At 43.2% G+C, this 72,089-nt stretch overlaps 1 protein-coding gene across 3 annotated transcripts; it reads left to right on the top strand.

Annotated features, from left to right (window-relative positions):
• Window positions 1-13,855: 13,855 nt before the first annotated feature.
• On the top strand, window positions 13,856-68,485 carry MUSK (muscle associated receptor tyrosine kinase). Of its 3 annotated transcripts, XM_054397418.1 has the most exons (15): window positions 13,856-13,934; window positions 18,958-19,084; window positions 22,387-22,538; window positions 25,284-25,411; window positions 25,912-26,053; window positions 39,700-39,824; window positions 43,156-43,315; window positions 44,748-44,754; window positions 46,920-47,186; window positions 51,631-51,806; window positions 52,240-52,263; window positions 57,862-58,051; window positions 58,427-58,618; window positions 65,207-65,355; window positions 67,809-68,485. In XM_054397418.1, the coding sequence occupies exons 1-15, from the start codon at window positions 13,856-13,858 to the stop codon at window positions 68,483-68,485; spliced, it is 2,595 nt and encodes an 864-aa protein (XP_054253393.1). The 3 variants fall into 3 exon arrangements, with proteins under 3 accessions (XP_054253393.1, XP_054253394.1, XP_054253395.1); XM_054397419.1 differs by lacking the exon at window positions 52,240-52,263; XM_054397420.1 differs by lacking the exons at window positions 46,920-47,186; window positions 52,240-52,263.
• The last annotated feature ends 3,604 nt before the right edge of the window (window positions 68,486-72,089 follow it).

Here is a 72,089-nt window from a genome sequence, read left to right as displayed (position 1 = left end):
CTGTGCCTATGAATTATCAGGCTTTGTGTGCCAGAAGTTTCCTTGGAATTAGTCCCAGACTGTTTTTTTTCTCCTTTTTAAGACCTCACTTATTTTTCCTAGTTCTTGGGAGAGTTTAACCTGGCAATGTTCAATGATCCCTATTAAGTGACTTGAAAAATACTAATAGCGTTTAGATAAAATCAGACACCTCATAGAGTATTAATGCTCAGTTACCTGAAGACTGAGTACCAATTCAACTAAAAATCACGAGACTTTCCTCACATTCATTGCAAGTTCTTTGTATGATGACCAATATTCAATGCACAGAAAACTTACATAGGAAAAGCTTCTCTAGATGACTCCTGGTTGTCATTCAAAGCCTTTTGAAAGTAATGCATGACCCTGCCAAAGATCTGGAACAGATCTTTATAATCCATTTCAGAACAACTCATCTTTTAAAAATCACAGGTGTTACTTAACTTTTTAATTGTGCTTATAATGAATAAAGCCATCAAAATTAAGGTTAAACAACAACAGCAAAACTGGCACCTTGGGAGCCATTGTAGGACTATCCATGTATCTGTGTGTCAGGATTTGCTCACTATAAGTGCTTTGTATGTTGATGTATCTCCTCGCATGCTGAGTAGCACTGCAGGACTTCATACCCTTATGGCCATACTGCTGAAGGGAAAGGTGTCACTTCTAAGAACCTGCAAAAGGCACAAGCTGCTCATGTTAGCTCCAAGGTCACTGTTACCTTCAACAGGATTTAAATCTACTGGACCTGTTCATTGTTGCTCTATCCACCTGAAGACCAGAGTGATGCACAGAGGAAGGGTGACAGATGTCGTAGGAGCTTGGATTGGGGCAAAGTCGGTGTCCCTGATGCACCTCAGCTCATGCAGGAGAGAAGAGAGTCTGGACATTACCACAGTTGCTCAAATACCAGCTGCACAGAAAGGATTGTGTAATTCTGTGCATCTGACAGGCAGGGAACAGCAGATGGGGATGGCTTCAGCACATGCTGGCAGCACCTTTGCTTTAAGCATGAAGCCTTATGAGGAAGAGCCACATCTCTTAGCAAATGAGTATAGCGCTATGCCTTTTGCAACAGAGTCACACTGAAGTGCAGCATCACTTGGCAAAGAAATTGTAAAGAATTGTGCTCTTTGAAAGTGTTGATCCATACTTTCTGAAACATACACTGTGTGTTTGGTCACTGTGTGATGTATGGTGAGAAATTAAGGCTGGGTGGGTGGGCGGATATGAAGGGGTGAATGAAAGATCTGGCAGACTGATCAGAAAGATCTGTAATTACCTAACTTGTAGAAAATAAAACCCCCAACATGTGGAGGACGTGACATTCTGGGTAAGTCTTGTACCCATGGAATTGTTTCTAAACATGGATTTGTCTCCAGTCAAATATGGGAATTGTTTCTTCCTGTGTTCAAAGTACACAATGACATCTTTAAAGACTGAGAACTCATCCCAGGTCCATCCTCAGTGTGACACCCAGGGCCATCTCCCAGCATGAGGTGCTAGTTGATGGGAAGAGTTTTGCTCTGTACTAAGAGAGGCTGGACATCTGCAAGTGCTTGTGGAAGTGTCAGAGGCTGAGAAGTTTTCTTGGTTTTGACTCAAACTTTAGGTCCCCTTAAAAGCCAAGTGGTTAGCAAATAAATATATTTTAACCAAACCTTATGCTACATATGATTGTCACCACAATGTGAGGCACAAGGGACAAATTTTAGAGGAACTTGGTGTATCTATTGAAACACAATGGGACTCATTCTCCCCACTAAAACCCCTAAAACCTCAGAATGTTCTTTGAAACTCTACACTTTGTTGTGCTAGTTAATTTGTCACTACAGAAGTCTGTCCCTCGGGGGGTTTTCTGTTCTTTTCTTCTATTCAGAGAGATTTTTTTCCACTGGAACAGGGCTATCATGTAATTTCAACAGCCACCATCTGAAAACTGCAGCCTGGAAAAATTATGGCTGTGAATCACTCCACCAGAGCACACTACTTCTGTGAACCAGGACACAAACCTATTGCCAAGGCTTCACAACTTAGTTTTGCTCTAGCCATTGGGACTTTATCATATTATCTGATGTTCTTCTTAATGCTTCAACCCCTACGGGTATAAGATTATGTAAGAGCCTCTGCTTTGATTACAAAATAAAGTTCATTTTCTATTTTTTCTAGAAGAACTTAGAAATGTGACCCTTAAGAGTGCCTACAATGCAAGCTTACTAACCCCCTCCAACTATTATGTTTAAGCCAGCTATGATTTTTTTAAAGACCTGACTCATACTTTTTAAATGCCTGAGGGACATTAGTGTATTTTCAAAAATACAACTATTGTTCAGCTTTTCAGCTTGATTTCTTATTTCCTCAGCCTGACAGCATTGCCTAATTCAGGGATTTTTTTTTTGTTTTGTTTTGTTTCTCTGAATGTTTTAAACATTGTAGCTCTGTAATGCATTTCTGGCATTCCAAACGCAAGCCCCCAGGAACCGCTGTCATGCATCTGTCATTGGAGGTGTCTTAAAAAAATCCTACAGCATGTTTACAGTCTCAGCATCATGCTTGCCTGCATATCAATTTTGGCACCATTTCCTTGATGAAATTTTCTTCAGGATGCAAATTCCATCGAGGGCAGTAGGGCTCTTTCCTTTTCCTCTGTGTGAAAGCACAGGCACCACTGCTGTGAAGTACCCACATGTGCCCTTGACTCTGTATGTGCAGCCACCCCACATTCTTATGTGACTTTACAGGTGCAATTGATTCCTCCTTTTGCTGGCACAGTCTCTAGTGAGATGAAGTTGTTTGTTACTCTAGGAGCACTTCCTCACCCTGTTGTGGCTCATGGAAGAAAAAGCATCCCCTGTTGTCTGACCCCTGATTATGCTGGTGGGTGGTGGTGCTGCTTTCATTGATTGATGGACTGTGCAATGCTTTTCCCTGCTCATAGGAGGCGAAAGAGAGAACTGAAGGGGAAGAAGACAATGCCTCCATCAAGGTGTGATACCACAGGTTATTATCCCATTGCCCCAGGCTAAAGTGCATAGGCAGCAGTGTTTGGGAAAGGTATACTGGGATGAGCATATTGCATGGGACAAGCATCACCAGCTGGCACCAATCAAAAAAGGCCCTATAGCTAGGGCTAGACTCTCTACAGAGAGCTGTAGACAGTTGTCTAATAACTGCCCAGCTCTGCAGGGGATAAAAAAGAAGGTGATGTCATTTATGAAAGGCTATCCAGATTGTTCCGACTGGCATGAAAAGCACACTGGCTTGAGTGGGGAAAGCAGCACTGGAGTCCACCGATCCCTGGGAAGACATACACCCAGATATTCAAGATATTTTTTTTCCTGAACTAAAATGCTGAGTTCCTTGGTGGACTAAAAAGGAGTCCCTGACTTCAGCTGGGGTTGTAACCTTGTGTATATCTGTAGGAAGTGCTCCCAGAGCTAGAAGCTCAAGATCTGAACTACTCAGTGGTTTATGAACTCTTTTGGGCCATGTTGAAAAAAATTCTCAGTGGTGGCTTGAGGTTTAGGATGAGCCTGTTCTAGCAGGTATTAAGGAGACCATCTAGCTTGTGTGGCTCAACAACATGGGTATAGGCTTGTGGGTGGTAGCTGCTGTTACAGAAAGTCTTCTCATTTCAGTGCCTTGCACATGGGAGTATCAGACCACAAATGATTCAGACTTTTAGCAGAAATTTCATATTCAAAATATAGAATCTGGCTCCTGGTATGATTTGATTATAGCAAGAAGGTAAGTTCTTGGAAGTTGTAATTTGGATGCTACACAGCCTCTGTGGCACAAGTCTTCAGATGCTTAATTTAAAATATCTCCATGGGCTAAAATATTTCCTTTTCAGCTGGAGATAAGGCATGGGAGAGCAGAGCAATTTACAGAGCATAGCAGCTGCACAGGAACCTCTGATGTGCAGATAAGACAAACAGCTGAGATCTTGGTGATGTTAATCAAATATGAAGTATAGATCCAGTTCATCAGTGAGGGCAAACTGGCATAACTCCACTATTACCAAGGGAATGATAACAATTTACACCATCTGCAAGTCTGCAGATGTTTTGTGGAAATTCAAGTCCATCCAGCTTTGCTTTTTCTGTCTTGTGTCTTTAACTGCCTTATCAACATTAGTAGGAACTGGGACCCTGGTGGCAGTGAAGGTATGATTTCCAGCCTCTGCTGAGAGAGGAGTGGGTCTTTGCACATCCTTTGTGGACCATCTCCTGTGTCACCGAATGGCTGGTGAAGAGTCCTGAATTTGGGAGATAATGATCTGTCCCTTATTCTAGGGCAGGGACAACATGGGGCACAGCCAATGGCACCCAGTGTTGCTCTGTGGCCTCCCCAGGGCTGCATGGGTGGCACTGCAATTTGGCAGACCTGGTCTATACCAAGACAAGGAGGTTATCATGGGAAAACCCTTATCTGCTCCAGATATGTCAGCAGACACTGTTCAGCAGCTGTGGCATGTTAAGTGCAGCACTGAGGAGGGGGAAATCCAGCCCTGCTGCATGCCCACTATGATCAGAGGAGACATGTCAGAGGTAAATTTGGCCTACTGCATTTCTTATTCATCCAGATGCTCCAGAGCTTCCAGAGATGCTCATAAAGAAAAAGAAAAACCCACATACTATGGAAACACCCTAGACAAAAGTTTTCCACAGAAATACTGATGTTTATAGCTGATTTCAAGCTATTCTGGGGACCACAGCCTGGTGCTGCTTCCCAAGCATGCTGTATGGGACAGAGTGAAGCCTCAGCCACTGCTGCAAAGATGGTCAGATATCTAACTACTCCTGGGGAAAACTGTGTTGCTAAAAGCAGATGGATTTGCATTTAGCCAACATGGCCTCCTCTCCAGAGACCACCTGCCTGCAGCAAGTCTGCCGGTAGCAGGGAAGAAAGGTCCATGGTGGAAATGTGCTGAAGAAGCAATCATAAACCCCACCCAGTCTAGGTGGGCAGATGGTGTGGGTGGAGGGGAGAAAGAATCCTCACCTGGGCAAATGTCCTACTCTAACTACCTTCTGGGGATAGCATGCAGCAGAAGACACAGCTCATTACCAGCAGCAGTCCTGGCTTTGGGAAGGACTCTAAGTTCATTTTTTGAGTTCCAGCCTCTTGTGGAGTTACCCAGAGTGGCTTCTGCCTTGCACAGTTTTTCACAGAACATTAGGGGTTGGATGGGACCTTGAAAGATCATCCAGTCCAACTCCTCTGCCAGAGCAGAGTAGGTCACACAAGAATACATCCAGGCAGGCATTGAATGTCTCCAGAGAAGGAGACTTCACAACCTCTCTGGACAACCTGTTGTAGTGGTCTGTCACCCTCACACTGAAAAAGTTTTTCCTTCTGTTCCCATGGAACTTCCTATGCTCCAGCTTGCACCTGTTGCTCCTTGTCTTATCACTGGACATCACTGAGAAGAGCTTTGCTTTATGAGCATGACTTCAGAGCATAAGGTGAATTTTCTCCTCCCCAATACATGAATATCGAATGCTGAAGTTGTTATCCACAAGGCAATTTTAGTTTAGGTTTGGGTGCAACTCATTGGCCCCCATCTGTATTACCTTCTGACCAGCTCCACTGCTGACTCTCCATTCATTAATTATTCACAATATCTTAACATTAATTATTCATAATATCTTAAGTGACCAAAGCATAACGTGCTGGCTGAAAACTTGGACTTCAGGGCCACTTGCACAGAACATGGCCATTGTTCTTGGTTCAAACAGGTTTAACAATACTACACTAACTACAGGCAAGGACAGGAGGTGCAGGCCAAGTCCATTAAAGTTAAAGGATCAGTCCTGTGGATATGCCACTGTTTTGGATCAGGTCTTCTATACTCTAGTTCTTTTTCAGGACTAAAACAACTCCTAAGGAAAAATACTAGACAGGGCTTAAAATATGGGTCAGGAAAGCACAACATCTCGTGGATGTTTGTGAATGCCTGTTAGGCAAAGCCTGGAGAACTTTCTTCTCACTGTTTAGTCTTATCTCTAGGCTTGTCAGACTTGTGCAATATCCTGTACCCATCCCTACTTTCGTTGCACCTTATGGGATCTTGAGCAGCCTCCTTTTAACACCCCATGTGCCCCACAGGCTTTTTATGCAGGGCTGCAAAAGCTGTGGAGTAGTGTGAGAGCATGGCTGTGTTGCCAGGGCAGAGAACCCCTCTGTGATTGTACAGAAAACAGTGCTATGGTCCCTTTGCAGCTGGTGCAGGGGCCCAGCATCCATGGGGAGTTATGCATTGCTAAAAGCATTTTCCTGAGGCTTAGGTCTTTGATGCTGCTCTCATTTCTTGCCCTGTGCCAGCCATCCAGGTAGGTACCACTATCACATTGTTTACTTTTAAATGTACTGGATCTGTCTTTCAGCCAAAGATCTGCCACTTGACTAAGGGTATGCATCCACACATACTGCCATGCTAATTGTGATGCTTCCAAGTAATGGTCAGTACCATTTAAATAGCAGGCAACGAGACTACTATAGCAGGTACATCTTGGCATGGTCCAAAATACTGTAGCCAAGAACGCTACATTGAGGGAAGTTCTGAGTGGGACCCGATCTGCAGTGCAAGCCTCTCTCCCCTGGAAATGACTGGGATGTCACCAAGGATTTTATGGCTTCAAATGAGCAGCAGGTGAACCCTTGAGAAATAAAGATCACAAGCGACCTTCTGCTCTCAGTTACACTCCATTGACGTCAGTGGGGTGGCCTGGGGTTAGCTCAGAGCAGAATTTAGTTCCTTGGTTTTAATGCATATAGCTGAAGCCCCCCCAAAATGTTTTTCAGCATATGGTACAGTCTCTAAAAATGTCACCAGTTACTCCTGGGCTACACATGCTGAGAATTTCTTCCTCCTATCACAGCAACACAGAAAAGCTATCTCGTTCAGAAAGAGCTTGCGGAGCTCTTTTGCATGTTGCAGTGTGCTGTGCACAGTTTAGTGAAGTGAAAGGGGATAGGATGTCCCTGGGACTTGTGCACTGCACACCTCCTACAACCACTCATGGCAACCTGCCATCAGCTGGCAGGGCATGGCAGCTCCATTTCAGGTGTCCTGTTCCACTGGCCGACACACTACTGCATGGGTGCAGGTACTTTTGAAACTTGAGTGTTTCCTTGTATCACGCCTATGTGTCGTAACACCTCCCAGATCCCATTTGGCTCAAGAGAGATGCTGAGGTGCTTCAGACATGCCATAGTGATGAGTGGATACTTACAGGCTTGTGAAGACAAATCATTTGGGAAAGCTAATTTCTACACTGAGTAGCAGGCCACAATCTTCCACTCGAAGCTAGTTGTGCTAGAGGCTAAATGTTTGAAACCAAACAGATTGCTTGCCTGTGGTGCACCCATAAACTCCTACTTTTTGGCTTAGAGTGTGGCTCCTTCACACTCTAAACAAGCAATCAAAGGCAACAAGCAATCACAGTGATAAATAGATTCTTTTTCTTTTGACACATGAAGCATCACAGTACATAGATTTATTTTACTGTGCTTTCCCTTCATTTTAGTTTGGATTGTTTTAAATAGGTGCTGACAATAGTTAATCACAGGAGTTCTGGCATGAAATAACCAGTCTCTTTGGCAATGCCTGTGTTCCTGTAGTAACTGCAAGTTGTACTATTGGATCAAGTTCAACTTGAATTTACTTCTTGATGAGAGTGATATTTTTTACAAGATGCAGTATTCTGGGACTGAAGTCAGTGGGATATGTTACATTCCTAATGTACTGTTGTCCTGAAGCACCTCCTCCTTTGTGCAAGAAGATTCTGTAGAGAGATGTTCCCCTTCACATAGTCCACATACCCTGGAAATCCACCGAGGCCCTCCTTCCCCCACTTCCCTGGGAGTTTTCACTCAGGGCTCTGCTATACTATTTCTGAATGCAGGTCTTGTTTCTTGCTTGCTGAATTGTGGTACTGTGTGATGGAGAGCAGGTTCTGTGCATCAGAAGCCACTGCGGCCCTGCAGAATGCACGCCTCTGATAGCAGCCAGAGGATGAAAGACTGAAATCAGAGGCTAGAGAACAAGATGTGTGCTTGCCTGTGGCATCCCCGTGTGGGGAAACATGGACATCCCTGACATCCCCCCAGCTCAGCAGAGTGACAGCACTATTCTTGCAGAAAGGTAAGGGTTATTGAGGGTGAGAGCTTCCCCCATGTCATGATGTGAACAGTGAGGTGAAATAGGAGACAGGACTCCCAACAGAAAGATTAATTTCATTTATTGCAAAACCCCTGCATTCAGCTCTCCCTCTGCCCAGCTGGCTCGCTGCATGAGAAGGAATCTTCCTCTTTCATTAAACTATTTACACTATTTCACTACTTTCATTACATCTCATAACACTACATAATTTTTGCCCCACCATGAAACATGGGACAGCAGATTAGATTTGCTTTACTCAGTACTGGCAGATCCTGTGAGCTGCAAAATTGTAGGAAAAGAAAAAGAAAGGAAAAGGAGCCATGTTAGAGTCAAGCATCAGAGCTCAATAAATCACAGAATGATAGGGATTGGAAGGGACCTTTGGGGAACAGCTAGTCCAACCCCCCTGCCAGAGCAGGTTTACCTACAGCAGGTTGCACAGGTTGGTGTCCAGACAGGCTTTGAATGACTCTAGAGAGGAAGACTCCATCATCCTTGTGATGCAGCTTGTTCCAGTGCTTCACCGCCTCAACATAACGAAACCCCTCCTCATGTTTAGAAGGAACTTCCTATGTTCAAGTCTGTACCCATTATCTTTTGTCCTGTCACTGGGCACCACTGAACAAAGACTGGCCTCATCTTCCTGACACCTGCCCTTTCTTTATAAACATAAGATTGCCTCTCAGTCCTCTGTAGGCTAAAAATCCCAGGTCCCTTAGCCTTTCTTCATAAGAGAGATGTTTTAGTCTCATAATCATCCTTGTAGCCCTTTGTTGTACCCTGTCCTTCTTGAACTGCAGAGCCCAGAACCAGACATAGTACTCCTGATAAGGCCTCACTAGGGTAGAGTAGAGGTGGAGGAGAACCTCCCTCAACCTTCTGGCACAGTCTTCTTGATGCATCCCAGGATACCATTGTCGTTCCTGGCCACAAGGACACATTGCTGCCTCAAGGTCACCCCATTGTCCACCAGGACTCCCAGGGGTTTTTTTCTGCAGAAATGTTGAAATATTAGTAGGACATCAGAGACTGGTCCAGACAGATGGCTGAGGGTAGAGCCCAAGCCAAGTATGCCTGAAACCTTGCAAATTAAACAGAGCAAATGGGGCTTTTGGGATGAGCTTTCTTAAAGAACTTTAGAGCTACTAAAGTCTTCCCTCTGTTTTGACAATTAAAAATCTTCACCACTTAAACAAAACACCTCCAAGTGCAGAGTGAAGAGCAGCAGCAGTGAGGTAGCTTATGTTACACTGAATACAGCCTTTGCTGTTACTGACACAAGCAGTAATGCCTTGTGTTTTGCAGATGGGCAAATCCCTCAGAGCTGGAGACTTTAGCAGCTGCTTCCACTCAGAATCACTATAAAGCAGTGAATTACAATGCATAATAAAAGAGCTAAATTAATGTTTACCTTCTCCTCAAATGCTGGCATGCATTGCTAGAGATGCCCTTTACCATGCCTTACACCCAAGAGTGTGTGCCGCATTTAAATACTCCTGCTAATGTGAACAGCATGAACTGGGAGGACTGATGTGCCTATAGCCATATGGTAATATAACCTTGATTAATTTCTGTGTGGGAAGGCACACATGCAGGCCCAGGTGGTCCAACGGTTTTGACTGTCAAATATTCTGTGACAATACCTGTATCTGAGAGGTCAGAAGCTCTGAGGAGGGAAGCAGCAAGGGACACCAGGCACAGGGTTAGTGCCTGCAGAGACATCTGCATGCCTGCATCTCAGGGAAAGACCATGCAGTACATGTCCTTCTGGGCTCTCTGAAGACTGGAAGGGATTTGCAGCTGTGGCCTGTAAGCTTGGGATTTGAAGATCATTTGTCTTTTGTGTTTGTACTTGTCTGTTACTTCAGCAGGTTAGGGCTCTCTCTTTTTCTGGCTTAATTGTTAAATATATGAATTGAGCTCAATACTAGGACTAGCCATTTTTAGGAATTTTTGTTGCTGCTGAAAATCAAGTGAAAATAGCTTGGCTTGTCGTTTAAGGTCTTAGATCTGGTCGAATGCTTCAGGGACTACATTATCTGTGTGACATTTGAGAGAGTGGCTGCAGGACCAGCAGCACCAAGGCTGCCAGTGGTCCTCTGTTTACTCAGGAAGGTTGCCAACATTGGCTTCCTTGACATTGTGTTAAAATGGACACTAGTCAGGCTGGGTTAATTGCTGACTTGGATATTTCTAGTTACCAGATGCTGGATGACTGGAGTCATTACCAAAGTATCTTCACTGGGTCCCTCTGTAGAAGGAGTTTGTTCCTGGGTGGACACTTTCTGTTGGAAATACCTAGCCTGTCTGCTTGGATGAACATCTGGGACTACCAAGGAAGAAGACATCCCAGATGGTGATGTGGGCCAAAAGGTAGTTCTAAAAGTATCCAATGATCAATTCATGTTGCATTAGCATAAGAAGCTGTTAGCCTCCAGCAAAGAACTTGGAAGAAGGAATGAGTACAGTGGTAAGGTCCAACATGGTCCTGTCCTGCAAATAGTACATTTTCCCTCTCATGGTGGAAACATGCCATGTAATTAATTTACTGGAAGACAGTTATCTGAGCTATTCAGCCAACTCTCAAAAATTCTTTCTTTGTATTTATGCATTTATTTAAAAATATTGTATTTATTAAAAGTCACTCTGAAAACAATTTTCAAAGGGAAAAAATGGTAGATAGTGTTCCACCACACTTTACCTTTGTGCACTGAATTTCATGAACTTACTTTTGTGGGGGTGTTTGCAACACTTGAGAGCTAAGCTGGTGCACAAATCTTTGTGGGAACAAAGCTTTACATGCAATGCCTGAAAGCCAGGGATTGCTTCTCGTTATTAATTGTGTAGGCTGCTGGGCCCTCATCTCAACAGAGGCCTTGGGGCATGGCTACAAATAACAACAGCTGTAAATAACAGCTAGCTGTAAACTGTATGCATCTCAGCTTTATTAGGAAAAAAAAAAGCTAACCACCAACAATTGGGGAAACTCAGTACTGTGAGCAAAAATTGAAAGAGCATTTTATTTTTATAAGGTAAGCCTGGAAAATGCTTGAAATAAAAAAAAAAAAAATTGTTCTGTCATAGGTATTTAATTTCCACTGATTTCACTCCATACAGAAACATCTCTCCGTGATGGACACAGATGATCACCAGCTTCCCACATAAATTTTTATTATCTGTATGGCATATCATAGAACAATAGAATGGCTTAGGTTGGAAGGGACCTTAGAGATCATCTATTCCAACCTCCCTGCCATGGGCAGGGGCACCTCTCAGCTAGACTCAGCTGCTTAAGGCCTTATCCAGCCTGGTTCTGAACATCCCCAGAGAGGAGGCATCCACAACTTCCCTGGGCAGCCTATTCCAGAGTCACACCACTTTTCTACTGAAGAACATTTCCTAAGATCCAGCCCAAACCTACTCTCCCTCAGCTTAAAACCATTCTTGATCTATCACTAGATACCCTTATGAAAAATCCCTCTCCAGCCTTCCTGTAGGATTCCTTCAGGTATTGGAAGGCAGTTACAAGGTCTTCCCAGAGTTTTCTCTTTAAGCTGAACAACCCCAGTTGCCTCAGCCTATCCCCATATCTAGCTGGAGAACAAAATAATCCATCTGGTGGATATGTATTTTCTCTACTCCCATTTATAATGTAAATTTACATCCTTTCAATTTAAAACAGTGTAGCTCACTCTGATCCTTAATAAAAATCTATAAAGCAGAGGAAATGAGAGGTTAGGAGTAGGTTGGTAATCCTGAAAATGAAAATACATTGCTAACATTTAACAGCCATTCCTGTCAGTGTCATTTCTAAATACTGTAAAAGGGATGGATGACTTTTTGGACTTGTATAGGATGGTACAGACTCAAAGTCTTTGTAATACAGCCTGAACAGGAATCCAGAGATTCAGAGGTCTTTGCTCAAGTTCCTCCATGGAGACAGTGTTACCCTAAAAGACCAAGTTGCATATCTATGGAGCAGATTAATTGGATGTGATTGGACTTAAACAAAACAAAATAAATAATTGAAAGTTCAGCCATAAGTCAGGATTTCTCTGCTCTCTGGTAGGATTATGGTTGTTGTGTTGTTGTCGTGTTGTTCTGCTTTGTTGTAGCTGCTAGCTCTGGAAATCCTGGAAGATTTTTAACACATGTTGGTGACTGCTTCTGTCTTTATTTGTCTTCAGAGGAGCACTTGTTTAGGGATCTATACTCCTAATCATTACACGTCCCCAAAGTAACATTGCCATTATCACGCCATGTAAAACCTTTGGGATTCACACACATGCATAGCTCTGGCAAATATTACTCCCTTTGCTCCTCAGAACTATGTATGTTCATTCCACAAATGACTGTTAAGTGGTTGAAACTGAGAGGTTCAGCAAATAAATGAAATTCCAAAGATCTGAGTACCTTTTACTCTGATATGTTATGACTACACATTCCCTTTCCTATAGCCATGCCTTTTAGCACAGAGCTTACATTCTCTCCGCTGATGACATAAAGAAAAGTATCTGGAGTCATGTTCCTAAGGCATCATTGTCAACTAGATTCTCCCCACTGTGATGATTATTCTTTTTCTCTTCTGCTCACGCAGACATGGTCCCTACATCAGCTTTTCCACAGTGGTAAGACTGACTGCAAGTGCTCTTCATATAAATATTTACTCCAGAAAAACTGGGAGTGCAAATCACTTGACATTTTTGAAAAAGATGATGTCATGGAAATTGCTGTGCTAGGATGGGGCAAGACAAAGTCAGTCAGGAGTCTGCCTCAAGTCTGATGCTCCTCTAAAGCTTCCTAGAAAATAAGCTGATTTTCAGTCTTTCTCTTTAGGCAGAGACCCAGTAGGCAATGAGATATGTCTAAGAGATTACTAATGTCAGTATCCAATAATCAGATTTCCCTGAACCAATACCTCTACCTGCACCCAAATCCCCTATTCTGCTGCTCATGTTGAAATGAAATGCTCATTTTCTCACAGTGTAATAATGTCATTCTCACATGGATAATCACTTTTTTTAAGACTCTGTTCCAGGACAAGTCTCTACATTTTCAGAGTGCTACAGCAGGTCTCAAACAGTGACAACCTCATTGGCAAAAAGGCACTTTCAGCCCCCAATGCCAACCTCACCTCCTGCAGCAAATACATCTGTTAAGAAAATAAATGTTACCAGCAGCACAACAGGTGGCAGATTGCGGCAAATCATGAAAGGTTACAACAAGACAGAGGGAGAGTGTGTGCGTGAGAGAAAGGGGAGGAAAAAAATGCAAAAGAGGGGAACTAAGTTGAAGGAAAATCCAGTGGCAAACATTTTTTCCACTGCTGCACTTACATGGTACTGAACTAAAGTCAGTGGCATAGGATAGTGCCCTGGAAATGCATTTGCCCATTGTGTTCCTCTTTGTTTGCTTAGAAGGAATTCAGAAGGGATTTGCTTTCTCTTGTTTCACGAGCCCCACGCTTTCACACTGACCGAAGTGGATACGCACCAGCTGGCCACGTCCGTCAGCGCTGCCGGGTGGGAGAATTCCTGATTATACTTAGATCCCACAGACCCCACTCTGTCATTAGCACAGGAGCTCTCCTCGCGCACCGCCGTCCAAAATGCAGCCGTCCAGGAGCTCCGCACGCCTTGCCTGAAGGAGCTGGATGCCTCTGGATCAAACATGAATGATCTGCTGAATGTGCCCCTGGTGCACATCCTCACCCTGGCAGCCCTCAGCTTGGCTGAGACACTCCCAAAAGGTTTGCTTGGAGGGGCTCTTGCCCTGATCTGCTTCCACTGCTTGCTGGAGGAGATTTTGCAAAGAGGAAGGTGTCACTGGTAACAGTGGGGTGGGTGGTTCAGCAGCGTTACTGAAAAGGCCAAAAATGTGCTGCTTTTGGTGGTCACTTCACTGCTTTTAGAAGGGTAGCAGTGGAAATAATCTCATATTTGGGTCTGTGATTGAAGTTTTTTTGTCTAGAAGCGTACATAGCTGTAATGGGCAGAGGGGAACTTTGGGTTCAGCCTGCATGCAATGAACATTTCTCATGTCAAAGGAAGCTTACAGACCGTAATGGCTGGTAGCTCCCATCATTGCCAGGATTTGTGATGTTCTGCATGCCTGAGTATGCTTATAGACATCTATAGCTCAAAGAAGAAGTAAATGGCTATAATGTCTTTACACAGAAAATGTATATAAATACAAATATGCATGGGGTTTGTTGCATGTAACAAAAAATCCTTTTATACCTTCTTTCACTTTTGTGTGCACATATGAACAGAGACATATATATACATAGTTAGAGCCAATGGAAGAACTGAAAAAATATCTGTTTTAAAAAGCCTTTAACTTACAAATAGCAACAGTGGTCTCTGGGCATACCATCTGGTAACCTTATGGACAAAAGGTTTTTCTGCATGGTGATTGTCAGGAGCCATTTGAAGCATACCAGAAACATTGCAGCTTCAAGAAAACAAAGCAAAACCCCTCAAGGATGCCAGTATTGTTCTGTTAGGCCAACATTGTCACACTTGCAGGGCTGTGCTCTTACAATTGTTAGTCGGTTTGGCCTCAGTATGGGGAAGAAAAAAGTCTCTTCATTGTAAAAAGCTTTTGAAATAAAAATAGTGTTTTTTCTCTAAAGCATTAAAGGAATATGGTGAACTCTAAGCTTTTTGAAAGCTGAGGTAAAACAGGATTGGAGATACAGCAAAGAGGAAAGGGATTGTTTGGATTGATATTTTTTTTTATGGTGGCATAGTGCAATGAAGAGGTTCACGTCCTTCACTAAACCGTCACAGGTGGCTGAATTGCCTTGTTCTCCAGTAGAGGTTTTGCAGAATTAGGTGGAAACATGATTAGTAGTTTTTGACCAGAGGAATTGCAAGTATTTCCAGGTATCTACAACGCTGCAGGGAAGGTTGGCTTTGCTTTCTATTTGGTTTTGTCTGCCTGGTTTATCTTCTTTTGAAAGTGTGAATCCAAAACCAAAGCCAAACAATGTAGGAGATTCTGGTGGGCTGGGGATAGAAAGGGATTTGGCTTTCTAATGGGCCCCATGACTAGCCTTGGGGCATTTTGCTATCTAGGGAAACTATAGCTGGCCTTGGGACACTTTGCTATCTAGGGAAACTATAGCTGGCATCTGTAAAAATGGCGCCCATGTGGCTTTACAGATTATATGTTAATTGATTTTCAATGTTATTTAAAGCCACGGGGCTACCTTAAAAATACCAGAGCACCCCAATGGATGTGCAGGAAAAGGTCTGGGTCCATTGCTTTACGCCGATAGATAGGTCCATACGTTGCTCGGATTTTATTTTCCCATGTTAAAAGCTGGTAATGAGGGCATCACAGGTTTTGGTCATTTCCCTGAGAACACACAGACTGACACCAACACCAGAGCTTCCTCGGGTGGTTTTTAGAAGCAGGCACCACCTCAGCCATTTTGGGGCTGCCTTGCCACCTGACAACAAAATGGCGGCACACTCCACGGCTTGCTGTCCCCTGCTGACACATTGTGTGTCCTCCAGCCTCGTGTCCTTTGCCCCCACACAGTCACTCTAGGAGCACTGTCTTCACCTCCCTGGTGGCCTAGGACTCGGATTTTCTATCAGAAAGGCGAATAAGAGCGTATGAGAAAATGACACATTGATCTCACATTGCTCTTTGACGATGTGGAATTTGGGAGGTAGCTGTGAAAACAGTTCCCTTTCTGCCTTTACCATTTTCTGTGAGTATTGGGGTGGATTCTGCCCTAAGAGTTGCATGTTGGCTTTCAGGAGATGCTGGATCAAACTTGGCATAGGCAATATTGTTGAGGATAATTCTGTCGTCCACTGAATTACAGAAATATCACAAAAGTACTTAACTGTTGCTAGAGCATTTGTTTAATATATAAAAATGACATATATTAAAATTTTACTCAAAGAGTAAAATACTATAGTTATGCATACCAGCTCTAGGTACAAATCTAACTTTATTCATTGCAGGAACGACCATGGTTATCGTGACAAGACAGTTACAAAACTGATTGCTTTGAGTTTTGGTTACTGTAAAAATTTACATTTCTCAGGGTTGAAAAAGCATCCTTCCAGAAACTAAGACACACAGACAACAGCAATAAAAACATACTATATAAAATCAGATTATAAAACTCAATTTCAGCCCAGCATAATGCCATCAAAACCCATTAAACCCCGCCATGAAGTAGCAATATCCCCTTTGAAGTAGACAGGATAGCCATCAGAGGAGGTTTTTCTCCTAAGACAACCTTCAGTAGCAGGAAAATTTAGGCTTTATGAAAATCTTCCATTTGGTTTCACTTGCATGGGATTCCTCTGACTAGCTCTATGTACTGTAGTCCAAAATGACGCAATAAATAGAAGCCAGATACGATCTGGAGCAATGATCTTAAACTATGAATCTCACATATTCAGTTAATTATAATTTGTAGTGCTCCCTAAACTGTAGTTTTAAAATCTTTTTTTATGTAAGTGTAGACATTACTAACTATGAAACCTGAAGTCATATAATTTCAAAATAATATTAAGGCAGATTAATTATAATGACATATCAAAAACATTAGGACTTAAACATAAAACTGGAAGTGGATCTTTTCCTGCTCTAGCTTTATTCCAGCTAAACATCAATTATATTCTTATTTTTATTCCCATGTGAATTTAAAAAGCATTAAGTAAAGGTTTTCTATTGTTCTCAGTCAACTTGGAGCATTGTGTATTTTTTAGGAGGGAGGGGGCAAACGTAATGTAAGAGTATCATAGAATCATAGAATCAATAAGGTTGGAAAAGACCTCAGAGATCATCAAGTCCAACCTATCACCCAGCACCTCATGATTAACTAAACCATGGCTTCAAGTGCCACATCCAATCCTTTTTTGAACACCTCCAGGGAAGGCGACTCCACCACCTCCCTGGGCAGCACATTCCAATGGCAGATCACTCTTTCCATGAAGAATTTTCTCCTCACCTCGAGTCTCAACTTCCCCTGGCTCAGCTTGAGACTGTGTCCTCTTGTTCTGATGCTGGTTGCCTGGGAGAAGAGACCAACCCCCTCCTGGCTACAACCTCCTTTCAGGCAGTTGTAGACAGCAATGAGGTCACCCCTTAGCCTCCTCTTCTCCAGGCTAAACTCCCAGCCTCTCATAGGGCTTGTGTTCAAGGCCTCTCACCAGCCTCGTTGCCCTTCTCTGGACACATTCAGTATCTCAATGTCCTTCTTAAACTGAGGAGCCCAGAAATGGACACAGTACTCAAGATGTGGCCTAACCAGAGCTGAGTACAGGGGCAGAATGTCTTCGCTGCTCCTGCTGGCCACACTATTCTTGATGCAGGCCAGGATGCCATTGGCCTTCTTGGCCACCTGGGCACACCGCTGGCTCATGTTCAGGCGGCTGTCAATCAGTACCCTCAGGTCCCTTTCCACCTGGCTGCTCTCCAGCCACTCTGACCTCAGCCTGTAGCTCTGCATGGGGTTGTTGTGGCCAAAGTGCAGCACCTGGCACTTGGATTTGTTGAATGCCATCCTGTTGGACTCTGCCCGACTGACCAGCCTGTCAAGGTCCCTCTGCAGAGCCCTCCTACCCTCTAACAGATCAACACCTGCTCCCAACTTGGTGTCATCTGCAAACTTACTAATGGTGGACTCAATAAGTACTTTTTCTTGATTTTAAATCTCCTTCTTCTTCTACAAGAAGAAGATACAGTGCTGGCAAAATTGTCCTGTGAAAAGACACACAGTGTGGCAGATACTGCTCCACTCAATGAGGAGCAGGAAGTTTTCTGCATCCACTGTACATTTATAAGGTGGTATTTCAGGATGGCATGAACCTAGCTAATATCAGCACACCTGTCAACAAAATTCAGTCCAACAAATATTGGATGTGTGTCCCTCCCATGGATTAAAAGTCATTCAAGCATCTTTTGAGTCAATGGCTGCAACGCATGCCATGCCCAAGGAAAGCATTTCAGTTAGGCCTATCCTTTGATCCCTTCCTGCCATGCTTCAAGTCTTTTACAAGGGTGACAGAAAATGTTTCTAAAGATACATTCAAATAAAGCATGATGACAGGTTTGTGATAATAAACATCAGACACAGATAATGAACCTTCCAACCCTGGCACTGCTGGGATAGAAAATGTGAGAAAAAGAGAACATGTGCTCATCATATCACAAATCTGGAAGACTTGATGAGACTTTATGAGCCTGGCTTTGAAAAACACAGTGGTGTATAACAGGTTATGGAAAAAAAAAAAAAAAAGAAAAAGAGCTGGGTGGAACAAATGCCTTTATTAATGAGAAAGAAACCCAAATGCATTAGGCATTAATAAGGAGGCACTGTGCCCACTCCAGAGGCATACCAACTTGGTTTTAATTTGTATGCTGTTTCTCCATGCCATGCAGTGCCACCCCTGTAGCAGTGGGACAGCTTCACCTGTATCCACTCAGAATTCCACCCAGTGCTATGCATCTTGAGAAAGAGGAGCATTAGAAACAAAGGATGTCCTGGGCTTATTGATGTTACCCCACACTTATGTCTCTCTGTTCTGCACCCTATTAAGAGAGCACTAGGAAAAATGCAAAATCTGCAGCAAACACAGAAGGTTGCAGCTGTGTGTGTGGAGGTACCTGTGTTACAGCAAGCACATAGAAGGTGTGCTGGGGGAAAAGCCATGGTATGACTCTGAAGAGGTATGAATGCCTTCCCCAGATGGGTCTGGAGGCACTAGAAGGTTTTTCTCATTTTCTCTTCTTTCATGCAGCTCCCTTGATCAGCACACCTCTGGAAACTGTGGATGCACTGGTAGAGGATGTTGCCAAGTTTGTCTGTGTAGTGGAGTCGTACCCTGAGCCAGAGATTACGTGGACACGTAACAGCATTCCCATCAGGTAGGGTGCAGCCCTAGCTGTCTCCAGCATCTTTTGCCAAAACTGTCTGTGCTTTCCTTCATGATGAGAGAGACATTTGAATATATGAAAATGGGTTTGTGAACGGGAAGAAAGTGAGTGTCTGTAAATGTATAGGAATTTATTCCTCAGGGAGTGATAGAAGCACCCGGGGGGTGCTTTTGCAAATTTCACACACTTGAGCTTGGTACAGTTGGTGCCTTCTGCAAGCGATGCAAGGAGTTTGCACTCTAGCTTCAGACAATGCAAACTGCTCTGTTCCTTGGTCAGGCATTTACAAAACAAAGAGCATTGCCAGGCTGGTCACCCAAGTGTGTGCAGCTTTGTGTGGAAGAGGTCATATCATGTCATTCTTGTTAGCATCTAGTTCTGAATCTGACTACAGGAAACTGACTGCTTGTTGTTACACACTGTCAGACACCAACCACCTGGCATCATGGTGCTGCTGAAGAAGGCAGCCCTGGAAGTGGGTTATGGAAGTGTCTCCTATGACTTTAACTCTCTTGCTGCAGACAGGTTGTTGCAAAGTAAACTGTAATTGATCTTCCAGCTCTGAAATCATCTGCCATGTGACTTCACATCAGTTTCTCATTCCAGATTGTGGTTAGGGACTCTATGTGTAAGGGAGGATTACAGAAAAATCTCTATGTAACACAGCTCAGGTCTGTTCCCCACAAGAGATGTCCATATTAGGCAGACAATTACTGCAGCACCGCTGCTGCTATCGGGGTCAAGCCTCCCAAGAGCCCTCGAACCATTGGTTCAGAAGATTTCAAATAAGCTGGAAGCAGAAGAAGGTCTTATTGCTAGGAAGACCACTTTAGAGCAGCAGGAAAACAGAACACTGCACATATGCACACTGGCCTTCAGAAATCTTTTCTTCGTTGCCTGCAACAGACTCTGGTCCTAACCCTCTGACCCCAGTCTGGTTGCAGGATGGAAGTCTGAATTTCCAGGGATGTTATTTCCAAACTAGGTCACCTTTCTCTTAACTCATTCCCCATCAATCCCCATGCCTGAAAATCAAAGCTGGCAGAGGAAGCCATTCATGCAAGACCATGAAGATTACATGCATTTCTGCCTTCACAGTCTTTGAAATTTCACTCTGTGTTTTAAAACCATATGAAAATCAGATAGCTTCTCACCTCAATTCCCAGTTCCAGAGGCCCAACACAACTTTCTGAAATCCATCCTGTAGTCTTTGAGACACATTGACCAAAAAGAAAAATACGAATCAAAAAAGTTCAGCTGTTGAGGCCAGAGAGCTCAGGTGTTCTTTTCCTTTACTGGCCTTTCTGAAGTAACATTAAGATCAGCAACTATTCCACCTTGATAAAAGCCATGTTGTTGTTAACAGACAATGCAGATGGATACAAAGGCTCAAACCTGGAAAACTGATAAACTGAAAATATTTCTGTAAATTTCCAGTAACATGATGAAAGTATTTGCACTGTGGCAAAAAATCAAATCAGTGAACATTTTTTTTCCTGAAAAAAACCCCATATAAATACATTTATATGCCTCTGTATCAAGCTTCAAAAGGCTAGTTATTGCAAGCAATAAATATCAATTATTTTATTTACCACATTTTGTTCTCTTGCCAAGATCCTAGAACCCTAAACAGTCATCTGAGCTAACTTTCAGAACAAAATAATATGTAAACATTCAGCTCCAATGGGAATAGTTCCAGAACAGAGTCTCTTGTGATCAGTAGCTTCTGGAAGCAGCTTTCCTTTTGGCATCAAAGGAGACTGGCAAGTAGACTGGAAGGTGTCCTATGCTGGGTGAAATGGTTACCAGCCCCATCTCCCAGGACAGGACTTACCAAGGTGAGCCTTCCTCAGGGTAGGAAAGGAATGGAGCCTTCATATCTTTTACATGGTGGATGAGTTCATTGCAATCTTTCTGCCTAGGGTGAAAAAGATGAGAGAGAAACAAGACTGAAAGGCGAGAGGCTGTTGAGAGGAAATGTGTGCCTGTAACACTATAAATGGCACAGTCAGATTACTTAGTGACTGCTATAGGATTTGTAATGGTAAAATTAAAACCAGGACATAGTTAGGCATCAGGTATTTGTGATAGCTTGGGAGACAATCCTCAGGTCAGCATTCAACAGAATCAAAGGCCAAATGTGTGAAAACTCTTCCAAAAAAAGCATGAACAAGGGTGTGAAAATCAAGCATGGAGGAATTTGTGAAATGTCATGAAAATATTGTTCCATTGAAGTTTTACTATACTTTTCCAGCCTTACAGTGAAAATCAGAAATCAGTTCTCTGATTCCTCACTACCTTTTTTTCTGTCTCTCCCTTACTCCTGCACACATGCACATGCACACATACACACCTGCACATTCCACACTCACATATGCCACTTGGCTTTTGCTCTGCATATCTTGTCACAATATCCCATACATTTGTTGCTTCAACTTCAGGGCTTTTCTTGACTTCTCTAAAGTCTCCAGGTTGAAGCCTATTTTCATTAAACTATAGCTATCCATGCATCCTCTAATGTTTAGAAGGCTTCTTTTCTTCAGCACATTTCTTTCTTTGTCGGTTTGCGTTGGTTTTAGGTTGTTTTTTTTCCTCCCATACGAAAGGGGAAAACAACACTTTCATGGTTCAAAAAAATAGACAAAACTGCTCCTGGGTACAGAAGCAAAAATATTTGAGTTTTGTGTTTTTTTTTTTTTTTAATTTGTTATTCTTGTTGGGGGTTTTGTTGTTTTTGTTGTTTGTTGTTGTTTTTCCCCACAGCAGTAAAAATATTTCCAAATATTATCTAGTTAGTAACAAAGAGAAATTAAAAAAAAAATTGTTTGGATTTTTTTGTGTGTGTGTTTGGTTGGTTGTTACCCTTTTTTTTTTTCAAATCTGAAGAAGTATTCTTTAAAAAAATTCACCCAGCTCAAGTTCCTATACAGGCATTCTTTTCCTTCCACTGAGTTTTTATAACTAAAATGCAGCCCAGCTGGATGAGACCACTTCTGCTCACACCAGTCAGGCAGAACACCATGATACCTAACTTTACCAATACCTGACTGGGGGAAGAATTGCCATCATGCTGATGTCAGTCAGAAGCTGCATGGCCTAGTGAGGACCAAATCAAACTTTAAGGCCCAGTTCAACATTTTCAGTGTCTTCCCTTGATTTTGTGGGTTCAAAATAGAAAACTAAACCACATTGCCATGTGCATTGCTGTCAGCAAACTGCAGACACCAACGCAATTCCCCCTCTCCAACCTTGGCTTCCCCTTTGCCCCTGACAATCTGTGCTGTGTCCTGCAGGCTGTTTGACACACGGTACAGCATCCAGAGGAATGGGCAGCTCCTGACCATTCTGAGTGTGGAAGACAGTGATGATGGGGTGTACTGCTGCACGGCGGATAACGGGGTTGGAGTGGCTGCGCAGAGCTGTGGGGCTCTCCAAGTGAAAATGCGTAAGTGGGAAAGTGATTTCCTCCCAACACCATTACATGTGCAACTGAGAGCCTGAGCAGGCCCACAAGTATGGCTCCTGGGGTTCATGTTCAGGGTAGACTTATGTTTCAGTGAGGCTGGGTGCAGTCTTGTTGTGGGTTTAAGGCTGGATGCCTTCAACAACCACAGAGCTGAGGACCTCCAGAAGGGACTAGACAGTCAGATGCACCAGAAAGTGTAGTCTTTTTTCTTTGCCATAAGTCCTGCATCTCTATAAAAATGGACATTTCTGTTTGTTCTGCTCTTTTCCTTCCTCTCTGGTCTCCAGTACCTGCAGAGCCTTGCCTCTGGTTACATGGAGGAGGTTTGCTGCCTGGCTCTGGCCCTGGCTGAACTAATTTCTACTGTGCTATTCTGGGTCTGGGTAGGGAGGTGGGGGCAGGGGTGGGGGCAGGGTGGGAGGGTGCAGTTTTGGGTAGCATGGCCGAGGTGGACTATGGATTTGAGTATTTTATATGCTTTTTGGTACTGTTGTATGTAGTTATGAATAGTACTTCACAGGACCACAGGATCACAGGATGTCAGGTGTTGGAAGGGACCCAAAGAGATCATCAAGTCCAACCTCCCAGCCACTGCAGGACCATACAATCTATCTCAGGTCACAGAGGAACGCATCCAGACTGGCCTTGAAAGTCTCCAGAGAAGGAGACTCCACAACCTCTCTGGGGAGCCTGTTTCAGTGCTCTGTGACCCTTGCAGTAAAGAAGTTCCACCTGGTATTGAGGTGGAACCTCCTGTGCTGCAGTTTGCATCCATTGCTCTTTGTCCTAACAAAAGGAGCAAGTGAGAAGAGCCTGTCCTCTCCCTCCTGACATCCAGCCCTCAGATATTTATAAACATTTATTAAATCCCCTCTAAGTCTTCTCTTTTCCAGACTAAAAAGCCACAGGTCCCTCAGCTCTCCTCATAAGGCAGTGCTCCAGTCCCCTAATCATCCTCACAGCCCTCCGCTGGACCTTCTCCAGCAGGTCCCTGTCCCTCCTAAACTGGGGAGCCCAAAACTGAGTGCACTACTCAAGATGAGGTCTCACCATTCCATTTGAACTTCTGATTCTAATTCCTTGTGGAGCAATTTTTTTTTCTTTAACTCCTTTGAGAAGGGTTAAAGGGCATCTGTCCACCATTAAAATCACAGAAATCACAGAAACATTCAGGTTGGATAAGAGCCTCAGAATCACCAAGTCCAACCGCAAGGTTCTCCCTTAAACCATATCCCCAAGCACCACATCCAAACGACCTTTAAACACATCCAGGGTTGATGACTCAGCCACCTCTCTGGGCAGCCCATTCCAATGCCTGACCACTCTTTCTGTGAAAAAAAAAATCCTAATTTCTAGTCTAAAAATGAAGACAAGTCCCTTGGGACAGAGGCATGGTGTATTGGATCACATCTTAACTGAATCCAGTTGTGATTATTTGCCTTGAATAACACACTTGTGCTAGGATCCGAGGAACAGCTTGAATAGCAGAAGGCAAAAACTGATGTTTGGAAGAACATCCTTTGTGGAACTTTGTGAAAGCAGCACAATCTGACAGATTTGGCTTCCACAGCAATGCTGCACAAATCTCTTGTGAATTTCAGACATAAGGTTTCACTATCAGATTTAAGCCTGAGAATGACAAAAGAAAGCAAATCTGTTCAGATATTCTTAATAGCAGTCTTGAGAGGTCTGCAGTATTATGGTGTAATTCTCATCATCCCACATGGAAGGCAGAGGACTGGTTATTGCAGAGAGCAATGTACATACTGAGCTTGGTGAAGCTGAACTCACATGGCTGTTTGCACAACCACTTAAAAGAGCAGCTGAGATATATCCTGGCTAAAACATCTGCTTATAGGAAAGGATTTGTTTGTGCCACAGAGCATGACTCTCCAGGTCTGGTAATTCTGGGGCATCTCCAGCACCCCAGCAGCCTGCAGGTGGAGGCCAGGGTGTGATGCTCTCTGAATCTTGTTTTTCTGCTGTTTCAATAATGTTCAAGGTAGTCAAAATTTCAGATCTCCCCAAACACTGAAATTAGGATCTTTCTTATTCCCAGCCCAGAGTAAGCTAAGCCATATTTTCCTCTGGGTAAAGTGAATTTAAATTTCTCCCATATTAAGGGAGTTTGAATTTTCTTTCCCCCCAATTCTTCAAGGATCCTTTCTCCTTTTTTACTAGTGTAGTTATAAATCCTTCTGTTATGGACATTAATTGAGTTTATATACTCTTCTTGTTGAGCTGGAGACAAGACTGGGTTAAAACTATCTCAAATTCAATTCACTCCAGATCTGAGCTGACACACAAGATACTGTCTGTGCAGTGAGGAATGTCAAAACCTGGAATGCAAACTTTCTTCAATATTGGAAATGCTCTTATCGGGATTTGAATGTTACCCCAGGCCCTAATTCAAGTGACTGTCAAACTCCACTCCTGAAAACAAACAATTCATGCAAGTTAGCTGCTTTTGCATCTATAAACTGAAACTCTGCTGTGCTTAGGAAAGATTTTTCAATCCAAGGCAGTTTGTGACCTCCTAAGATGACTTTATCTTTTAGCAATGTCCGGAAAAAAGAAAAACAAAACAAAACAAAACAAAACAAAACAAAACAACCCAAACAAAACAGAACAACAAACCACAAACAGCAGAGATTTTGTTGTAATTTCTGAACTTCTCCTGTTCCAGTGTCTCTCAAATTTAATTTTTGACTTTTAAATCTTTAGGACCCAAAATAACCCGACCACCTATAAATGTGGAAATAATAGAAGGGTTAAAGGCTGTTCTACCATGCACTACAATGGGGAATCCAAAACCTTCTGTTTCATGGATCAAAGGAGAAACAGTTGTGAAGGTAAGTGGAGAATGAAATTTAAGTAATGCTAGTTGTTTGCTAAAGGTATCTTGTTAAAATATTGCCTTCAATTAAAGTACTTTTAAATTCTAGTTGCTAGGAAGCAAGCATTTGGAAAGTCCAGGGCTCATCTCATGAATGTCTTTATCTGCAATTTCTCTGCCTATAAACCACACATTCTTTGTGTATTTATATTTTATATTATACTTGTACATTTCTATTTAGCATAGCCCAATGCTGGTGAATGCACTTGTGAATATTCTCATAGGTAACTGCTACTGAATTGCTCAGCTAAGATTCAGGGTTCTTTTGAATCTGCAATTCACTGATTTGCAAAAAGAGGCATGGATGTGTGCTTGTCATGACAGTGCTGAACAGGAAGAGCTGGCCCCAAATCCTTCAGTTACAGGACAACACAAATAATTTTCATGGATGTTAGGCCAGTCTTTGAAAGCAGGTGCATATAGAGCCTTCACTTCGATTGCTCCTTCCTCTGGCAGGAGAATGCCCGAATTGCTGTCCTTGATTCAGGGAGTTTAAGGATCCACAACGTTCAGAGAGAAGATGCAGGGCAGTATCGATGTGCAGCCAAGAACAGCCTGGGCACAGCCTATTCAAAACCTGCAACTGTGGTAGTGGAAGGTGAGTAATCCTTTCACCAGACTCCAGCTCATTGTGCATGCTTGGTTCACTCGAATTAACCTGAAGTATATCACACTGATACTAATAAAACGTCCTAGAGAGGAACCCAAAAGGCAGAAGAAGGGAAAAGAAAGCAAAATGGAGTAAGAAACAGAGGAAGTTTATCCACACTTGCTCCCTTTGCTGGATGATGGTGAAAGAGACTATTGGTAGAGGCTTCTTGTCCACATCTGCTGCAGCTGTGGTGGGGTATTTGTCTCAGTAAAGACTCCTTCTTCCTGAGTGATGGTTTCCAAGATGCCAGCTTGATTCTTGTTTGAAAAGTCACACCAGTCCCCTGGGTTATACACCGTGGCTTGTGGAGGTGGCCCTGGAAACTTCATTCAAAAAGCTTGATCAGAGAGAGCTGCAGCTGCAAACAGTGAAGCTTTTGGCAGCATTATGTATGTGTTGCTCTACCTCTGATTTTTCATCTGAATTGGTTGATTGTTTAAGTAAACAGAGCCTTTTTCTTTGAGGACTTGAACATTTTCTGCCGTCTAAGCTGAACACCAGATGGTTTTTCAGTTTCTGGTCATTATGAGCTTTGTGTCTGTCTGTTATTTACAGAAGATCTTTGCTTTGTGGTATAAAACATCACCAGTTTCAGAGTGCTGAGACCAGTGGACTACAGGGAAACACAAATGTAGGCAATGAGGCACTCAATGTTCATGAATCCTCTAAGGGAAGTTGAGGGTTGCAGGGTTTTGTGAAGTGGGAGGAAGGATGGATGACTGACTGAGCAGATGAATTAATTTTTATTTCTTATTCAGAATGACTATTCTTTAGAAAGTGGAGAAGAGTCTCTATTTACCTAGTAAGTTTCCAAAGATTGTTTTATCCTGGGACTATCATAGGTTACTTAGGCTGTAATTCCATTTCTAAGAGGACTGTTGGCTTCTGGGAACAAGATCTGGTACATGAGATCCAACTACAAGTTACCATACATCTGCCATTAAAAACAAACAAACCAACAAACCCCCAAATAACAACAAAACCCCAAAACGTTATTTTTTCAGGTTGTTTGTGGTTTTGTTTGTGGATTTTTGTTTGGTTGGGTTTGGGGTTTTTTTGCTTCTTGTTTTTTTTTTTTTAATATATTTTTATGCACAGACCAAGTATTTTAGAAATTCCTTCAAAAGCTTTAAAACAAGAAGGCAGCTATTCCTGTTCTAGATTCAGAGCTGTAAGTCTCCTGAGCTAAAACGAATGGGGCAAACTGAAGACATTCGGTTCTGCCTGCAAGAAGCTTGGGTCCTGGGTTTTGGGTTGGTCCCATCATTCAGACACTGGCCAAAATCTTGTCGAGAGCTGTAATGGCAAATACTCAGAGCCACGCATACAAACCCTTCCTCTGTGCTGAAGGGCAACAGCCACCAGAATTTTGTCACTCCAGGTCTATCAGAGACAGTTAAAGAATCCAAAAGTGGGCTTGAAACTACACCAAAATTCATGTTGTTAAGGTGGGAAACTTGTTTTGCCCCTGTCTCCAGCTGCATGTTAATCCAAGGAACAGCAAAACAATCCACAAATATTCTACTTGCAAAGGAGACCCTGTGTGTGCTGTTTTTAAAATGAGGGAGATTAGTACTTAATTAATCAATGGCATCTCAGTGATCTCCCACAAACCTTCTGCTCGTGTTCCTTTCATGTGCTGGGTGAAAAAAGCAATGCTGTTCCCCATGCACATCTTGGTTTCTCTGGTAGGGCACCCATATAACATAGCTTGTTGCAGGCTGACACCCAAACTAGACTGATATATGTTTGCGTTACATTTTTGACTTTCAAAATACAAAGGTAATAATACTGACTGCAACTTCCTGCATATAGAATCATAGAATCAGTCAGGGTTGGAAGGGACCACAAGGATCATCTAGTTTCAACCCCCCTGCCATGGGCAGGCTCACTTCCCCCACAGTATTTTAGATTAATTCTCACAGATATTTAGCATACTTACCTATGTATATAGCTGCTTATGCACTCACACATGCATCATGCACCTCTTTTATTATTACTTTTAACATCTCTTCCCTCTCCCTACCACCTCAGTATTAGCATTAAAAAAACCACAAACAACCTTCAAGTAAATAATAATAAACTAAAATTACTTGATGCAGGAAAAGTGAAATGTCAGTCAGTTTTTGAACATTCACTATGTTCAGAGAACTTACAAACATAAGAAGTTTGCTGCTTCTCTGTACTAATACTGCAAAATTTTCCCTTAAATCTTGGTGCTACCATTCATTGAAGTTACCACCCTTCATAGTGTGGCTTGATGTTTGAATAAAATGGCTAAGTGTATCTGGTTAATGATGAATATTTAATCCTGAAGTAAATGCCCATTCAAAGAGCAGTGCAAATATTTATGCCTAGCTAAATCTAGATCATTCAGATCATTCCATCTTGTAATTTACATGAAGCTTGAGCTTGATCTCCAGTCTGTGGCACAAAGGAGATGTGGAATTCAGGAATTTTGTAGTGTACTGTGTGATAGATTAGTTTAGCTTTGAACTCATCATTGTACAAAGGCATGCCTAGAAATTAGCAATCATAAATCTATCAGGAAGCAAACAAACAATTAGATAGGGCAGGTGCTGGAAGAGCTGATGTGCTTATCAAGACACTAACGTGATTGATTCTTTGTGGATGTAATAACACTTATTTTTTTAATCAAATCATCTCTGCAGTTTGTAGCTTACTGAATGGGGCATTGGTTCTAGGCTGCTGATCTTTTGCCCAGGCAATTTCATTCATTCCCCTGTGAAGTGTTGCTGCCCTACTTCCTCCTGTGTTGCCATGTGAAAGCACACAGAACAAACAAACCAGAACAAGGGTAGAACGCTCCATCCACATGCTCCTCTGACTTAGACACTGTTTAGTTTTACATTCCAGCCCTGGTAGATAGAAGTCTTTCCCTGCCCACAGTTTATTGCTTATTACTAGCTACTAAAATAATACCCTGCCACAGGCCACAAAAATGTTCCCCTATAAGCCACTTGTAAGAACTGCCTTAGACTTAAAAATAGGAAGGTTTTCCTTGGAGAATCATCCCTTCAGATGGAAATATCTGCCAAAACATGAGTCGAGTTGGTCTAGGTTTTTTTGAGGTTTGTGGGGTTTATTCTGTTTTGTTTTTTAGTTGTTTTGTCTAATTCTTGGAGGCAATGAGGAGACAACACACTAGATGACAATAGAAAGCAGTGCCTTGACTATTTAGTTAACAGCCTATGCCCGTGAATTGTAAAGTACTGGCTTCCTGCAGCTGTTTTGTGGACCTCTTTATGTAATCTTGGGATAAATTTCCATCATGGATAATTCAAGAGAGAAGGAAGCCACACCATAATTCAAGTAACAAGAATTGAAGTACCTATTTATTCCAGCTGATCTATCAATTTGAATGGAACACATTCAAGAGAAGGGCCTTGTCAAATGAGAAGTGAATCCATATATGCCATCCAGAAAGTTTTCTGCAGTTTTGGGTCAATGTCTCTGTACTTTGATGAAATAGGAAAAGGGGACATCAAGAGACTTGGCAAAGCAGCCAGTCAGCACTGTTACCTTGATTCTTGCCCATACATCAGCTACTGATGTTAGATCTGAATTCTCAGCTGTGGCATCTTCTGTGGAAGGATATTTTGGGTGAGGTGGATTGCAAATAGACTGGCAAGGAAGGTTGCAGTGCTGCTGTGAGTGAAATTTCTGATTCTAACATTGAGGAAGGGGCATTTAGCTCTGCTATGGGCAGAGGCAGAAACCCCAGGAAGGTTTGCCTTCCCAGTACACAGTGATGCTTGTGAATGTACCTGCAGGCAGTGTCCTGTCACAGAAAATGGTGAATATCACAGTATACTCCTAAAAATTGTAAAGGGTCTAGTGGAAGGAAACATCATAGGGAAAGAAAATCATAACAAGCTTGCCTGTAATTACATCAAAGTAATTGACTGGCCTCAGCATGGTGGCATGGGTGTAACTGAAAGCCTAGAACATGTCATTATATCTCCTCCTACTTACTGAATTTACCACAGTTATCCCGAGGTTCTCAGATGTTGCAGATATAGCCATATCACTAACTACAGAGCAACAGGGGAAGAGGCAGGAGAAAGAAAACAGCCCCAGATCTTCAGCAAATGAATGAGCAAACATCAGCTATTGTTCCTGAGGCTTGCTCTGCTGTGACACAGGCATGAGGTGCCTGCTGTCTCTGAGTAATTGTTGTGGGGTGGCCTCCTGCACTGAGTTGCTGCAAAGCAGCCCTCTTGGAAGAATGAACATGGCATATGTGAGAAATTCTATAATGGACATTTGAACCTGCTATTTCCTGTTTTAAAAACCTCTTTCACTTAACAAAGGGTTTGGAAGAGCACTTAAAAAACACACGAATTTTTCACATCATTGCATGAATTGTGGTTTCAAGGAAAAGAATGTGGTTATTGGAGACAAAATCCCTCTGGCATGAAGGGCTAGCTAGGAAGCGTGCACTTCCTACATGACAACAAAGAGACTAGAAGATAGAGAATGTTCACAGTTATCAGATAAAGGAGACCAGAGCAAACTGAGATGACTATCCATGAGTGTCTGCCTTTTCTTATTGAGAAACCAAGACAGATAGGAGGGGTTTGAGAACAACCTAGAAATTATTTTATAGAGTCCAGCTTTTGTAAGTTAAGTGTTGACCACAAGGTGTCTGATGTCTTATATCTTCCAAAGAACTCTTTCATCTTTCTCCTTTGGGGAGAAAGCCTTGGGGGAGGTGAAAGCCCTGCTCTTATTTTCCATTGCAACTTCCTCTACTGACCTATACAACTGTAGATTTTGCCAGTTCTAGTAGGACACAATATTTCTAGGGTGTATGTGTCTATACTATGGAAGAGAGAGTGCCTGCTGTTGTGCTACTGTGTGTAGGAATGGTCCCCTGAAACTGAATGAAGCTGCAGGCAACCCTTCACAGAAAGCACATCTCAAACCAGAAGTTAAGGATAGAGAATGAGGATGGACCAGTTAGGAGAGACTAGCAGAGTTTTCAACATTGAAAATCAAGCGTGCATGGTATATGAGGTGACGGAGAAAGTTCTTCATGGAGAGAGTTGTTAGACATTGGAATGTGCTGCCCAGGGAGGTGGTGGAGTCACCATCCCTGGAGGTGTTCAAGAGGGGACTGGACATGGCACTTGGTGACATGGTTTAGTAGTCATGAGGTCTTGGGTGACAGGTTGGACTTGATGATCCTTGAGGTCTTTTCCAACCTTACTGATTCTGTGATTCTGTGATCAGGGAACAGCCTGTTTGCTATCATCTCAAGCCAGGAAACGTTCTGGCAGCTATTGATAGTAAGACTTGAAAATGGATGTGTGGAAGTACTTTTCACACGGCATGTAATTAAATTTATGGCACTGCTATTACCCATTGGTGAAGACTCGATGTCAGGATGCTTCAGGGTTTATCTTGGTTTTGGGTATCCCAGTGATTCCCATTACTGTTCGCTCCATTCCTGAGAGGGGGAGAGGGAGAGACTTGTGTGCATCTGTGGAGACTTCATACCTGCAAGCAGACTGGCAGCCTCAGCAGCACTCTTGATGGGCCATTCCATTGTTGGTCATGACCACTGCTGAGGCTACCAGTCTGCCTGTGTGTGCCAGTCTCTTTCCTGCTGACTGCCAAACACAACTGGAATGAGCAAGCATTGCTCCCTGACTCAGGACATTGGAAACATCTTTTCCAGTTTCACATTCAGTTCCAGGTAATGTAGTTACATGGTGCATGGTGCATTAGTGTGTCCAGCAGTCAAGGGAGGTGATTCTCCCCCTCTACTCAGCTCTGGCGAGACCCCACCTGGAGTACTGCGTCCAGTTCTGGAGCCCCTATTACAAGAGGGATATGGACATGCTGGAAGGTGTCCAGAGAAGGGCCACCAGGATGAGCAGAGCGCTGGAGCACATCTCCTATGAGGACAGACTGAAAGAGTTGGGGCTGTTCAGTCTGCAGAAAAGAAGGCTCCAAGGTGACCTTATTGTGGCCTTTCAATATCTGAAGGGGGCCTACAGGAAAGCTGGGGAGGGACTTTTTAGGCTATCAGGTAGTGACAGGACTAGGGGGAATGGAATAAAGCTGGAAGTGGGGAGATTCAGGCTGGATGTGAAGAAGAAGTTTTTCCCCATGAGAGTGGTGAGAACCTGGAATGGGTTGTCCAGGGAGGTGGTTGGGGCCCCATCCCTGGAGGTGTTTAAGGCCAGGCTGGATGAGGCTCTGGCCAGCCTGATCTAGTGTGAGGGCATGTATCCTGCCCATGGCAGGGGTTGGAACTAGATGATCCTTGTGGTCCCTTCCAACCCTGACAGATTCTATGATTCTATTCTATGATTCTATGGTTTGCAGTACTGGTCTCCATAGAAGAAAAGCCAGAGCTCAGGGAGGTTTGGAAGGGTCTTTCCTTCAAAGAAACCAAACACATCTATAAGACTAGTACTGACATGAAAGGAATTTCCTTGTTCATTTCCTTGGGAAGTAATTCGAACATGTTATCCTCGCCTGGCCTTGAATCTGAGGTTTGCTCTGTATATAGAAAAGAACACTTGTAGAGAACAGGTTTTATATAGTCACACAGGATATAAGCTATCTATTTACATTTTACTCCTGGTTATTATAGCTTTGCATATTTGCAGGGTCTGCTTTTGGGATTCCAGGGACATCTACATGCGATGCAAAGTCTTTCACAGATGAGAAGTTCCTGTGCTGTCTATGGTATTTAATATTACATGAGTCCTTCTGCTGATGCATATTGTCCTACCTTCCATAAATCTTGCAGCTCACCCTAGAATAAAGTTACTTTGAAAAGCTATTGCCTTGCTAAGAAAAACGTTTTGATATTAGACACCAGAGCTTAGAATCTGAAGGCATATGCTTCAGGATGGAGATGTGGTTTCCCAAGTCTCCCTTCTACACTGATCTTGAATTGTCCCTGGCAACCATCTCATAGCCTCAGACTGCAGGTTGAGTGCCCATGCATTGATGTGCTGTCTGGCCCGTGCTGCATGAGATGTGAGAATTACATGTGCAAGCCCTAGACCTCCCAAATCATGTATCAGGAGCCAGAAGAGCTTGAAGATGTTGTGTTTTTCTGCAAAATGTGGATATTTCAAGTGCACTGAGGGGTTCTTCTCCCAGATTACCACTGTAACCAGGTGAGGGGCAGGCTGATGATGAACTATTGCTTTCTTGCAGTGCTTCTGCAGCTTCCTCTTCTGAGTTTCACACCTAATAGTGCTGTTCCTTGAGAAATATGACAGTGGTTGTGTGCATTTCCCACTGCATTTGTACATTTTAAAGATTTTGTTAATGTGTATACATGTGGTTCTTTGACAATAAGCTTGTTTGGATGGGAATTATTGAAAACAAGTAAGCAATTTGATAGAGATAAGTGTAAATGTCTCCAGTCATCTTTGCCTGTGGTATTTTGCTCCTCCAGGTAAGTACTTGGCAGGCCTGCAAAAAGATGGATGTTGCAGTTTTGTTAAGAAATACTCAGAGATAAAAGCAAAACTGGCCTTGCAGTTATCTCACAATTTAATTATTAACCCAATGGTTCTGGGGGTTGGTGGGAGGGTGGCAAAGGTACAATGTGAACCGTTCCTATGTGAGGGCGTGCAGCAAGCCATGCATAGAGCCTGCTGCTGCTGCTGTCACAGGAGCTACTGACCATGCTTACTGAAGAATTTGTTTGTTCTCTGAGCTGGGATCTGGTCCTGTCATGTCAGCTGCAAAGGCTGTGCCTGGCTTGTTCCGCCTTGGCTCCTGGCATGCCATTAGCTGCTGCACACAGCCTGGCACGGCTGTGTCTGCAAGTGCTGATCCACCGGCATGGTGTGCAGCCTGTCCTCAGCCCTGGTATTTCAAGAATTGTTGGGATTTTACACAGATTAATGTGAAATATCAGAAAACACAAGTGCTGTGTCTTTCTAGCCTTCATAAACGTGTTTGGATGAGATGAGACTCACAGAATGCCAGGCTGGGAGGGACCCCAAAGATCTTCTGGTCCAACCTTTCTAGGTGATATGGTCTCCCCTAAGCCGTCTCCTCCTAAGCTTGAACAAACCCAGATCTCTCAGCCTTTCCTTAGACGGCAGCTCTTCCAGTCCTTTGAGCATTCTTGTGGCCCTTCTCTGGATACTTTCCAGCCTGTCTGTATACAGTGGGGACCAAAACTGCACCCATACTCCGCAATTGCCCTGGCAAGCACTAAGAGAAAATGACTTCTTTAACTCTGCTGGTAATACCCTTATTGATGCAACCCAGCATCCTGTTGGCTTTCTTTGCCACCACAGCACACCATTCACTAATGCTGAGCTTGTTATACAGATCTCCCCTCATCTCTCACCAGTGGGAAGGAAATGGTAGCCTCACACTTGTTATCTCAACTGCCCGGTTTAGACATGTCAGGAAGAGTGAATGGATGTGTGATGAATGAATCTGAATGGGGATTTAGATGACCAGACATTTCATTGGCAAATGACTGCAAACATATTGGCACAAGCTCATGGCTCTACAGAGCATAAAGGTGGCAAACATAAATGATTTTTAATGGATTAATAAGCAAAATCTAAGCCAAGAGAACTTCAAGTCACTTCAATCTGTCATGCTTCAGATATGAAAGACCTACGGAAGTGCTCTGGTGAACGAGGAGACAAAAAAAAAAAATACTTGCACTTTAGCTCCTAAATGCTTATAAATGAACAGCACACAGTGCAAAGGCTTTGCCAGGGTATTTATATCAGGAAAATTTCCAAGGCAATGTGTAGCTTAATAATTTCTCCAGCAATGTAGACACATTGGTTCTCAACATGACACTAGCTGTACCAGAGGAAAACACCTTTTGCACAAAGGAGATGCCTTTACTTTTTCGCTGGAAAAAATTTTGGCATGAGACCTGCCTGTAATCACCCAAAAGTCCATTTTTCATGATAAAAGCAAAACAACTAGGGAACATGCTGAGATATCAGATCTGGCAGTATGACACAACCAGCCTGGCTCACATATTAGGCCAGACTCAGATTAAAATGGAAAGGAAGCATGCATGCACACAGCCAGTTGGTTGCTAACATAAGATTAGATCTCAGTGGCCTTATCTCAGTTTGGACTATCAAGTGTGCTTTACAGTATGCCAGGGCTAGCAACAAACTCTTAGATGTGAATATGCATGGTTATTGGACAGGCTGAATTAATTCACATATATTGCTTGTAGTTGCTCATGTTCTCTGAAAGTCAAGGTTCACCAAAACCTGTGGAGCCTATGGAAAAAACCACAACCCAGAAACCAGTGCTTGACTGGGCCTGGTACCTCAAGGTCAGCATAAGGATTTATGAAACTCTGACTAAAAGGGGCATCTTCCTGCATCAGGGTTGCAGCAGTGTTGCACTCACAAGGGTTTTCTGTGAGCTTTGGGCACCACTTTGTCCTTTCCCAAAAGCAGCAGCATGGCCCCAGGCCACCCAGGCTGCTGCCTGGCTGTGACTGGTCCAATCCAACCTGGTTTAACAACAACAACAACAACAACAAAAAAAAAAAAAAAAAAGGCAAAAAAAAACAAAAACAAAAAAACCCCCACCACCTTACACAGTTAGGGGGCAGACATCTGCCAGAACTGCAAGATCAGGCCCCAAACTCTGGAAATGAAAGATAGCCCAGACAGAGGTGATGGGAAAACAAAGTCACCTGGAAAGAGTTAGCTACTCAAACTGCAGGGTGGGGAAGGACCCTGCCTTTAGTCTTTTTATGGCATAAAAATTTTGTGACTGAATTAAAGCTCTGCTGTTTGGACTGGATGATGTTACCCAATTCTCAGAAATGAGAGCAGCTGGTTGTGGTGCAGATACCTCATAGCAAGCCCTGGAGTGCACAGCACATCATTTAACAAGGCAGTAAAAGAAAGCACATTTATCAGGGGGCTTGCGAGTGCAACTTACAGCAGGGTCGTGGCTTTTAGGTAGCCAAATTCAGTTCCCAGCTCCTCTGTGTTATTTTACACTTTAACATATATAAATAAATAATGCCTTCTTTGCCTCCCTTCCCTAACTGCTTTTTGCATGCCTCTGGTTAAATCTGGGCGTATTGATGTGAATGTTCTTAACCTTGTGGTGATGTCACTAAACAGGTAAAGGTCTTGGCAAAATCCCCTTTTAAGAGAATCTGGGAAAGGAGGGCAACTAACACAGGTGTTAAAAATCGCTTGATTGTTCAGAATTTTCACACTGATGCAAAATGAAAACAAAATGATATCCTGAGCCCACCAAATAGCGTGAATTTTATGTTTATTGCAGTTTCCTGGTCCTTTCCCTTCCTACTTTTTGCCTACCTCTCCCCACCCTTTTTTATGTTGGTACCATCAGGTTCATTATTTCTTCCTTGATTTTGCCTGCTTCATTTCCTTGTGTAATGTAGTGGGTGAGGGGGGAGCATGTGTGGAAGTCATAGTTTTGGGGTATATGTTTCTCTGTTTAGCTACAGGACAGGTTTCCTTACTGATGTGGTTGTCAAAATGAACCATGGTCTCATTCTGGTAGCCTTGCCCTGCTTTGCAGGAGTGGAAGTTGACTCTGGCTGCTCTCACACAACCCATCCTGGCTTTCCCACAGCATTCCAGCTGCCAGCAATGCTAGTGTGACAATCATCCACCCATAGACAATGAAGCTGAGGAACAGCTGATGATATCTTTTTTAAATGCTATTTCCCAAAGTGATGAAAAGCCCTTGAGAAAATGCATCCTTCTCTATGCTAGTCAGTGATCTCCAAGGCATGTTGGGACCTGGAAAGTCCAGCCCTTGTCCCAGGGAAATTCTCACTTAAAATTAAAATAATGTTAAAAACCTGCAGGTTATTACATTCACAGTATCTAGAGCTAAATATTTCAGTTAATTAGCTAAACTTTAGGTAAAATGCTTTCATAAAGCATGCTAATGTAAGTACTTGAAATGCTGAAGTATTAATTCTGTAACTTCAGTTTTAAAAGTCCTGCAAGTGTGGCACTGTGGGTAGCAGAAGTTTCCATTCTTCCATGCTTTGGAAATCAACTTATTTCCTGACATTCCTACTTTTAAATCTCTCCTTGTGCTGGATGATACACCTGCAGTACTTTCTACAAGAAACATGTGAACACTTAGCAGCTGCTGATGGATTTTTTTTTTTAATCCTGGTATTTGATGGTTTAAGGTTGAATGGCCTGATCCTTTGCATTTCCTGGTGGACAAGCACTTATGCCAGCAGCATGCTGAGCTACTAAAGCAAGTGCTGTGAAGAGTGTTGGTGGGAGGATCTTGAGGAATAGGATTCAGATTCTGGCCTCCATGCAGGTGGTGTGCATGAGCTGGACTAGCCACAGCAATCAGTGTGGCTTTGATCCTTTTGCCTGTGCAACCGCCATAATTTTTATAGCATGAGTTTCTCCCTCTTGGTTGAAAGATCTTCACAGATTTTGAGAGAGCAGATGGTACAGAGGAGGTCATTGGCTGATGGAGTACTTCAGTTTAATTAAGCTAGGCTAGATCCAAGTGTGGTGAACGATGTTTACGTCCAAAGTTATGTCCCAAACATTGCCAGGATGTGTCCCTACACATTACTTGTAAATATTAACTGTAAATAATTTGTGGCATAGTTTGTACATAAATAAATTATTATAATTTTTATTAATATCTCTGCCACTCATTCATAACTATAATATTTATAACACCAAGCCGCAGAGTCGTCAGGTGGGCAAGGTCCCAGCAGCACACTGAGGAGCCAACAGCAGCACTAAGGTCCATATTCTGGCTCTGGGAGCTAATGTTCTGCCTTGGTTGTGAGCCATGTGCATGTAACTGCTGCCAAGGGACAGGCCCAAAACTTAAGCATTTTTCCAAATTCACTGTAAAAGTAATTATGAGCTTAGCCTGAGGCACTCAGGGCTGAATTCACAACCATCTGGTGTTAATGCTCTGAAGTGAAACTTCAGGCAAAGGTTTCATTTTGCTTATTATTTGTCAGGCAAGTCCCTGGCCAACAACTGCAGCTTTCCTCATTAGTGGTGGAACTTTATGCCTGCTGTCCTTCTGAGTGTGAGGGGAGATGCAGCAGCTGCAATACTGCTCTGCTTTGACTTTAAGCAATTGGCACCAAGCACTGAGTGTGAGGGACTGCTTGAAGACTGTAAAGGAATATTTAGTGGCTGTGCTTCTAAGATAAAAAAGTTTCCACCTGAAGTGTACTACCTGTCCATGAGCAAAATACAGATTCAGGCTACCTGTTATCACAAATTTCAGCCCATTCCCAGGCCAATAGTGGGTGGAAGGACTATGTGGAAAACATATGCTTTTTCATTTCTGCTGAAATTTTGCAGACAAAACCTTCCCACTCCAAATGGCAGGGACAGATGTTCAGTTTCTGAAGGGATCCTTGTTGGTCTCCTAATTGCTTTGCACTGGATATCTCTATCTGGGAGCAACCAGTGGCCAGGCCTAAGAGGTGCACCAGGCAAAGAGAGGCACAGAAGACCATGACAAGATCAAACACATCACTAAGGTGAATAATACAGGAAAAAATGGCAAACAAGGTATGAAGCCAGTCTGAGAACTCCAAGAGAAACTACCCTGCTTACTAAAATTTCTGATGGAGACTTTCAGTCATTGCTGTGAAGATGAGAAGGTAGACAGCAGGTACTGCTAAACATGAGTAACTGCAGTAAGAGGTGACACAGAACTACACAGTCTGATTTTGCACAGATATTCAGGCATCTCCATTAGAAATGTTGGGTCCAAACTCAGGAAATGTCTGTCCTCTTCTTTCCTGTAAGTGGTCCAAGCATGGCAGCTGAAACACAGCTTGTGAAGGACATGAGATTTGCATTTCTGAATCCAAATTTCAGCAAAAATACTTAAATTATTTTTTTCACCCCCCCCCAAAAAAAAATTATTATTTTGCTTATTTTCAAACTGCTCTGTAACCATATTTCCACAAAAGTATTAGAGATAAAAAGTCTCTAGGAAAACCTAGTTTTCCCATGCTAGCTCATCTTCCCAAGGTCTTTGTCAGCCATTCTCCCACAACTCGATGCTAGACTCTCTCCCCTTAGGACAGGGTGGTTTGTGGCTCTCAGTGGTAAGTCTAATCACTCTGATCACACATTGATCGTGGTTTATCTGACCCTTAACCTTCATGGTATGTGACAGTGCTGGTGGTCCCCCTTGATGGTTTTGAATGTTTCACGTGTGGTGACCCTTGGCAGAGCAGCGTGGTAGCTTGCCTTGTACTTACTGAAAGCTGTGCTGTCTACACACTAACAATGAGTTTGGCCTTGGGTTTTGGACATTACCTCCTCTGAGGTATTGAACTCGGAAAATACAGAAATTTCCAGAGTGAAATTTCTGTCTGCGAGGTGCAGAATAGAACCATGCCAACCACTTTTTTTTTCACCTTCTTATCTCTCTCAGGCCTCTGGCTCAGAGGGAAGATTGTACTGTGCTCTGTCTTTATTCATGGTGCAGTGGCTGATTTTGAGACCTACTGGGGAGGACACAAGCCCTATGTCAGCACATCCCTCAGCTTTACATTGTCATTCAACTATCACCTTTTTCTTCTCCTGCAGTTTTTGCCAGAATCCTGAAGGCTCCCGAATCCCAGAATATCACCTTTGGGTCTGTGGTGATATTGCAGTGCACAGCCACTGGCCTTCCAGTTCCCACTGTCACCTGGCTGGAAAATGGGAAAGCTGTAAGTACTTTTTTCATACTTGTGGTCCTGGAAGTCTGCTAGCATCTGGAAGTGAAGCCCAGGGATTAAAATAAGAGGCTGAGAGCCAGTGCCCATGGTTTCTATTCCTGCCTTACTTAGCACCTCGCTGTATGATCAAGCTAAGCCCACCTCACCTCCCTGATGCAGTTTTCTCCTCTGTGAAACACTTCCTGCCTTCTCCAGGGTGCTGCATGGCTTCACTTGTCAGGGTCTGGAAAGCCTGAGATGAAAGATGGTTTAAGTGCTTACAACCTTCTCCTGTGCCAGGATTTCCAGGACTTTGTTGTGTGTTTAAGTATTTCTCCAGCCACCTTTCCTCTTGTTTCACCTAACTGGGTAGCAATAACATGGCAAAATTTGGTATTGGACCAAATAGCATGAAGTGAGGGAATTAGGTAGAGCAAACTGTTAGGAGACAAAATATTCGTGCATATGCACAGCAAATTTGCTGATGAATAGATCTGGAATTTTCTAGACTGACCTAGGTGATGTGTTGATGAATGTCAGCAGTTTATTCCTGGCTAGGAGTACATCCTCGGAAAAGGTACATCCTCTCTCAGCATCAGGCACCACTCCTTCTCACAGGAAATTGTTTTGTGGTCTTATTATCCTGACCATTTCAAATAGGTGCCTGCTGTAAATTCATCTGGCTTGCATGTCTCTGCTATTGGAATGCCTGCAGCACTTGCTGCCTGAATATTGCCTCCCTGGGAGTGAGTGGTACAACACAGTCACAGCAGTTCTGCAGCCTGAGCCTGCTATGGGTTTCCCCCAGCCTTCATATGGTTATGCTGGACCAGTTTTATACTCTTGGTGATCTTTCAACAGCTTTTTTAAGGATCTGAGCACCAAGGCATGATTCTGCAGAGGCAGGTGGAGCAGCTGCTATGTGCAGGCTGACAGTATGCCTCTCCTTTTCCTCACTGTCCCCTTGTCAACCCCAAGTCCTTCTGGCTGCCAGATGGCCATGGCCATTCCTGTGGTCTTGCTTATCCAATGGGATCAATAAACTCTTAGTCAAATACCTTACTTCAGGACAAAGGGATCATCCTGGTCTGTGTCCCATCTTTCTTGTATTAAAATGCAGTATTAAGGAGCCTGGGCTGCTCTACAGGCTGCCTTGCCTTTCTTGTCTCCTCCAGACCTGTATTCTCCAGTTTGATTAGGGCTAAATTTCTCTATTCCCTAGAGGTTGCTAGGGAGAACAGCAAAGGGACCAGATCAGCCTCTGCAGAGCCCTGTGAGTCCTCATTAGTTTCTGGAGATAATTATTTTGAGACAACTATGGATCTTCATTCAAGACTTCTTCACCATAGGGGAAGAAATATTTGCAGGTTCTGAGGTTCCTGGCAAAGGCAGAGTATTTCTGGAGCTCTGGCCCTTGTTCTACCAAGCTCCCACTGGTGCATCAGTGCCATAGAAAACTGTGTGTGAGACCATGCTCAGGACCCCTCTGTGGCTGGCCAGATGTGCTCTGCTCCATCCCTGCCTGCCAGGCAAAGCCCAGTCTCAGGAGGCTGGTGTTCCAGACTGCCTCATTTTAAATGTGGGAAGGAGACCTCAACTGGAGCCCATCTCTAGGAAAGTCAGACCAGGAAGCTAGTGGACTGGAGCAAATGTGTTTGAGGGCTGCCTCACAAGGAATCATAGTGAGTTCCTTGATCTAATGTGCCTGTGGCATTACAGTCTGTAAATGCTGACCTGCTATTGTCCTGTGGTTTGATGAGTGGGAATCTGCTGAGGTTATTGGGTTGCCTTTAAAGAGGAGAATGGAAACTCCTCTGCACAGCAGCTGCCTTGCCCACATAAACAAACACAATTACTTTCCCTCCTGCTGTGTGCCATGGGGCATCATAGACCTTAAAATGTAGGTTTCCACACTGGTAAGAATAAGCAAGCCAAGTGTGAAGATGTGAAGAGGTCTCTACTTTGGTTGTAGTCGAGGTGGCTTTTTAAAGGCTGAGAAAAGACCTGCTGGGAACAAAATCTCAGGCAGAGGAGCCAGTTAAGGCAAGAGAATGGCTTGAAATTCCTAGCAGAGGAAGCAACAACTGGCTGGTGTGGAAGTCTTAGACAAAACAGCCTGACACTCACCTGTAGTATTCCATCGTTCATGCACGTGCACTGCTTGAACTGACTGCAGCTAACCACAGCCCAAGCCAGGAGGCTCAATCTTGGCTCCTCGTGCTCACCAGGCACAGTTCAGGATGGGAGCTAACAGGACAAGGTATGCCCAAGGCCTGAGGGGTAAGGAGAGAAAGTGGGCAGCATCAGCACAAGTGGTTTAGGGTGAGCAGTCATCTTTCCTGGGTGGATGCTGGGAGGCAGAGGCAGACTTTGGAAGCATGGCAGTGGTTACATTAATCTGGAATCATCCTTTTGGTGGTTTTTTTTTTTTTTGGTGGGTTTTTTTTTTTTTTTTTTTTTTTTTTTTTGAGTGCCACAGAAATGATCAGGGTGTTGGAACACCTCTGCAACAAAGACAGGCTGAGGCAACTGGGATTGTTCAGCCTGGAGAAGAGAAGGCTCTGGGGAGATCTAATAGCATCCTTCCAGTACCTGACAGGGGCCTACAAGAAGGACAGAGAGAGAGTGTTTGCAAAGGCCTACAGTGATAGGACAAGGGGCAATGGTTTTAAATTAGAGATGGGTAGATTTAGATTGGATGTTAGGAACAAGTTCTTTACTATGAAGGTGGTGGAACACTAGAACAGGTTACCCAGGGAGGGGGTTGAGGCCCCATCCCTGGAGACACTCAAGGTGAGGCTCAACAGGGCTGGACAACCTGATCTAATTGAGGATGCCCCTGCTTACTGCAGAGGGCTTGGACTAGATGACCTTTAGAAGTCCCTTCAAACACAAAGAATTCTATGATTCTATGATCCTATGAACTTCCAAACTCTTTTCTTTCTCTCTCTTATAGCCTGGGTCCACAAAGCTGCATTGTGCCCTTCCTTGCTAAGGCATGAATATGCAAACAGCCTACTAGCAGAGGTCCTGAAGTAGTTAGCCAGCTCATTTGCTTGATCAAAACTGAGACTACAGCCCTCTGGAACTGAAAATTAATTGCAAAATATTGCTGAGGTGTGAAACAGGAGAGATCTTACATGTTTGCTCATATCTGTGAAATCAGCTGGTACAAGAGCACCTAAATAATGCCAGCAGCTTTAGTTCTCTGCCACTTTTGTCTGCTTGTCACATAGTTCTCTGAAAACTTAAATGCTTGAGGCTGGATATCTTATATTTTTCCTTTGTTTACTCATTTGCCTTTACTGGAAGTATCACTGCATTTGGCTCCTCACTCTCTTAGGTTTCTGCCGGGTCTATAGTGGAAAGTGTCAAAGACAGAGTGGTTGACTCCAGACTGCAGGTGTACGTGACCCGACCTGGCCTCTTCACTTGCCTGGCCACAAATAAACACAGCAAAACCTTTGGAGCTGCAAAAGCTGCAGCAACCATCAGTGTTTCAGGTATGCTGGGAAAGAAAAGGTGATTGATTTTTTTTACTGCAATCACAGTCCTAGCTTCCCTGCTGGAGGAGAGGAAAGGGGTGTCAAGTACTCTGGAGGAGGAAGGAAAGCTCTGGGGAGCTGACAGTGTTCAGGGGGCTAAATTTGACTATAAGTGAATCCCCCACCAGGCTATTTCCTCTTATATTCTCATGCTGTGGAGACTGGCACAGCTGTCATTTCCTGAATGTTTGATGCTGTCTTGTACTTTGTGTCCCAGAACTACACTTGGTAAGTTCATCCATGCAGAGGAAGTGATGGCCATGACCCAGCATTGGTATCACCTAACAGCAAGGTGAAAATAGCTTTTGCAAGCAGTTCGGCTTCTCAGGGTGTTGCATGCAGAAAGCAAGGAGGTTGCTGTAAGAACAGTGCCCTGCTATGCCTGAGGTAACCTCTGCCCCTAGGGACATCTTCCAAATGCGGAAAGGATGATCTAGAGAGGAGAAACTCTGACTGACTGAGCTAGCTGACAGCATTTGTCGCATCAAGACAAAGGTGGCAGCTTGTCCCTCTTCAAACACGCAGATAGGTTGAGTTAGAGGAAAGAGGAATCACCCAGGGCTCCAGGGGTGGGAGCCATGGTCCTGCTGTTAACCAGTAAGATATCTGCCCCTCTTTCTCTGTGCCTCAGCTTCTGTTCTATTGAGAAAATAACCATGATCTTTCTTATGCTGGGCACTGAAACCTAACAGCAAGCTCTGCCCCATAAGAGACTCAGAACTTGCTGCTGTATCTTGCATCCCCATTTTGGCTTTTAGCCAAGGCAAGGCTCTGTCTCATGAAGCAGAGCTGAAAATGCAGTCAGGAGGGCATGTGCTAGAGGGTTGCAGCCTTCCAGACCAGGAGCTATCTTTAGCCTTGTCCCAGAGATGTCCTGGTCCTTGTCTGATGCTCAGTGCCTCCTTCCTACACAGGTGCAGCCTGGAGCCCTGCAGCAGTGCAAGCAGTGGGACACAGTGGTGTGGCTGCACTGCTTCTCCAGCCCTGGTTTCTCCCACCCATCAGAGCTGCTGCCTGCAATAATGGGGTCATGGGTGTCTTAAACAGAGGATGCCATCTGCTAGTCATGTAGAACCTAAAGAATAAGGGGAAAAGTGTGGGTTTAGGGTGAAACAGTTCACCTCAGCAACACAACAGTCAACAATTCTCATTCTGTCTCCCTGTGTGGTGTCCAGTGTTGCCAATCTCTTCCTCCCTACAGTAAGGTGCAAAATAAGGACATAATTTAGCTGCATCCTTTTCAGACAGCTTACAGGTCACAGACAGATTTCCAAGCATGGAAATATTAACTCCCACATCTCAGAGGGGTCAAAGAAATGTGACTGATGTCTTTCCCATTTCTTCTTTCTCTTGGCTCATCCCAATTCCTGGATCCGGTGCATCTTGGCAGAGTGGAGGTAAGAATGACTTTCTGTGGCTGCCTGGGAGTTTTCTCTGGGCCAGGGATGAGAAGAATGAAAAGTGCAGAGCCTGAGAAAGTCTGAACAAATAGCTTTGCCACTTGGCTGCCTCTCCTCCCTGAGAAGGCCCCTGCCTCCCTCACAGGGGCTTGCAAGATTGATTCAGGAAGTTTATGAGTGATTTAGTGACCACCTTGGTGATGATGGTAAACTTACACCTTACAGCTCCATCTGTGTATGTGTGTCCAGCATGGGAACAGTGACCAAATGCCCACCGTTCTACCTCACAGTTGATCTCAACCCTTGCTGCACAAAATTCCCTTTCTGCAATAAGGCATTGTGAGAAACACACTGCTGCTGCTTCTCTGTTGCAGCCTAGTCTGTGTCACATTTAAAAAAAAAAAAAAGGAAATGCAATGTTAGCACTGATGGCTCTTGTCAGGCTGCTTCTGTAGCCCACTGAAGTCAGCATTACAGCTGCCCCATGCTATGCCTGTGCCCTCTTTTCTCTCTCAGGGCAGAGAAAGAGTGTACCTTTCAGATTAAGCACAATGAGCATCACCAGGAAAATGTGAATAATGCAGCCTGTGCCATGCCACACCACAGCTCTGTCAGGGCACTGAGGGCAGCACAGTGCTGTGGAAACCTGCTCTATGTTAGAGAGATGACATGGGCTGAGGGACAGGCACAGGATGCTGGGTGGTTCCTATGCCACTTGAAAGGGTGGCCACAGAGCCTGGGGTGAATTTGTGCCTTCCTGTATTTTTCAGTCAATGTGGAACACAAGAAAAAAAAAAAGTTTGACATGGAGCCCCAAAGTAGCACAGCTAAGCCAGGATCATAGCAAGTCATTTGCAGAGAGCAGCATCTGAAAAGCAAAAATTTGGGCATCCTGTGTAATGCCTTGTCCATTGTACCTCCTGCTTCCTGAACAGAAATGGCAAGAACTCTGCGGGGTTGACAATGGGCAATTATTTGAACGGTGGAAAGAAATAAAAGGCAAAGATACAAATAGCTCTGCTGGCTACTCCAAATGGTTGGCATGTTGTGAATTGAACTCCCTGACCCCAGTTACACTGACCAAATGAGCAGTGGGGACAGCTGCACCCAGCACTCCTCCCTCCCTGAACAGAGAGGAGGCTGTTTTCCCAGATTTCCCTCCCCACCAAGAGCACTGCATCCCACAGGCTGCCTGACCAGAGAGCACATCTTCACCCACAGACCTTGTTGCTGTGGGGTGGCTGTGGGAGCTGCCAGGGGTGTGGCTGAGCAGTGGATTCCCTCACCCTGCTGCTCCCTTTTGATGGACATGGGGAAGAAGGGAAGGAAGGACGAGAGCCATCTTCTGCTAGATGCAAAAATGTGGGAAAGAGAAATATATGGTCAATGAAGGAGCCAACACTGCCGTGTTTTTTATTGTTTTGGCACAGCTCTGGCATCATGCTTTGTGGCAGGAGTTTATGAAGTGGGAAATACAATGAAGAGAGGGGAGGATGGACCTTGCAGGGAAGCACCAAAAGGAAAACCGCAGATGCTTATGCCTTCCTCCTTGCTGTGTCTCCCACCTAAATGTGTGTGGAAGAGAGGCAGGGTCAAGGGGAGTGCAGAAGTTTGGCTGATCTGACCTTGCAAACAGTTTTGTGGCACAAGTTGGGTGGGACTCACTTGGCTTCTGCTCATCAAGTCTATTCAAAATTAAACTGCTGCTAGTCAGCACAGAAAATAAACCTGACTTATCACAGGTGTGCAGCAAGCAGTGTGACTGTTCTTTAGGAAAAAAAAAAAGAAACAAAACAAAAATGCTTTGCCATTAGGGCCTGGGGACAGGGTGAGGGGACATGCTAGGTCATGTTGAGCATGATTGCTCAGTCTTTTTGCCCACTTATAGTGCTACAAGCTCCAAGCCAGAGCCTCAGCCTTGCACTCTCACTAAGATTTCTTGCAGAATTTTCATTTTTTAATGATATTATCTGTTTTTAATGATATTATCTGTTTTTAATGGTATTATCTGTTTTTAATGGTTATAGCTATCTACCCTCTCCTTCACCCTCTGTTAGCCTCTGTTAGCACCTTTTTATTCAGAAACAGAGCCTAGGTATCCTGCTCCTGCAGGTGTTTAGGGCTCTGAGCTTATTCTCTGTGCATCTTCTTGTCCTCAACAGCAAGCTGTACAAGGGTGATGCAGGCTACTGCAGCACATACAGAGGTGAGGTGTGCAGTGCTATCTTGGTGAAGAATGCTCTTGTTTTCTTCAACTCCTCCTATGCTGACCCAGAGGAGACCCAAGAGCTGCTTGTGCACACTGCCTGGACTGAACTGAAAATGGTGAGTTCATTCTGCCAACCGGCTGCTGAGTCTCTGCTGTGTAACTACATCTTCCAGGAGTGCAATCCCTCAGGAGCTGGGCCAGCTCCAAAACCAGTGTGCAGGTAAATGGAAAAAATATGCTCATCTTTCCCTTTCATTTAGTGGGGATATGCAGGCAGGTGGGGAGTGGTGAGGGTCTGTCCAGACCTCTAGCAGCATTGAGTGAAAATGGGCCCTCTAGGTTTGCATGGGTTTTCCACTTTTGTACATACAAAGATGACCTTATCCAGCTCTCCCCAGTGCTCATTTCTAGGATATGGCTTGACTTTCAGGCCCAGACATATGTGTCATATCAGGCTTTTAGTGGATAGTGTTGAAAAGAAATATCCATTTAAACAACATAATTAAAATATTTAACATATTGCTATTGGTTGAATCTTACTAAGCCAGTATGTACTCATTATTGCTATCAAAATTAATTGCTTCTTTGGAATTTTGACTAAGTATGGTCACAATGTGTGCAACAAATCTGTCCAAGGCAATACATTAATCATTCAGCACTTCCCACTAAACCAAAGATGAGACAAAAAAAAGATGACACCAGAAGCGCTTCCAGTGTAATTATACCTGCTAAACCAAACCTTCCACAAAGGCTCTTGTATCCTTCCATATGCAAAGAAATGTGCATTGAAACAGGGCTGGCAGGGACCTTAGGGAGTCCAAATCATCCCCCACCACAGCTAATCCAGTGCTAGCAGGTGTTTGTTCAACACGTCCCAGTGACAGAGACACTGCTCCCTCACCGTGCAACATTCTGAGCAACCTTTCCTTGCTGCTCCTTGTGCTCCTGCCACGACCACTGAGACAACTATCTTCCTTTCTTCTTTGCACTGAGGTTTTATGTCTTCTCCAGCTTCTCAGACCAGAATAAAACATTTTTTTTCCAAGCTCTGCTCATAGCTTTTGCCTTTTTTCCTGGCCTCTGAAGCTTCTGATCCTTATCTTTCTTTAAACATAAATATATATATATATAGCTTCCTGCCTAGGTTCCATTAGTGTTAACTATAATAGAACAATGATTGCTTGAAGAGTACAGCCTCACACAGATGTCTCAGTGTGACACACAACTGCCTCATATCCATTTTTGGATCCAGGAGGACTCTTGCCTGGTCATTACCCTTTTCACCGTTGCACAGCTGACATCACTGTCAAAGTGCAGTTCTTTGCTCTCGTCCTCCTTGAACTGCATCTTAAACCAGATTACCAGATTTGTGTTTATTGGGAAAGAAGCCCAGCTCTAGTATCTCAACTAAAATACAAGTCTTCTCTGCAGACATGGCAAGCATGCTGCCAGCTGGACTTGGGCCAGATGTAGTCTACTGTTATTTTTCCAATTATGTAGGGACTTTATAGGACAATCAGCAGCCTGTTGTCTTTGTAATCTGGACTTTTCTGATTGCTCCACTATTAATATCTTTAAAATAAAGGCACAGAGGAAAATTCCAGTATGAAGTCTGACAATACACTGTGTTCTGTGTTTGGTGGCTATGCTCTTACGGATTCTTCTGCCAGCACAATAGTGACATATATCATAGAAAAGATGTGTGTGTACACATGTCCAAAATAATCATGCAGCCAAATACCTACACTTGCTTTTTTTGCTGGCAGACTCCTTCCTGTCACCTTGCTGTTCTGCTCTTTGTCATTGTGCCCTTCAGTACATGATCTCTCTGCCTTTTCTCGAGATGTGTGGCAGTATTTATATCCAAGCCACACATGCAGGGCACATTTGTCAGCTAAGAATTTTGCACAGTGCTCCATGAGGCATTTCAATGCGATCTGGGTCTCACTTCACTTACCCTTGATCACAAGCGGCCCGACAGGACCAGAACTCAGGGTGGTCTCAAACTAACAGGCACAGCATTTGCAAACATGTCTAAACTGTAATGGACTTGCCTGGCATCGTCTTTCTCCAAATCCACAAGTCAATGTTTTGGTTTTTTCCCCATTTAATGATTTTTCCCTATGATTTTAATGCAGATTAAAACTCATCCTTCTTCATGGTAAGAGTTCTGGAACAGCATCCTTCCTGTTTCCTGTTCCCAGAGCACATCAGATGGACAACAGCTCTTCCAAAGCCCTAACTCAATAGTCCCTTTGATAACACAGATATTTAATATGTACTTTTAAACAGTTGAGGCCCCTGGGGCCTCTTGAACACATTTCACATGGTCATGGCTACTTTCTAATTATCTTATCTGCTTTACAGACAACCTTATACCTCTCTGCAGAAACTGGTTAGACTACACCCATTTTCAGATTAAATATGTAATTACGAAGAACTTAACTATCTCAGAAGCTGGAGAATGCTCCTGGTTTTCAAAGGACCTATTTACCTGGACATATTTCCCTGTGTTTCTGTCTAGTTATTTATTCTCTGCATATTTTTTTCTTTCCCCATGTAACTGTCAATGTTCATTTTGGTTTGGAAGCCAGCTAACAAGTAATAAATAGACCAAGTAAAGCTTTTGTAAAAATAATCAGGGGACAGAGCAAGAAGAAGTGAAACAGAAGACAATTACATGGGAAAATTTTCACTTTATGTAAACTGAAATGTAATTTGTTTAGAACTAGAGTTTTCCTGCTTTTAAGGGAAAGTGATGTCCCATCTCATAATTCTTTGTTACATCTGCCTTTTACCACTGGCTTCTCCTCTGACAGCAAAAGAAAATCCCTCAATTTCTGTTTCAGCCACTGCTGATAAGAAGTGACCAGGCTATGGGAAATAGTCTCATGTTGGGAAATGTCTCACTCCAGTCAGTTCTGTCTGTCCCCACCTCTTCTTAGACAGTCCTTTGTGGTCCCTGAAATGCTACTGTCCCACTTGTCCTCTTCTGTTCTGTTGCTACTGTTCTTTGTCCATCTGTCATTTACATGACATAAAATTTCTAATAATAATCTCAAGTAATCTTTGCATATGATCTCATCAAGCTCCCACTGCTCAGGATTAAGTGTTATAACAATGGTATGACCCCAGCTCGAGGATACTGACCATCTCTCCCTCTGGCTGCCACACACCACTCCTGGGATGGGTTCATGGGGGAAGATAACCTGCCTGTAATGATGCAGCAGACAGGACAGCAGTGGAATGACCTTTTGCATTTTGCAGTTGCATACTGTATAAGGATCTTGCTTTAGGGTGCTCAGGCTTCAGGACTGAACGCAGCTAATGCAATCCAGATCTCCCAGTGCTTCAAATGCAAGATTTTATCGTTTCTCTAGATAAACATTTCTTTACATCAGAAGGTCACTCCTGTTACATGTGTTGTTTAACATAAAAAAGATTAATTAGACCATCTGGCTGCATTGCAGTCAGGAAGGAGTAAACCAGCTCTGGCTGAAACCAAGTATGAAGCAGACAGGCTTTGATGGCTTCAGCTTGCACACTCGAAGGGCATCCACTCCTGTTGTAGAAAGGTTACTGCTCTGGTAGAATTTGCAATGACTTCCATTCTTCAAAGGCTTTAGAGAATTTGCAGTGTTGGTAGTTGTCACTGAAACTCATAGCTATCCGCTCTTGACAAGACTGTTGTACAAGTGAAAACACTGCATTAGCATGTCAGGTGATGAATTTGGCTAAAACCTTTACCTTGGACCCCAAGAGTACTTTTCTGCATCACTGTGTGATAGTCAGGAAGGGTATGGATCTGCAAATACTTCATCTGAGCTCAGCCAAAGTAATCTCTGCACAGGACTTCAAATCTGGGTTTGCAACTCAGGCTCTCGAGAATGAGCACTAAATAAGTAAATCATGAATAAATTATCTAATGCAACAAATCCTCAAACTTTCTCTTTGCTAGAGCAGATATTTCTGCCTTGGTCTTCTTCACAGTTTCTATTCTAAGGAGCATTTAAACAACCACTGACACTTCTTGTCTGTGAATATTTCATATTGTTATGGAGGTAATACATTAGAAGGAGACAGCTAGGGCTCTTGTTTACCAGGCACTGTAAAGGTTTTGCTGCAGATATCTGGCAGATTGAAAAAGGGGTTTAAAGTTGTCTGGAGAAAAAGGGTCTGGGTGATTCTGTGAGATTAACAACACAGGCAAATATTTAGTTTAAGAAGATTAAGAATAGTAGCACACCTCCTGAATTTAATAGATTATACTTTAATGTACAATTTACAGAAGACAGGTGACATTTTTAGAATTAACTGGAAAATGCTAAGGTAACTCACACAAATTGTATTTATTAGTGGAAGATGACAATAAATCTATAGGAAAAGATAGGAATGAACTCCTGGCAAACTGTGATGTTTGTTGTGTTTTGAGCATAACCCTGCTTCATTGAAGATGTAGATTTGTGGGTTTCCTAAAGGAAGCTATTATGTTTTACACAGAGTTCCCTTTATGATTTATGAGCCAGATGTACTGGCTTAAAGAAGAGCAGCCCATTAAGGGTTTCTGTAAGCCTGCATAACCCCTGCACACCACTGCTAAGTGCAGCTATTGTTACCACGCCATTGACTGCTGTATTTCACTCTTTTTTTGCAAAATAATGTAGAGAGAATTGCCTTGCTGTAAAGGATCTCTACTGCTTTAAGGAATGGCTTGCAATGGAGGAAAGCTCTCAGAAGGGGATTTACAAGCCAGGACTGATGCTGCTCACTCTTCCTGAATGCAACAGGCTGCCCAGCCTGCACCAGGACCCCAACGCCTGCACCCACATCCCTTTCTTTGGTAAAGTGGCACATGCTGCCTGCTGTCCTGAGAGCTGTGTTCTTGGTGAGGGAGGAGGGAAGGATTCCACCCATAATTTACAGCTAAAGCAAAGGCTAACAGTGGGGACTGTGCTGTCAGTGACTATGCATGAAATTGTGACAGCTGCATCAGCTGTTTGCCTGTCTCATCTAACTGGAGCGCAGGAAAAATCCCTCAAGTAAATAAAGCCTGGATCTTTACTGAGGGAGGGTCTATATAATAACATAATAAATAATAACAACCTCATTGCAAAATCAGTCTTAATGATGCCATTCAGGTGCCATTGCTAAGAAACATGCTGCTTAACCACTGCTGGAAGAGAACATTTTCCCTAAACATGCCCCTAAGCGTGCACTTAGTTAAATACATCCTTGACAACCCCTCCTTAACATATTTTCTTGTCTTTTTACAGATTTTAAGAAGGAGAATATAACCAGTAAGTAGACTGCTTCAGACTCATGCTTCTAGAGGTGGGCATGACACTGTTTGTTGAAAATGCAGGTTGCACAGCACTTCTGTGTTTTGCCCTGCTCATGGCTGGCTTAAACCATGAAATCATAGTTTAAATTGGAAGAGATCTTTAAGATCCAGCCATAAGCCTAACACTACCATGTCACCACTAAATCATGACCCTCAGCACCACATCTGTATGTGTATCTATATGTATGAGTCCACCACTTCCTTGGGCTGTCTTCTCCACTGCCTCACAACCTTTTCAGTGAAGAAATTGTTCCTCATGTCCAATCCAAGCATCCCCTGGCACAAACTGAAGCCTTTTCCTCTTGTCCTATTGCTTTTTACCTGGGAGAAGAGACTGATTCCCACCTTGCTACAACCTCCTTTCAGGTAGTTGTACAAAGCAATAAGGTCTCCCACCAGCCTGGGCTTCCACATCCAGAACACTTCTTCGGACCTTGGAAGAGAACATGGCAAGAGTATGGGAAGAGAACTTTGGGAAGGCAATTAGAGAGGAATTTAGGCAGTACCCTCTCCCCTAGCTGCTTTCCCTTCTTTCAGCCCATTGCTTCTAGTTTTGCTTTACCCATTTTTTATATTTCCAATACTGCTACTGAGGCACAGTTATCTACACTAGGCTGGTCTTGCAAAACCTTATTAACTAAAGGGCCCAAGCGCTCTCCTTGAATCACCTCTGAAGTTTCTTGCACAACTCTCTGTGACCACAGACAAGACTCAGCCATCTCCTGCAGTGCTGCTTTGACTTCAGTCAGCCTTCTGCCCTGCTGCTGGTCATGGCTGAAAAATGCACATAATACTCTTCCAACCGATGTGCAACTGCAGCTTAAAGCTCAGTCACTGAACATGTCCTCTTGGAAAAAAGAACTTCTACCATACTTCTGAGCAGGAGAGGTCTACCTGTAGATTTGGTAGTGGCTGACACCACCAGACAGAAATAGTGAAAGAAGTGAAATTGAGATCTTTATGGAACTTTCTTTCATGGACAGGCCTTGGTTCCACCTGACAACACAAACCCCAGGTGGCTGACACTGCACAGCTGGGAGACATGTGCTTTAGCACACCATGGGCACACCAATGCTCACAGCCCACGCTTGCAGCCATTCTCTCCCTAGCGAAAGGAGCACAAGATGCCAGCACATGAGAGGGGATTCACAGAATGGTTTCAGCTTGCTGTTGGATGTTTGCAAGTTCAGGATGTGGCCTGTCTCCTGTGTGAATGCGTGGCATTGCACAGATGTGCACTCTTTGGTCATGAATGAGGAAAACAACTAACATGGTAGTGATATTGCCCCCTCTTTTTCACTTTAGGACCATTGTTATGTGCACAAAGGTTTGGGGAGTGTGAACCAAACCATTTTCTAGCTTTCCCATCGCAGTTACTCATTAAAGCCCAGTTGAAACACCTTCATTAATCCTCCTGTCACCATTGTAGCAAGACCATGTATGAGAGCATCAGCATTTTCCAAGCCACTAAAGGCTAAGGGGTGCTTCCTTAGTCTTGCTGCTGCTCCTAAACCTCTCCACATTGCTTCTGTAAGGAGCCACAGTGATGTTTATTTCAAACCTGTGCAGAAATAGCTGTGATTTCAGTTTTCACTTTTTCACTCTACTTTTCCTATTTACTGTTTCCTTCCTCTGATGAGGAGGTTTTATGCAGCCTTGAGCAACCTGATCTAGTGGGAGGTGTCCCTGGCCATGTCAGGGTGGTTGGAACTAGATGATGTTTAGGGTCCCTTCCAACCTAAACCATTCTATGAATTAATGAAAATATTTTTCATGTTGGTTACTAGCTCAGACATAAGGTAGGTTTCAGACATTGGTTTTTTTGCTTTTGAATGTGAGACTTTTAAAATGCTGGGTTCAGACACACAGCTATGTTTGACAGCAGCTTAACAAGATGTTACAGCTCTGCAGAGCTACATGCTGGTCATGCAAGGGTTGCCAGCTTGTTGCAGGTGTTAGGCATAACATGGTAGCTTTTTTATCCATCAAAGAATTTTCAAGTTAAAAGCACTTTACTTTCCAACTCTGATAGGTATAACTGTGCTCATGAAGCCCATGGCCATTCCTACAGTGAGGTATTAGCATGCCATGGTTGAGCTCACTCACCTGGAACAAACAAGGTCATGGTGCTGTTTCTACCTATGTGTGTGTAGTGCTTGGTGCCTGGTGGAAGTTCAGAAAGCTGAGTCTGTAGAGGACCCATAACCGAAATCCTCAATGCACTGCAAGAGCAGATAGTCATCCTGGTGTGTTCCTCCTACAGAATAAATAGGACAATATGCAAGGATAAATTAAAATGTGTACCCTTTGTCTCAAACTTGGATCAAAACTTGCACAAAGCTTTCATGAAGCTGAAAAATATTTGTTTAAAATGATCTTTACTGTAGAACAGGTCAGGCTTCCTCCTGTTTTTCTGAGCTGCAAGTTTAGGAACACAATACAAAACAAAATTATGGCAGTGGCATTTGCTGGCTTATTAATTTATCTAAGAAAGTTATCTAATGCATGCCATTAACCAGAATGTTAGGCCCTGGTCAGAAGAGTCTATTTAAGATTAGCTAGTATGTGTTAAAGTGTGTAAGCCTGAATCTCCCCTGTTGTTTTCCTGCTTCCTAGATTAGCATGAATTCAAGTCTGTTATGAGGGCAGGTGGTATCTACATTTCTGGTTTGGGAACATTTTCCTGCAGTAAAATTCTCTTAAGATTTTCTGCTTAATTCTTCTGCAGTCAGAGCAAGCCTTATGTATGGAAAGAGAAACACACATTCTTCATTACAAAGGACATTATTTCATAGTGATACTATTCCTTCAGATTTGTAGTTGCCTTCAGTCTGTGGTTTCCACATGTGCTGGAAACCATAGGCTGTTTCCAAATGTTCAGTCTAAGGAGACAAGCATTGTACAGAGGCAGGGAAAAGGGATACCACCATAGGATTTCATGAACCCCAGTCCTCTGCTACATCTCTCAGGAATGTCTGCATCTTCCTCTTAGGGTCCCTGTAAAGCTGTAGGCTGGGAATCACGCAAACAGTGCTGCAATTTGATTTCTGCCTTGTTTTGACATGGATGGCTTCACTGTGGTTCTGTTCTATGGTTTCTCTATGGAAGCAATGTGAGCTGGGTAGATGCAACACAACTGTCAGAGGCACATGGCCTGTTTTCTTAATCTGAAAGACCCACAGCTCCCTTTTCACAGTCTTACCATATTTAATTTTATGTATTGAGTGGAAAATCTATTTAAGAGTGTACAGAAGGCTAAGCAGTTCCCTGCCTACAGTTATCTGATCCTTCTATGTGCTTCAGATCTGATGCTAATTGCCACATGTTCTCATCTAAGTGCATCACGTGTACTCTTATGAGTCCCTGTTGCAGGACATGGTCTGAGATTCCTTGATCTCATATTTCTAACTTTTTTTTTTTTTTCCCCAGAGACTTGCTACAGCGGTAATGGCCAGTTTTACCAGGGCTGGGCCAATGTCACGGCCTCTGGCATTCCCTGCCAGAAGTGGAGTGACCAGGTAAGCATCAGTGTGAGACCCACTGAACAGAGAACCATGCTTGAGGTCTACTTTTCCAAAGTTTCCCAGAGTAGGGCAGACCAGTCTGAGTGGAATGGCTGAGCAAGGAACATGTTGCCTGCATTCTTGTGTTCACTGGTGTTCCCTCCTCTCTTTGTATTTCAATATGCAAGTTCCCCTTCCCATGGCAAGACGCCCTCTCAGTCATTCTGACAGGCTACTGAAAGGCATTTTTACATCTGTCCTTCTTTTCTCTTTTGTTTGGTTTTATTTTGCTGATACCAGCATGAAAATTATACTGAAACACTAATCCCATTTGTTTCTTCTCCTAAGGCTCCCCACTTGCACAGGAGGACTCCTCAAGTGTTCCCTGAGCTGTCTGATGCTGAGAATTACTGCCGCAATCCAGGAGGTGAGAATGAACGGCCCTGGTGCTACACAAAAGATCCATCCGTGACCTGGGAATACTGCAGTGTGTCTCCCTGTGGAGATGGTAGGCAAATGCAATTTGTGATTTCTGCCATTGTCATTGTATTGGGTCCATGCAGGATGTTTGCATCCCGAGTGCTCATGGCTGCACTGATCTGTCCTGTCTTCTGGATTCCGACAGTTTTTGTTCTTCTCATAGATTAACTCAGCATCTTTTACTAGAAAGTGCAACATGCACCTGGAAGATGAGAAAATGCAATAGGCACAGGTTTTTATCTCCTCAGTCCCCGTTCACTATGTTCACAGGATGTTAGGGGCTGAAAGGGACCACTGGAGATCTTTGAGTCCAGCACCCCTGCCAGAGCAGGACCGTAGAATCTAGTGCAGGTCACACAGGAACACACCCAGATGGGTCTTGAAAGTCTTCAGAGAAGGAGACTCCACAACCTCTCTGGGGAGTCTGTTCCAGTGCTCTGTGACCCTTAGAGTAAACAAATTCTTCCTCATGTTGAGGTGGAACTTCCTGTGTTATAGTTTACAAATTGAGCGCCTTGCCCAAAAGGATGACAGCATCTAAGACCAAAGGATGAAATCAAATTTCCTGTGGTATTATGAAAACGAGATTTGCCACACTCTGTTTTGAGGAATTTAGGGGCTTTTTCCAAAGCTGTTTTGCTTCTGGCAATTTTTTTCCGTATTACAAAACAGTTCTAACTAAATGTGAAAAAGATGAACACATCATTCTGTGATGTTGAAACTAAATCTTTCAGTTTTTCTTGTTCAAAGAACAGAACAATTTCTCAAAGATATCTCACCCAAGATACAGAGCTTCTGCATCTCAGTGTTTGAGATGCAGACATAAAAATATAAGACAATTATGCTTGCAGAAAATAAGACAATTATGCTTGCAGAAAAGACAGAGGTGAAGTAGACTTAAAGGAACACAAATCAGTATCAGTTTATTTGGCCTTAAAAAGAATGTTTTTTTGGGGTTTTTTTTCTGTTCTAAATCATTGCATTAGCCTTTTCTAGAATGTCTCAGCAGTCGGCTACCCGGATATTATTATTTTTCCTAATAATACACCCAAATATATTTTACAGTAGCTTACAATATTTGCTCCATAAGACACTGAGATGCAAATTCTTGCAGGCAAGGAGATATTTCAGGAAAGTGTCACTGCGTACTTACTAGGTCTTACACTCCTCTCTGCAGATTCCTTTTAGGACACATGATACATTGTGGTCTACATTGTAGACCATTGATCTTTCCTACTGCAGACATTACTATATTTGAATACTATTGAAACCTTCAGATGTGATCTCCCATCTGTATCTCTTGCAGACACTCCTTACCAAAACTATGTTCCCAGCTCTATAAGAACTGTGTCTTGATCTTTGCCAGATCCCAGGTTGTCACATTTGGCAAGCAGAAATGGGGTTTGCTTCCTGCAAACCAGGCTTCCCCAGTGAGGTCCTCTAATGCAATTACATGATATGATATAGCCATGTCAGTTCCTAAAACATCAGTCTGACTCTTTAAAAGCCTTTTGTAGAAAGCCCTGTTAAACTAGCAGACACATAACCTTCTAATTTTGTTTGTATTACAGCATCGTTATCACTAGGAACAAGAAAACCAAATGGAGACATTCCAAATCTCCCCCCTCCTCCTCCCTTTTCCCCTACGTACTCCATGACTGTTATCATCTCAATCATCTCCAGCTTTGCCCTGGTTGTGATCTTTGGCATTGTCACTCTGATTTGCTGCCGTCGGCGAAAGCAGTGGAAAAACAAAAAAAGGTAAAGCCTGGCAGTTGATTCAAGGCAACAAATGCTGCTGTGAAAGAGGCCTTGACTGTTTCTGAGAGCATGGTCCTGCAAACCTCTGGCAGGTGTGGAGCAGCTGTCCTTGTGGCAGCCTGTGGCAGCCCAGTGGAAGATCTGGTGACTCACTGTGCCAAAGCAGGGAATCTGGTGACCCACAGTGCCAAAGCAGGGAAGGTCTGGTTACTGTTTTGGGGACTTACACCACGACATCTTGCTGCAAGGCTCATTCAACAGCCCTGCCACTTCTTCCTTTTCCATCCTGGAAGATAACAGCCACATAAGAGGTGGATATAGCTAGCCTCTGGTTGAGGACTGTGCACACACTGACCAAGAACTGCTTTGTTTCAGAGAGTCAGAGACACCGACACTCACCACTCTGCCCTCTGAACTCCTCCTGGACCGGCTGCACCCCAACCCAATGTACCAGCGGATGCCCCTTCTCCTCAATCCAAAACTGCTCAGCCTAGAGTATCCCAGAAACAATATTGAATATGTGAGAGATATAGGGGAAGGAGCATTTGGGAGAGTCTTCCAAGCAAGGTAAGCGGCCTGCGTGTGAGTCTTCTTTGTCTGGAGTTACCTGGGAAATACTGGCAGATGGGTAACCACTTATCTAGTAACTGGAAATCAATTAATCAATCAATCATTCATTCATTCATTCATTTATTCATTCACTCATTCATTCATTCATGCACTCACTCACTCATTCCAACTAAAATCAAATACATGTGTACCAATGGTACACTCAGACTTGAGTAATTTTTTCTGTTGTCCACTGATTTCTGTTGATATTTGTTTAACTTTTGTCACTAATGACCCTCCTGTTGTTCTCTGCAAGAGATGTAACGTCTTACTCACATACCAAAGTCTGGTGTAAAAGCTTAGCTAAATTTATCATCACTGTTTTTGCCAAGAGTATTGCCTGTGATCTGACCTATTGTGAAATTCCTGCATTTTTCAGTACTTGTGAATTGTCAACGTGTGGTGTCCTTGATTATAACACCCACACTGGCCAGTAATTACCACACAGGGGGAATGTGTCAGGCTACAGTTAGGTCCTGACCCAGTTTCCATTTGATTCAATGGTAAAATCAAAACAAAAATCCCCTAAAATCTCGATCCACTTAAGCCAACATATTTTTTGTTGGTTTGTTTGTATCCCCTTTAGTTACTCATTTTTTATTCTTGGAATGCGAAGCCACTGTTGCCTGTTTTAAACTTAAGGTACTAAATGAGATCCCTGTTTTGTTTAATTTCATGGGAGATGAGATCACACACTTCTTAAAAGATGAAAAATATTCAACCAAAAAACCCAGAGATGAACCTCATCTTGAATAGTCGGATGGAGGGTGTCTCATTAGCCTTGACAGAGTCCATAATTTCTGCAGGACACTCTTTGTACAGTACAGGTCTCCTTAAAAATCTCATCCCCAAACTCCAGAAAGAAAATGGACAGATGGTCCTGTTCCATTTTTACTTAGGATTGATTTATTTATTCATTACAAGATTAGGAATTGGCTGATTTTGTAGATGTATCTGGAGTATTGTATGATGGTCCCAAGAAGACCAGGGGAGCATCAGAGTCTCACCTCTGGCCAGGTGGAAATGCTCCCTTTGATGTCAAAGCCCAAGAACTCTCCTTGCAAAAAGCAGTCATTATTGCAGATACTTTTCATATTTATAGTTATGTTGTTGATGTATCTGCCAGGACCAAGTTACACACAGGTTAAATGTGTTAGAGCAGGGAAACAGTTTCAATAACTGCGAAGGATTTTTTTCCTAATGAAGGGATGCATTAGTTCTGATGGAAGAAATGCAGGCATACTTTTCTTTAATACAGAGAGAGCTAAAAATAACAAAGTGGTAAAATCACAGATGCTTAGCCTGTGATTGATTGTTAGCCTGGATGGCAAAGCTGAGAGCATCTGAGCTTGAAATGAGAAGAAAACTGCAGGAGCTGTGCCACAGCCATGCTCAGGGGACTGCATGCCAGCCGGCACAAGAGCACAGGATAGCCTTTATCTCAGCCTAGCACAGTGCTCCAGGGCCCCTGCAATGTTGCCTTCCCCCTCACATGGCAGAGATCCTCACTGCCCTGTGGGTGCACAAGCAGGGCAAATGGTCTTGCTGTGAAGTGTCACTTGGGCCCTGTGCCGGGAGCTTGAGTACAATTTAAGTGCTGCATTACTTTTCTGATTGGAAATGACTCTTAATCACATTGAGCAGGACCTCTCAAAGAGCATTCAAATATCACTAAAGTGCTGGTTTAAAGCAAGTGATAAAGTGATGTTAAGGCTTTTTATGTGAATTTCATCCACTCTAGTACTGCAATTTCTTTTAATTAAACCTTTTTGCTATTGTCAAGCTGGGAGAAAAAGAGAAGGAAAAAAAAAGAAAAAGAAGCAAAAGCAAAAAAAAAAAAAAAAAAAAAAAAAAAAAAAAGGCAAAAGGGCAAAAGCAACACAGCTTCTCAGCCAGAATTTGCAAAGTGGAGAACACCATACCTCAAGAAATGTCTGCTGTCTGTGGCTCAAGGAAAGAGCCACAGAAATTTTGCTTCTGAGGCGTTTCCTTATTTTTAGAAATGTCTCTTACAAAAGTCCCTCCTTATATTTCCAGTGTCTTGTATTTCCAGTGAACATTTAAGCCACTGGCACTTCTGTGAACCGCTGGCAAATCAGAGCAGACTGCTCATCCAGTAGTGCCAGCTGTGCTCCCTCCAGGTTACTGAAGCTAGCACAACTCAAATCGTTGCTTTGCCATCTCAGATGGATAAAATGTACTTGTCTATGTGTGTTAAATGCCCATGCTGAGCTAAGTTTAGCAACTCTCTTACTTCTCCTGGTCTCATGTTTCTCCCTCTCCTGTAAACATGGCCTTGCACATCGTGCCAGTGATGCCTTTGCCAGCTGGCTTGGTGTGAGTCCTCATTCAGTGTTTACTCACTCCTGGGTCAAGCAACATGTTAGGACAGGAAGCGTCTGGCTATCATTTACTAGCTTCTCCTGAAAGGCTGCTGTCTTCACCAAGGGCAGCTTCACACTGGAAATGATGAGGAAGTAACCAGTTACCCTAACAGATGTCCTTAAAATGAGAGTCAGGACCTGACTCAGGTTGGTCTCGACCGGGTTGTGATGGCTGACTCAGAATCCTGTGCTCCTGGGAGAGCTATGTAGGTCCCACATGCCATCAGAGCACCATCCCCCTGCAGGTCAATACAGACTAGCATGCGAGTTTTCTCCCAGAGCTGGAGCTGCATGCTCCAGGCTAAGTCTGGAGCCCAGGACCACCTAAAGGCCTGGATGTGGGGTCTTTCCTAGCACACCAGTAAGCCTCCACTGCAAAGGCACAGCTCATCACCTCTGCAGGACACAAAGCTGTCCCTAAGGTCAGAGTTTCTCTTACAGAAGTCTCCTTATGTTCTTCCCAAGTGCAAAGGATGTTTCTTTCACCTGATGTCTCAAATACAGCTGAAACACAGTGTGAATATTTATTAAAAAAACAAAACAACACAACAAAATGAGTCCTTTCCAATGCAGAGCACTCTCCTACCCACATACATAGGGTAAAGACGGGTCTCCACCAGCCTCAGTAGATGCTAATTGCATAATTTTATGATCTAACAGAAGCTGCTGAGCTGTGATACTGAGGAAGATAAGGGACATGACATGATCTCAAATACAATTTCAAGCTGCTCCTCAGTTTTTTTCAGAGTTACTGCTCTGGAAAGAACACCTGAGTGGAAACTTAAAGTCAGGCACTCTCAGGTAGGCTCAGAGACTCTTCCCTAACTGCACCACTAATTAGTTCTTTGAATGACAGGAGCCAAATGCTCTATTGCTGCACAAATCTATTAATGGTGAAGAAGGAGAGGACAGCTGCTGTCCATCCCGTGCACAAAGAACAGAGACATTTCTCATGAGCATTTAGATGATAGTGAGAGAGGAAGCCCAAGGTAATTTCTATTGATGCTTCCCAGTCCTGGAATAAATTTAACTATTTTCTAGAAAACATCACGTTCTGAATTCTCTCAGTTAACTTCAAAAGCAGCAGCATCCTATTGCTCCCATCCCTTTGAGCAAAGACTGTCTTTTGGTCACCAAAGGGGTCAACTTCAACAGTTCTCTGCCAAGACGGCAAGTAGAGACTGTCTCTGCTCCAATCAAAGTGATTTTCCTAGGTCTGCAAAGATCTCGTTGAAGTAGCACATGAGTTACCAAGGATGAAATTACATGCTGTTGCCTAAAGGTCCATTAAAAGGCTTTGTGTAGCTTAATCTCACTCAAGTTTTTTAGGTTATCTTGCTTTGTAGACTTTCAGTGAAGAGCAGATGGATAAGTGTACTTCAGTCTTTAGCCTGGGGTGAGTTTGCCTCTCTGAAGCACACAAGATGAAGCTGTGCCTGCCCCTGCTTTGGCACTGCACTCTGTGGGTATTAGACAGTGATGAGTGGTAATCTGTGCTGAGGCTTCTCGGAAGAGATAAAGGCCCTCCTCTTTTTTACTTTTACATGATCTCTTGGTTTCTTCAAGCTGTTGTTGCTGATTTCTTGAGTGCTGAGACTGGACAGCAGCTGGTACATGCTGGTACTTCTCTCCTCCTGCTAGACTGGAAACTCACTGCCAGCACAGGGGGAAAAAATAGAGTACATTTTGCTGGACTGTAGGCAGTTGCAGTCAAGTATGGAGTACTCCTCTGCCATGGCATGCAGCACCTCCTCACCCGAGAGTCTCAGCTGCGATCTGGCCACCTGTGAGATTCCTTTCTCGATGGGCACCCTGCCATCTTCTGACATTTGACATTTACAGCATCCAAGTGCAACTGTTGCAACTGCCATATGTCTGGAGTAGATGACAAGGAAACTGGAAGTTTGCTTTGGAAATCAGAACCTCCTTTTGGGACTACTGAGCAGTAAAATAACCTAGCATTTGGGCCAGGGGAGGGCATTTGGGCCAGTGTAGTAATATGACACGTAAATGGGTGTTGCTCTCTGTGGACTCTGGCTTGCTACCTGTAAGGAGCATGTTTTAACTGCAGAACCCCTTGGAAAAATTTACATGGGCAATGGAATGCATGTCTGTGGTTTGATGGATGTTTGAGGAGTGAAAAGTTACTCTTCTTTGGCCACAGCTACCTCTAAATCTTTGGCAAGCCTATTTAATTAAAACACGTGTGTGCAGTGACCCGTGGATAAGAAAAGAAAAGCCTATGATTGCTTTAAGTCAAGAAGCTCCGTGTCCTATGGATTTATGTCTCTAATCTCTACATGAAGATTCACCAGTTTCTTAACAGGAATGTAGTCATGAATTACCTTATTCTTCAGAGAGGCACAGGTATGCTTTGTCCCTTCTGTCCTGTCACCTGCAACCACTAAACTTGCAGGAGCACAACTGTTTCCTAAATCTCAAGCCCACAATGTTAAATTCAGATGAAATTAACTGATGGGTTTATAACTTGTTGAGTACAGGCACTGCCATATGCCACACAGGTACACAGGTAACAGTGCCAGGAGGATACACAGGCAGCAGTGGCAAAAGGATATTTTCCTTACAAAACCAGGGGAATATACTTACTGGAATTGTTACTTTCACTGTAGTATTAACCAGACGTACCAATGCCACAACTGGGCCTGGAATAGGACAAGATGCAGTGAAAATTGTTTCTTTCAGCAGTTTTGTACAGGTTTATTTTTAACTCTGGTAAGCTCAAGAGTGAACTGGACTGAAGAGTCCATCCTTCCCTCCAAGTAGTTTCTGATGTGACCTCCAACCCAGGGAGAGGTTATTGCTTACCAACCTGCTATTTATTTATCTTTTTACCAGTCATAGTGAAGGGTCTGTAAGCAGAAAAAGGAGTGATCAAAAAAGCTGCACTGGATTTAGTCCCCTCTGAACTAAATTAAATGTCTCCATACCATGCAATGCAGGCATGCCCAAGAGGTGAGCATGATATTTCATGTAACTTCAGAGAAATGTGTACACAGATGCAATGTGACCAATTCACTTTTTTTTTGTGCAGCAAATGAGAGATTTAATACAGTGATCCAATGTGGAATCTCTCTTGGGATACTATACTGTCTGTGTGACATAGACAGGAAATGTGATGATGTCATTTATCATCAAAACTTTATTTCTCTCCTGTTTGAACCAAAATGTCCATATATTGTCACTATTGATGGGTATTTCTGGTATTATCTCTGTACCACAAAGATCTGAGATGTATATAAAAGAGGAAAAATTTGAGCTGCTGTCACCTCCTAGAGAAGTGTGAGAAAGCAAATCCTCTCTACCTTCAGCCCTACATATCAACCCTCCTGGTCACAAAAGGGCAAGCACTTGCTTCTCAGACATTGGAATAAGCTGCCCAGGAGGGTGGTTGAGTCACCACCCCTGGATGTATTTAAAGGTCACATAGGTATGGTGTTTGAGGATGTCATCTAGGGGTGAACTTTGTAGAGTAGGGTCAATGGTTTGACTTGATGATCCAGAGGTCTTTTCCAACCTGAATGATTCTATGATTCCATAATTCTAGCACTCAGTTACTGCTGGGGCCTGTGCTATTTTTCTTTTTTCTTTTCTTTTCTTTTCTTTTCTTTTCTTTTCTTTTCTTTTCTTTTCTTTTCTTTTCTTTTCTTTTCTTTTCTTTTCTTTTCTTTTCTTTTTCTTTTCTTTTCTTTTCTTTTCTTTTCTTTTCTTTTCTTTTCTTTTCTTTTCTTTTCTTTTCTTTTCTTTTCTTTTTTCTTTTCTTTTCTTTTTTTTTCTTTTCTTTTCTTTTCTCTTTTCTTTTCTTTTCTTTTTTCTTTTCTCTTTTCTTTTCTTTTCTTTTCTTTTCTCTTTTCTTTTCTTTTCTTTCTTTTCTTTTCTTTTCTTTTCTTTTCTTTTCTTTTCTTTCTTTTCTTTTCTTTTCTTTTCTTTTCTTTTCTTTTCTTTTCTTTTCTTTTCTTTTCTTTTCTTTTCTTTTCTTTTCTTTTCTTTTCTTTTCTTTTCTTTTCTTTTCTTTTCTTTTCTTTTCTTTTCTTTTCTTTTCTTTTCTTTTTTCTTTTTTCTTTTTTATTGATTCCTCTGCACCAGGCAGAGCCTGTGTTTGATGGTCATCACTGACGCTTTTCTTTCTCCCCTCTCCCTGCAGGGCTCCAGGGCTGCTACCATATGAGCCATTCACAATGGTGGCAGTGAAAATGCTGAAGGAGGAAGCATCTGCAGACATGCAGGCTGACTTTCAGAGGGAGGCAGCCCTCATGGCAGAGTTTGACAACCCAAATATCGTCAAGCTTTTAGGTATCTGAATGAGGAACCCAAATCTACTGCAGGGTTTTTGGGAGTGCATGGGCAAACATAAATGTGAGGCTGGCACAATGCAAATGGCAATTCTTGTCTCTTTTGAATGAGAAAAGGCCTCTTGCAAAAGAGGTGAGCTTCTATGTGCTACTCCATGCTCTGTCACATCGTGCACCAGAATGTAGGTCTCAAAACGTAGGTTGGATGCTGTTGTTTAGTAGGATGGTGCATCACAATAAATGTTCCTCATCCTGCATTGACTATACTGTTGACCATTTTGATTCCATTTGTGCCTTGGCACAAATGTCTTACAGGGAAGGTATGAGCTTCCTAAAGCTGTGATTTATTTTGTGGGCACAAACAAAACCAGGAACAAACCTTATTAGTTGTATGGGTCCCTGTTACTGTTGTGATGTCTGAATGATCACCTTCATTAGAAAAACAAAATGAAACAAAAAGAACAAAAAAAGCCAACCACAAAAAAAGGTCTCTTCCTTTCCTTCCCAGCTAAAAGGAAGCCTCATTTTACTGGACTTTATTTTAGAAAGTCTTGGTGCCACAGCTTGGCTAAAAGAAGTGTGTGTGTGAAGAAATCTGGTTTAGCATTGGACTTGGTAGAGCCAAATAGTGATATGATCTTACAGGTCCTTTCAGCCAAAAGTATGCCATGATTTTATAAAGCTGCCAACCAAATTTTATTTCAGTAACTCTTCTAATTTTGACTGAAGTAGATGCTGCTAGTCACCTTCACCTGACAATCATGCTCTAAACTGTTCTATACAGATCTCATGCCTGTGAATCAGGCAGCTGATGTCTTAATTCAACATAAACCTCCACAAAATTTAGAAGTAGCTACATTCCAATACAGTATTGGAAAAGCTGGATTGATACAAGTACTTTGGCTCCTCAAATAAACATGGCATTATAGCATCATTTCAATATGTGAAGGGGGCCTCCAGGAAGGCTGGGAAGGGACTGTTTAAAAGAGCTTATAGCAATAGGACAAGGGGCAATGATTTTAAAGCAAGGTAGAATTAGGTTGGATATCAGGAGGAAGTTCTTTACAATGAGGGTAGTGAAATACTGGAAGAGATTGCCCAGCGATGTGGTAGAGGCCCCAGCCCTAGAGACATTCATGGTTAAACTTGAAGGGGCCCTGAGCAAACTGATCTAGTTAAAGATCTCCCTGCTCACTGCAGGGGTTTGGACAAAATCACCTCCCAACTCAATACATTCTACAATTCTATGATTTATTGTCAACAAGGTACAGCACCAAACTAGTTTCAAATTGTGGGAGTATAGAGAAAACAGCCACATTGTTGAAGACAGCTTAGATGATAAAGCTCTCGCATACTCCTCATGCTTGTCAGATCTTGATTTTATCACATGGAGAATAGCTATCTGTTTTTCCTCAAAGATTCAAAAATTGGGTCATCAACAAGAATTTCAGATTTTGCAATAAGTTGAATCACCAATTGCTACATGATGGCCCTAAGAAAGCAAAACAAATACATTTTAAATGCTCTCTTTTGCTGGTTGGCAATTTAATAATATTTTCTTATCACTGTATGCTCAGGAAAACTGATGGGGCTGGGGCACTGCTTCCCCCAGTAAAGCTGTATAGGGCCACTTACATGCCCTTCAGTGAGACTAGTTGCTGCATCTATCAGATGAGGCAAATCTGGCCCTTTTTTATGCATGTTTTTATTTTCTTTTTCTCTCATTTTTTAATATCTGTCATGCAAAAAAGTAATTTCTGCAACCAACATTTTTCACATGAGCTGGTTAAAAAAACCCACCCCAAAAAAACCCAAGAAACATCCTGAAGAAGTTGTAGTGGGAGCGTCTTTGCATTTCAAGTGCATATCCCATTGAACCCTTGATTGAGCACATCTTTTGCGATTCCTGCTGAAGTCTTCCTCCATGTGTATAGCCCCAACACCCTAGCAGTACCAGTACAATAATTGCAACAAACAAAAGACTTAAAAAATACCAGGATTATTTTCATAAACTATGCCTTTCCAGTTGCACTTGTGAAGAGGAAATATTTCTGTTAATGCCAACTTAAGCAGGACTGGGCGCCTATTTACACATAACTCCAAAATTAAGTCTTTTTTTCCTGCAATGTTCACACAAGCCAAGGAACTTCGTGGCTTCCTAGCATCTTCCACAGAGCTCAGCATTAGATCCTTGGTGAAGGAACTTGAAAGACACAAAGGGATGCATGAAAACTTGATGGTATTTGCATGCTTCACCTTCCTCTCTCCCTTCATGCATTGCTGAAAGTCTTCCTTCTGTGTAGGTACCTACGCATCTCTACTATCAGAGGTGTTTGATTAGATGATCTCCAGAGGCCCCTTCCAATCCCTATCACTCTTTGATTCCATCATTTGGGGATTTTAGTTTTGTCTTGCAAAACCAAACCCTCATTATGTGGTGTACCTGTCTTCCAGGTGTGTGTGCTGTTGGGAAACCAATGTGCCTGCTCTTCGAGTACATGGCCTACGGGGATCTCAACGAGTACCTGCGTGACCGCTCACCCCGCAACCTCTGCAGCCTGGTGCACGGTAGCTTGGACGCACGGATCCGCCTCCCTAACCCCCTGGCACTCTGCTGCACCAGCCAGCTCTGCATTGCCAAGCAGGTGGCTGCTGGCATGGCGTACCTCTCCGAGCGCAAGTTTGTCCACCGGGATTTGGCTACCAGGAACTGCCTGGTGGGGGAGAACATGGTAGTGAAAATTGCTGATTTTGGTCTCTCTCGGAACATGTATTCGGCTGACTACTACAAAGCGAATGAGAACGACGCCATCCCCATCCGCTGGATGCCCCCCGAGTCCATTTTCTACAACCGCTACACCACGGAGTCTGATGTGTGGGCCTATGGGGTGGTGCTGTGGGAGATCTTCTCCTATGGCATGCAGCCCTACTATGGCATGGCTCATGAGGAGGTCATCTACTATGTGAGGGATGGGAACGTTCTCTCCTGCCCTGATAATTGTCCCCTGGAGCTCTACAACTTGATGCGCCTCTGCTGGAGCAAGTTGCCTGCCGACCGGCCAAGCTTTGCCAGTATCCACCGCATCTTGGAGCGTATGTACGAGAGGGCTGTGGCAACCCCATCAGTCTGAGGGATGTGTCCAAGGGCCCCTCATGTCCAGGAATTCAGAATGACTTGGGCCAGTCTGTGGGCTGTGCTCAAAGTACCACTTTAGCTGGAGAAGAAACATCTTGTTCCTCTTCCAGTGGACTGACCTGCCCTACGGTGAGCTATACCTTACTGTGTGGGACTGTACCTTCCAAATGACAAAGCTGACCCTTGGCCACCAAGCCTGGACTCCTTGGGATTGTTGGGTGCTGGCTGTGCTAACCTATATTAGGCATTTCCAGGAGCATAAAGTTCTCCAGGGAAAGCAAACCAGAGTTTCACTGGTGGCAGTTCCCTTCATAACAGGTCTGGCCATGTCCTCTTGCATTTATGCTCCTGCCTTTTACCTTCTTCTTCCTTTCCTCTTATATTTTCAAAAATTACGTAAAAAAAAAATGATTGCAGAATGCAATCTTTTTGGGGATAACTGCTTATAATTTTATTTTCACATACTCTCTTTTGTAGAAAAAGGATGTTTCTGAAGCCATAGGTTACTTTCTTTTTCCTTTTAACTTCCACCTCCTCTTTGACACTCATGAACATAGCCTTTACAGACTCAAAACAGGGGCCTGCAGGACCACTGGCAGCTGCCTACATCCCATGTTACATGGAGTAGCAGACTCCTGTCAAACATGGAGCCTTACTTTTCAAAGAGTGAGAAATCCACAGCCAGGTTCATTTGATGTTTTGTTAAGATCTCACTCAAAAGCTTGCCTCAGGCATTGCAGCCCATTTTACTGCCTTCCCTGCAGCAGAGACATTTGGTGCTAACAGAGATACTCAGCCCAAAGACCTAGTCCTGCACCTTGCAGGTCTCTGAGATTTACTTACTCCTGACTACAGTATGATCCTCACTGCACTCAAAGCAGGGAGAAATTCAGCCTTTCTTTCAGATACGTGGCAGGGTATGTTGCCTACTCCTTTTCCCTTAAAATCTTTGCCTTCTGTTTCTCATTTTCCTTTCCTGACAGCAACTCTTAACCCCGGTAAGCCCTATTGCAACATTTGCTGGTCACTCTTCCTTAAGCTGCAGTTTTCCAGCACAGAAGTAAGGAAGGGGATGCCGATCTTATTGTTGCATTACGGGTAAGATCTCCCTGACATCTGCCTTTCTCAGAGGTCCTCAACCCTCACTGGAACTGTTTGACAGTGGAACTGTTTCCAGTGCCCCAATAAGGAGTTGCACTGGTTCAGAAAATTAAAAAGTTAATAGGTTTAATGTATTAAAGCAACAGATGCAACAGATTTGAGATTGCTGGTGATAAATTGCCTAACTCCAAGTGACTGAGCTCAAGCTGATTAAAGCCTGGGTAACACTCAGGGACACAAACCTTTCAACAGCTCTAAGACATCATAGAAACGTAGCAGAAATCCAGCTATTGAAGATTCAATTCTTACCAAGAAGGTGTCCCTGCCATGGGTGGAGGAAAATGAGCACAGCCTGCCGGATGTCCTCATCTCTGCTAAATCCACAGTTCTCCCCTCTCCGAAAGATGCTCCCCATGTGTGGTGTTTTTATACCCTAGCCCTGGCTGTCTCTGCCTTGTAAGTGGCATTTAGCAAGATTCGGGTGGAGAGTTGAGTACCATAATATATGTTTAGCATGTACTCTGCTTGGCTCATTATCATACTGAGGGTTCTCAACCTTATTCTTGAAATAGCACTTAATTAGGAAAAGGTCTTTGCTCAGGCACTATAGCCTTCAAAAACTATGTGTTGTTTTAACCTTGGTTCATTAGTTGAAGCCAAAACCGGGCCATCTCATCCTCGTAAGACTCCCTCCTTCAGCCATTTGTCAGGTTAGCATCACAGATCTTCATTTCCACAAACACCTCTCTTGGTTGCAAGCATCTTGACCTTTTACCTGAAGTGCACTAAATTAACTTGCATGCCATGGCAAGGTGGGCAGCTGTCCCATATCATCTGCCTCATGACTATGGTCACTCAACACAGAAATTCAAATGATGCTTGTATAATATCAGTTTTGGAAATACCCCTCATACTTCACTTCTCTTCCTCCTTACCCAGATGCTTTCCCAATTCTGTCCAGTTAGATGTTATACGCACCTGATGGATCAATATTCGTCTCATCACAGACTTTCCACGAGATAAGAAAGTAATAGTGACAAAGGCAATTACTGATGCAGACTGCAATATTGTAATTAACTCATTAATGAAAAACCCAAACTATGCAAGAGTTAATTCAGCCACCCCACCTCCATACTTCCCCTGTGTTCTCTGCTGGCTTTAGCAACACATTTCTTATGATGTAGCTGTTCCTTAAGATCTTGGTTAACATTTGGTGTGTAAATGAAACAGGTCTTGTTAGTTAGACTCAAATATCCACTTGCTTCATTCACATGCAACAACAACAGATGTAATATTAGCCTGATTTTAGGTTTATAGTGCCATCCTCAACGTCACTTTTAGTTGCACATTTCAATTCTTCCAACATGAGACCAGAAAGCAGGGGTGAAACCTTTGTTTTCTACAAGGACAAAGAGTCAATAGTGAAATGCTGATGTTGACCTCCTACTGGAAAATTGGTATTGACCCATCACTACTGACCCATGCAGTGTGTCCCATAGAGGGTACATCAACTACAGAACATATTGTATCACACTTTCTTTTAGTGTTGGTTAAAGGTGACCAGGTACCATTAAGACATGGGATATAATTATGACAGACACATCCTTCCTAATAGCTTGTGCTATTGGACATATTCTCTGAATCTCCTTGTCAGTGGTATCGAGTGTGGATACTTTGATACAGTTCAGGTTGTGATGTTTTGGGCTATTCAGTCAGGAAGCATTAGAATTTAGATGTCAGATACCCAGGTTTTCCCCAATTTACAGGAGACTCAGTAGACTCAGGAAAGGCAGTAATTTGGCTAATATTATACACTCATAGAAAAGATTGGATTAGTTGCAATAAGAGATTCAAATTGAGCTTAAGCTAAATCTGTCATTAGACAAAACTAACATGAATAAGATCCCCAAACACAATGCTTTGCTCACATTACTGCTAAAACTTCAGCTTCCACACTACAAATAAAGATAAAAGTAACAATATTGCAACAAAAATCTCAGCAGTCCTTGGAGAACCTTCAGTTCTGCATATGGTGATCCTTGGTCCGAGGTGCATTTCACAATTTTGGGGGCATCTGTAAGAGAAAAGAAAGGAAAACTTCTCTATCGTAACTGGCACAATTTGGTTAAAAATAAGGAATTATCCTTCTGGTATTGATTTGATGCAGTTTCCCAGAGCCATCTTTTGCTTCCTGCGCATAAAGATGTTTCTAGAACCCTTGTCCCAGTATGAGACATCTTAACCAACACCAGCTGGCCTGCATAGAAGCCAGGAGGGTATTCCCTGGGTTTGGGTTGTATTTTCAGGACAGTGTAAGTGGTTAATGTGCAACAGGCTTTAATTTTGGACAATCATCTCTGCTTCATCAGTTGTTTCATTGGTAGGTTGTGTTGGACAGTTGCAGGTGCCATCCAGATTCATAGGTCTTAGCAAACTGCTTGACCAACCTATTGGCCTGTGGGTAGTATGGTACACCCATTGAATCCCTTCTTCCTTCA

This window comes from Indicator indicator, chromosome Z (assembly GCF_027791375.1).
Source record: "Indicator indicator isolate 239-I01 chromosome Z, UM_Iind_1.1, whole genome shotgun sequence".
Lineage (NCBI taxonomy): Eukaryota > Metazoa > Chordata > Aves > Piciformes > Indicatoridae > Indicator > Indicator indicator.
The sequence above is the reverse complement of the archived record's forward strand: the minus strand, read 5'-3'. Positions and strand labels throughout refer to the sequence as shown.

What these genes read in the sequence shown, in the direction of transcription:
- MUSK (XM_054397418.1), top strand. Translation starts at nt 13,856, where the DNA reads ATGAATGATCTGCTGAATGTGCCCCTGGTGCACATCCTCACCCTGGCA. An exon ending in CGTAACAGCATTCCCATCAG is followed by an intron (nt 19,085 to 22,386) that starts GTAGGGTGCAGC and finishes TGTGTCCTGCAG; the next exon opens with GCTGTTTGACACACGGTACA. An exon ending in CAGTGGAAAAACAAAAAAAG is followed by an intron (nt 58,052 to 58,426) that starts GTAAAGCCTGGC and finishes GCTTTGTTTCAG; the next exon opens with AGAGTCAGAGACACCGACAC.